The sequence below is a fragment of the Pavona decussata genome, unplaced genomic scaffold, assembly GCF_977016875.1.
Source record: "Pavona decussata unplaced genomic scaffold, jaPavDecu1.1 SCAFFOLD_139, whole genome shotgun sequence".
NCBI lineage: Eukaryota > Metazoa > Cnidaria > Anthozoa > Scleractinia > Agariciidae > Pavona > Pavona decussata.
In genome coordinates, this window is record NW_028145552.1 from 279,465 (window position 1) to 350,576 (window position 71,112).

At 38.3% G+C, this 71,112-nt stretch overlaps 6 protein-coding genes across 6 annotated transcripts in view; 2 read left to right on the top strand and 4 right to left on the bottom strand.

Annotated features, from left to right (window-relative positions):
• Nucleotides 1-833, bottom strand: part of LOC146467053 (uncharacterized) — a 3,117-nt gene extending 2,284 nt beyond the window's left edge. Inside the window, exon 1 of the mRNA XM_085126381.1 lies at nucleotides 1-833. This exon is cut by the window's left edge and continues 2,284 nt beyond it. Within this exon, the coding sequence (XP_084982507.1) occupies nucleotides 1-833 (833 nt within the window).
• A 22,022-nt stretch (nucleotides 834-22,855) lies between these two features.
• LOC146467054 (N-sulfoglucosamine sulfohydrolase-like) lies at nucleotides 22,856-25,999 on the bottom strand. Its single transcript, XM_085126389.1, has 3 exons — nucleotides 25,831-25,999; nucleotides 23,772-24,065; nucleotides 22,856-23,628 (listed from the first exon to the last, which is right to left on the bottom strand). The coding sequence occupies exons 1-3, from the start codon at nucleotides 25,940-25,942 to the stop codon at nucleotides 22,988-22,990; spliced, it is 1,047 nt and encodes a 348-aa protein (XP_084982515.1). The 5' UTR covers nucleotides 25,943-25,999; the 3' UTR covers nucleotides 22,856-22,987.
• Nucleotides 26,000-33,619: 7,620 nt separating this feature from the next.
• LOC146467055 (adhesion G-protein coupled receptor D1-like) lies at nucleotides 33,620-47,975 on the top strand. The gene is made up of 19 exons (XM_085126382.1): nucleotides 33,620-34,073; nucleotides 34,827-35,156; nucleotides 35,959-36,026; nucleotides 36,646-36,696; nucleotides 38,372-38,576; nucleotides 39,145-39,249; nucleotides 39,527-39,614; nucleotides 39,760-39,853; nucleotides 40,827-40,876; nucleotides 41,674-41,821; nucleotides 42,319-42,413; nucleotides 42,527-42,629; nucleotides 43,255-43,405; nucleotides 44,187-44,268; nucleotides 44,626-44,692; nucleotides 45,032-45,114; nucleotides 45,433-45,553; nucleotides 45,646-45,687; nucleotides 47,504-47,975. The coding sequence occupies exons 1-19, from the start codon at nucleotides 33,620-33,622 to the stop codon at nucleotides 47,684-47,686; spliced, it is 2,520 nt and encodes an 839-aa protein (XP_084982508.1). The 3' UTR covers nucleotides 47,687-47,975.
• Nucleotides 47,976-49,406: 1,431 nt separating this feature from the next.
• LOC146467056 (skeletal aspartic acid-rich protein 1-like) lies at nucleotides 49,407-59,366 on the bottom strand. The gene is made up of 5 exons (XM_085126395.1): nucleotides 59,214-59,366; nucleotides 54,663-54,923; nucleotides 53,816-53,970; nucleotides 52,401-52,661; nucleotides 49,407-51,783 (listed from the first exon to the last, which is right to left on the bottom strand). Exons 1-5 carry the CDS (start codon nucleotides 59,257-59,259, stop codon nucleotides 51,538-51,540), a joined length of 969 nt encoding a protein of 322 aa, XP_084982521.1. The 5' UTR covers nucleotides 59,260-59,366; the 3' UTR covers nucleotides 49,407-51,537.
• A 4,902-nt stretch (nucleotides 59,367-64,268) lies between these two features.
• LOC146467057 (beta-2 adrenergic receptor-like) lies at nucleotides 64,269-66,117 on the top strand. The gene has a single exon (XM_085126397.1). The coding sequence runs from the start codon at nucleotides 64,339-64,341 to the stop codon at nucleotides 65,413-65,415; it is 1,077 nt and encodes a 358-aa protein (XP_084982523.1). The 5' UTR covers nucleotides 64,269-64,338; the 3' UTR covers nucleotides 65,416-66,117.
• A 778-nt stretch (nucleotides 66,118-66,895) lies between these two features.
• The window catches only part of LOC146467058 (uncharacterized), a 10,523-nt gene continuing 6,306 nt past the window's right edge, over nucleotides 66,896-71,112 (bottom strand). Inside the window, exon 9 of the mRNA XM_085126400.1 lies at nucleotides 66,896-70,918. Within this exon, the coding sequence (XP_084982526.1) occupies nucleotides 67,524-70,918 (3,395 nt within the window). The 3' untranslated portion in view covers nucleotides 66,896-67,523. The remainder of the gene's footprint in view (nucleotides 70,919-71,112) is intronic.

Sequence of the window (71,112 nt, forward strand, 5' to 3'; positions counted from 1 at the left end):
ATGAAAGTGAAACCTTCATTATCTTTTTCGAAAACAAATTTACAAAATTCATCAATCGTTTCAAACGTGTTTTTATTACCATGAAAATCTTCACAGTCAACCCAATTGACGACATGGACACCGGTTTCTTGATTTGTTTCAAAATCATAAAAAATGTATTTATCGGTTCTCGTTTTACAAGAATAACACTTTTTTTCCTCAACACACCCAACACAGTTTCCTCCTTTGGAATTTTTTTTCGCCATAAAGCATCTATGTTCGTTCATATCACAGTACTGTCTGCAATTACTGCATTTACTGTGTCCGCATATGTGTTTTTCAAGCCCGTCTGTCACAATTCGCCCACATTTGAGGCATTTGCAAACTTTTTCACAAACAATATCCGATTTTGATCCATCCTTGACACTTCTTTCGCGTTTATGCTCCTCAAAACAATTTTTACCAAAGAAACACCTATTACAATCGTTACATTCGATCACTTTTCCGCTGCATTTATTTCCATTTGCAAAGTACTTGAAACACGCAATGCATTTTGCAGGGCACTTGTGACAATCACGTTTTTTGTACGGTTTTTTGCACGTGTGACAATAATAAGATTTACACAAAAACCCTGTCATACTCGTTATTACATCAAAATGATTACCGTTTTTGTAGAGGTAAATCATTTGAGAATTATGTTCATTTTCGGTTGAAAACGTTAACTCGTTAAAATATTCAGCATCAACAACATTGATTTGAATTTTGAGATGATTTGCAAATTTTTTAATGTCCTCTAAAGTTGATCCAAACTCATTGATTTCAACTCCCGCTTCTTCATGAAGTTTTTCAGCCATATCCTTTTGCAATTTTCGTGATCTGTTGAATCCGTATTTTAATTGTGTTTGTGTCCATTTTGTTTTGTTAATGTTTGCAACAGCTGTTACAATAGCGCGAGCAAGACAAATGGAATCGTCATTTTTTATTGTAATGACGCTTTTCTTCCTTTTCAGATTTGAATTTGTAACGATTAACCTACCAGCACCTCGAGGAATCTTTGTTGATTGAATTTCAAACTTTACCTCAGACAAAGGTACCTGTTTGTATTCAACGAATCCTGAAAGTTTATTTGTTATTTCAGAATCGAGTTTTCCTTTGATTGTGATTAATTTTGAACTGATAGGTTTATTCCACGACGGGTGACTGATTATCCATCTTATTTTGTCACCGTCTTTCAACCCTCTCTCATCAATCACCATGTTTGCCATTTCCAGCAATACTTTATCGACACTGATTTCGGTTGATTGGTTGGGTTCAACCCTGAATTTATCAAAAAACGTTTTGAACTTTTTATTTGAACTCTCACCAATCTTGACGATCTCATATTGTTTGATTTCAGGTTTCGTATCTTTTTTTTCGATCTCGTTCATAAGTTTTTTGAAAGAGTAAATCTCTTTGTTAACAACGGGTTTTGGAGCCTTATTTTTTAACCAAACACCCCAATTTTCCACCTTTTTCTTTCCCCAATTGACTGCGGCATCGATTTTTTCTTTAATTTGCACCGTTTGTGCAGGTTTTGCAGTTTGTGTAGGCTGCTCTCTCGTAAGTTTTTTATTTATGGAATTGATAAAATTTGCTTTTCTCAAACTTGAATAAACCCGTGAACCAAGATTTTTTGCAAGGTTTTTAAAATTTGTGAATTTCTTTGAATCCATTTTCATTTTTCTTATTCTTAAGAAAATATTTTTTAAATTTATTTTTTTCATTTCTCAAAAACGTGAAATGAAAAAAGTTTTCAAAAACTTTAAGCAAAAGATAATTTAACCTTATTTCCATCCTTGTCCATAAACTCATTTCCACATTTTAAGTAATAATGAACCGAACCGATATTTTTCTTCAACATTTTTGAACACTGAGTGATACTTTTACATCTTGTGGCAACTTGAGTTTCAACATTGGTGACCAACACCTTCTTTACATTTGATGGTTTGCATACCAGTTTTTCATCAAGATTCAAAGCTTTTACCAACTCTGTTTTCGATAGCTTCATATAGTATTTGATTTTTTTTCCAACAGCCATTTTTCGAAGCTCTTCAAGAGTCATATATGAAGTCATTTTCTTATTCTTAAGAAAATATTTTTTAAATTTATTTTTTACATCAGATCTTTTATATCCACCCAGGAATTGAATTTTTCTGGGTAACCGCTCCACTTCACCAACGCTTTACCTTTTTTATAGTCTCGTCGAATCACTTTCTCAATACGGTAAACGTCTTGAACAGCCTTTTGCATCTCCTGTTCATAAAAAGAACCGGATATTTCCTCGCCACTTTGGTCTTTGAGTCTATAAGTGATCGGATTGGTGTATTGTATCTTATCGACTGTGAAAACTTCTTCTGACCAATTGGGTGTGTATCCTTTGTCGAAGACAGGACGTTTGTACTTGGAAATTCTGACCTTATCACCGACTCTGTATTTTGGCTTTGTCGCAAAATGGGTATCACCGAAAAGGTTGAAGTAAACGGTTCCTTCATTTTCTTTCCTCGACGCTTCTGCCGGCGTCATTTTTATCGAGCGATGTTTGGTGTTTTTGTACCGCTTTAATATTTCGGGTAGTATGTCCAGATACACAGTATTGCCTTGAGCAGTGAATTCCTTCCACATTCTATTTTTAATGGTTCGGTTCCAACGCTCCACCACTGACGATTTCTCTTCATTTTCTGTTGAATACAGTTCAATCTCATTTTTTCTTAACAAGTCTTTCAGATGTTTGTTGTAAAACTCTGAACCTTTGTCAGTCCACACAAACTTCGGTTTTCTACCTTTTTAAAGATGTTTTGAAATGCTTTGGTTACGGTCTCACCTTTTTTATCCTTCAATGGTACAATCCAACCGTATTTGCTAAAGACATCGATTATCATGAGAAGATATTTATAACCTTTATTCCATTTGCTGAACTGCTGCATCTCAACAAGGTCAGCAGCCCATATCTCATCGATGTGATTCACAATGACGCGCCGTAGGGTGAATTTTCTTTTTATGGGTCTATGCAGTTCATCTGCTAATTTTTCTTGCCACCCAATGTCTTTACCCGACAGCTTTTGACGTTTTTTGGAACGCTGAGATCCGCAGGAGGTCTACGACCTAGACCAAGTTTTTGCTTTGTGTTAATCATATTTCGAGCCATCCAGTGACCCCATTGTCTCTCATTATAAGGAACAGAGTCCAGCGCTTTGACCATTTTTCTATCGGCTTCATTCTTGCATTTTTTATCATCTTTGCAAACTGAATAATCAACATCGTGCTGCATTGCAATCGCATCCGTTTTTCCAGTCGGCTTGTCATATATCTCGAGAATTTCACCAGTTTTTGGATCCCATTTGACTTGGTTTTCAAGATCGTTATACGGACCTGTAAACTTATGTCCAGGAAGTGTCCAACCGCCTTTTGGTTTCGGTAGTTTTCCAATCGCTTTGTGAATATCAATCGAACCGCCAGAAGTCGGTCTTCCCTTCATTCCTTTTTCATATTCACCCCAATTTGGAGGATGCCAACCAATGTTTTTATAACTTGAACAAGCGGGTGTGTTGTGATATTTACTACCAATTTTTACCATACTGTCGCAAGGGTAATCCTTATATTTTTCTAAAGTTTTTTTACCGGCCTTTCCTGTCCAAAATTGACTTGATAAAACACCCGTATCGGTACTGAACGCTCTTTTTGCTATTTCTCCGGATTTGTATTCATCGAAAACATGTTGTGTTGAAGGAATTAGTTTTCCAATAACATCCATCGACTTTGATGCAGCTTTTCCTGGAGTTCCCAATTGTTCCAATATTGTATCCAAAATTGCTCCACCCTTCTGAATGTCCAAATCTTTTCTATCGGTTTTGTATTTTTTATTTGGTCGAATCTTTGTTGACAATTGATCCAACGCTTCTGAACCGGCTTTTTGAATCATGGGTGCAGCTTTTTCCAAAGCATAATCGAGTGCCTTTTTCTGCAGTTTCGGGTTTCTCAAAGCTTCACTCGCATAATAACGACCCGCCTCAACAGCTTTTTTTCCAAGCCACGGAATGCCATGTTCAATCAACATATCTGTTCCAGTCGAAGCTAATGTGTCAAAAATGCCCGCCCCTTGAGACGGGCCATCTAGTTTCCCTGTTCCTTTACGAATTTGGTTTTTGTGATTCCACATTCTGCACATGTGCAGAAAAACATTAGTCGACCGTTCTTTGCACGTTTGTAACCTGCAGGTTCGACACATTCAGTTGGTTTTCGTTGTTTTACGCAATAAGTTTTCATTTATAATTAGACTAGATTATTTTTTCAAAATATTTTTCAATGAATTTTTCATTTTTCAAAGTATTTTTTACATCGAATACTTGCAACAAATCAAAGTAGGATACGCCTTTATTCATCTCATTCAAAAAGTACAAACAAAAGTATCCACAAGTTGTTGTCAACAATCCTTGAATCTGCTCGTTTTGATGAATGAGAGTCAAATTCTTTTTCTTTGCGTGATTTACAATCTCCTGAAAAGGAGGTAATCCAAAACTGTCGAAATAATTGATTACACCGTTTTTTACATGTGTTGCAACCCAATGGCTTCCGCTCATGTATGACGGTTCAAGGTTGTAAATGAATAAAGCCATTTTATGATTGTGCGGAACAGTTTGGTCTCTCGATAAAACACCGCCAGTGTCTATCGGAATTTTCAAACGTTTACACCATTTTTCCAAATCGAAATTACTCATCGGAACGTTTTTTTCAAACTTTAAAATATTGCCCCAAACAATGGTATTTGATTGAATGGGCTGTTTTTTCCTAAAAGCAACCCGTCCCCAGTCTTTTTTTTCGTCTTTTTTTTTCCAGCGCCGATTGTTCCGGGGACTTGTTCCCATGTTCCAAAAAAAGGGGGCGGAGGTTGATATGCACCCAGTCTCGGGGCCGCTCCGCCATCTTGTTTTGGTGCTTTGCCTATTCTAGGCCCACCGGATCCTGTCATCTTTTTAAAAGCTTCAAGAGCCAAAGGAACTCCGATTGATGCTAAGAGTGAGCCAAGAAAACCGCCCTCTTGCTGCTTTTTCGTTGGTTTGACGTGTACTCCTGAACCTGTTTGCATTGCATTTATGATATCCATTTTTTGTTTATCGGTCAATAAATGTTTGTTTGCAATCAGTTGTTGAATTTTTGAATTTGGAATCAGAAAACCACCGGTTTGGGTCTTTGACCCCCTTCGGATTTGGGTCCCTCCGCCGGATATCTTTTTGACAAGTTGTGATGCTCCTTCTGAAACAACACCTGAAAGAGCAGACATTCCCAAAGTTTTCGCCAATTGTGGTCCTAAAGTTCGACCTAACGTCAAGATTGAACTCAAAAGCGATCCACCAACTTGTTTTCGTATGTTTGACTTTGCGAGTTTGATATCCATTCCCTTGTTTAGTTTTCTATTTTTTTCCAACCTGGTTACAGTTGTTTTTGGAACTAAAAGAGTATCAGACCCGGATAGAGCGTCTTTTTTCAAACGCAATGTGATCGTTAGCTTTTCATGATAGGCTTTACTCAAAGTTTTTTTCTGATTTTCAGAAAGCGAAATGTTGATTTCATACAATTGTGTCATCGTTATTTTATTTGAATCAAATAAAATAAAAATTTTTTTTCCATATCTTTGATATTTTTTTTATCTTTGATATTTTTTTAACTCAAACAATCATAAGTTCATTTCCTCTTTTATCCACAATTATTTCACTTTCATGAAAAACGATGGCATGTGCTCTAACATTGGCTGTCAGAGCAGTGTTTAATCTAAAATTTAAAATAAGTTGTTTCGGATCGCGTGTGACAGTCTCTTTTTGATAAGTCAAATCAAAATAGACAAGACCGTAAAGAGCATCGAAATTGTGGAGATTTAACTGCGTTCCAGTGTTGAGATCGTTTTTTCTAAAAGCATAAGACATCAGATCGTTAAAGATTCTGACTTTTGAATCTGCATCGTACTCCAATTCAGGATAAAAAGTACTGTTTCCATATTCTAGTCGGCACGATGCAAGACTGGAGTTTGAATCTGCAGCATTCAATTTGAAAGTATCGTAAACATACGGTGTTCTCTCAGATTCCTCATTGTTTGGGCCATCGGTTCGCTGCAAATAAACAAACACATGTTTTACATTGTCGATGGCGGGACTGATTTGAAACATGTTTTGAACTGCTCTTGTGTTCGCACTCTGGTTGTATAAATCTCTCATGTAAACCCATTTACTCGGTTTCAAAAAATCTTTCACAAATTCATTAAATTCACTATCCTTTGGAACCATTTTTGGAAGCCAAAGGTAAAATCGAGTCACAACAACACGACCATCATCAGCGGCAGCTGCTTTGTGGATCAATTCAGAATCATCGTTCAATGTAATTTCAATTGTGAGCTGCATGGGCGGAATCATCTTGTCTTCCAATTCCTCGAAAAAACTGTACCTATTTAATGGAATGATTTCATTGATGCTTTTTGCACCGCCACTTCCATCATTGTTTGTAGCTTGAGTTAAAATTCGTCTTGCTTCAAAACCTGTATTTGTGTTTGCTGTTGATCCGTTTGTATCAAGATACCAAAAACTGTTTTTAGCAACCGATCTGCTAAAATCGTCGCTGTACTCAAGCAAATTTTTAGCATTCGTGATTCTGTGAATGTTGTCACTTTCGTAAACAATTTTTCCTGCGGATTTTATTACCATGTGTTTGATGAGAGAATGTGCTCCATTGATCATCGTGATTCTATCAGCGGCTGCATAACCCGCACCGTCAGCTTTTTTCTGTAACTCCTTGGTAACCTCAAAATACCCGTTAAAATAATCGAAAAAAGTCGATCTGTCGTTGATTGTAAATTTATAGCCTGTTTTTTTCTGAGAATTGTTGTTTCCAGGCACCTCAATAACATTGTCAAGAGAAAATCTAACCATTTCATATCTTTGAAGTTTTTCACTTGTTCTGAAACTCATCCTTTTTATTTATACCGAAAATTTTATTTTTTATTTTTTATTTTTTCTCCTTTTTTTCATCCCGCTTCCGGAAATCATTCGATTCAAAATCAAATTATAATCTTCTTCGGCGGGTTGGGTCACCTTTGGTTGTAAAACCCCTACCTTCGGTTGTGAAACTTGAATCATTGAATTCAACATTCCGTTGTAATCTCTGACCATCGATCCGGTGGAGCCTTTTGTGGGATTAGAAGTTTTTTTACCCATCTCTTTCAAAAACGTTAAACCTGGACTTTCAGAAAATTTTTTACCAGCAACGTCGACAGCTTTCTTTCCGATTTTGTCACCAGCACTTTCTATTCCAGATTTCAAAGCTTTTTTAGCAAGAGGTTTCAAAACAGCTTTGGTCGCTGTTGCTAACATTTTTTTCATCGGTTTGAAAATATTATCGACAATCAAACCCGATCCTTTGTGTTTGTAAACAAATCTTCCGAGTTTCGGATGAAAAATCCTTTTGTAATTATATGGTTGCATTTTTATTATTACAACCTTTTATATTTTTTCTTTCAAAATTAATGAAAATGCGGTATCTGCATTATTCAAATCTATTATCCTTCTCTGTCCATCGGTGATGTATATCCGTATGTTGTTTATTAGATACTTGTTGACTGGGTTAAATTGAACCCTCAAAGGCTCTTTAGTAAAAGCATATGAAGGTGTCAAGTCGTTTGTTCCAAAAGAATACAAGATGTCTGTTTCATCTCCGTCGACAAGACTTTCTGAAATTAGATCGCAGTGAATGTTGAGAATTTCCGTGTCTTGACTCAGATTTGGTGTGTAGTCACCAATATTTTCAGTACTTGTCAAAATTTTTTTGTTAAAACCGATCAAGTCGTTAAAATTTGACGGTCTCAAATCGAGTTGGTAGTTTGCTGCCAAAGTAATGATTGTTTTATATGTTGTGTTATCAAATTCCAAAGTAATCGGATACGAGGGGTTGCTTGCGGTTCCTGTTTTTGTCTCTTCCTTGATGTGATCATTAAAATCAACATAGTTCCACGTTCCGGGTGGAAAGGTTATATCTTTCCAAGTACTTCCTCCGTCGGAAGAGTATTTTATGAGTTGGTTTTTCAAATCCGAATTGATATTGAACCAAGTGAACGACATTGTTATGATTCTGTCAAGACCAAGAACATATGTGTTGTTTGGGTTGAGCCTTATCGGTTCATTGTATTTGATTGTGAAATCACTGGGTTTATTTTTACCTTGTTTTTTAACGCTGTGAGAAGATAAAACCAATTGTCTTTCCATATTTACTTATTTATCCGAAAAAGTTTTTGTAAAAATTATTGTACACAGGTTTGTTGATAATGTTGTTTTTCAATAAAATATCCAAAATTGCTACACCCATGTTTCTTAACTCAACACTGTTATTTCCTGCTTCAATCGAACCGACTATCAACTGCAACTTTTTTATAGCATCGTTTGGATTTATGAAAAAAGCGTTCCCACCCCGTTTGGTTTTGGGTCTTTGACCCCCTACGGATCTCCTCAAACCGGAACCTTTGATACTTTTCAACTTGCTTTTATTATAGTTAATGTAGTCGGTGAGAACTTTTCTCGTATCGTCAATAACTTTCCTTCCAAACTGAGCTTCAGCCTGACTAATCATACCTTTGTTCAGCTGCTTTGTAATGTGTGTTTTATATCCCGGAAGTTGCTGTCTTTTTTTGGTTGCCTCTTCGATTTTCTTTGATAAATAATTATGCCTAGTTTTTGCTGTCATGTCAACCCTGTTGAGTTGTGCTTCAATATCATCATAATTGGATATACCAAGTTCGTCTAAAGTCTCATTTATTCTGTCTTCATCAAAAATTGAATAATCCGGAACTTCATCTTCATCGTATTCTGGAGGGTCTTCTTCAGGTATTGCCTCTAGTTCCGGCATAAACTCCGGATCGATCGATATTTTCTTTTTTCCTGTTTCCAAATCTTTTAAAACCTCATCATAAGAGGGTGGGTTTGGAACAAGCTGTTTTGTACTTTGTGGTTGAGCTCCCTCATCAAACAAATCTTCCAGATTGTAATCTGGAATTCCTTCATCCTCAATGTTAATTCCATAATCTGGGGGAAAGCCTCCTGGTGCTTTTTTTCTGGGAATCCTTTTTGCAGGTTTGGTCTGAGCCAGTTTCAAGTCTTTCAAACCAGATGTTATGGGTCTGAAAAGTTTTTCTGCTTCAGCTTCTCCAATTGTATCAGCGATTTTCTTTTGTTTAATACTTTCCCTAATTGCGTTGGCAGTTTGGCCGGCTTTCGTCCTTTTTTCGGCCATTTCTTTCCATTTTTGCAAACTCATTTTATTTTACGTGACAAAATTTTTTATTTATAATTTTATTGCGACACGCTATGCAACACGCTATGCGACTCGCTATACAAAACGCAATACGGCCATTTTCATATTTAATTTTCCATTTTTGAAAAATTTATTGTGTAAAGATAAAATGTATTTACACAATTTGGAGGAACACACTTATGAACTTATGTCGAAAGCAATGAAAAATGGCGATGATGAGATTTCTAAACTGTTTGAGGAATGGGGACCGACGAATTTTAATTTGGCATTTTCCGGTGCGGCTTTCCGTGGTGATGTTGAATTTTTGAAATTAATGAAAGAGTGGGGGGATATGGATTTTGATCGGGCAATGGAGTGGGCGGCAGAGAGCGGTCATATTGAGATTGTAAAATTGATGAAACAATGGGGGGCGAGGGAAATTGAATTGGCAATGTGTTCTGCTGCCGAAAACGGTCATGTTGAGATTGTAAAATTGTTGAAAGAGTGGGGGCCGAGGGATCTTGATTATCCAATGTTGTATGCGGCTCGAAACGGGCATGTTGAGATTGTAAAATTATGTAAAAAATGGGGAGCGAGGAGGAGGCTTATTTGTTCGTTTTATGAGGATTTTTTTAATAAACATCTTGAGATTCTCAAATTGGTTAGAGGGTGGGACGGTTGGGATGCGATTCATGAGGAACTTTTCAGATTTCATCACAAGCGCAAGTTTTTCAAAGACTTGGATAGTGAAATAATAGCGGTTGCTTGGCATCCCGACAGATATCGGGATTGGTGTTTGGACGAGGAGGAAAAGGAAAGCATAGCTAGTCGTTGGGTTTAAATGATTTTCACCAAAAACAAATATTTTTATTGAGTAAAAATAAAATGGAAATACCAAACTACGATGTCAAAGGTTATAGTGATAACAATTTTCGACAGATACCGGGATGTGAATTCATGCCCGATAGATGCTTCAGAATGTTGATTTGTGCGCCTAGCGGTTGTGGAAAAACCAACCTTTTGGTTCACATGATAATGAAACCACTTTTGTATTACGATAAGATATACTTGTACGCAAAAAACTTGGAACAGGATAAGTATCGATTTTTGTTAGATTTTTTTTAACCTTTTTCAAGAAAATACGGTTATGATATGATTGAAGCCAGTAACGGCGATATTTTACCATTGTCGGAAATGAATGACGAGTATCAAAAGTTGGTAATTTTCGACGATTACTTGAACACTGGAACAGCTAATGATAGGGAAATTCGTAATTATTTTACAAATTCTCGAAACAAAAACTGTAGTTGCGTCTATCTGTCTCAGTCTTTTTACAACACGGATAAAACAATTAGATTGAACTGTTCCCATTACTGCATTTACGATTTTCCAAACACAAGAGAAAAGAATTCAATTTGCAGAGATTTGGGGATAAACGAAAAAATATACGAATACGCAACAAATGAGCCTCACACATTTTTGTATTCCGACAAACCGCGAAAGTTTAACGCAAAAAATTTTACTCAAATTATCTAGTTATTAAATAAAATGAGTTTTTACAACGGTATTTTAAATTTTAACGATTCTCCTTCAGTAAAAGGAGAGAGAGGAGAGCGGGGTTTCCCAGGTGTTGGTTTTAAGTTAGACGAAAATGGAAATTACGATATTCAAAACAAAAAACTTGTAAATGTCAAACAAGGAACCAATCCCAATGATGCAGTCACAAATAGTCAAATTCAATCGTTAGATAATTCCCCTGGTAATGTGCAAGCCGATAAAGCAGTAATTTACAGCAACACGGGTAGCGTTCATACCAACAGTGTCTATCTGCAGGACATACCAGACGGTGCTGGTAGCTTCAATAGTGTTAGATTAATGACTGAACATCAGTCTTATGACAATATTCACCTTCATGTACCGGATTTGCAAAACTTTGACGGCTATGGTGGCCGTAAAAAAAGCGAAATTATGGTAACATCGACTGAACAACATATTACCGGGCGGAAAACATTTTTTGATCTTAATGTGGTAAAACCCAATAATAACGATCAAGCGGCGAATAAAAAATATGTGGATGATGAGATTAAAAAAATACCATCAACTGATTTATCTGCGTATGTGAAAAAAGATGGCAGTGTTGCAATGACTGGTGATCTTAATATTGGTAATCAACAAATCACCAACCTTGGGTACAATATTCAAAATTCATCTGATGTTGTCAATTTAGGTTTTTGTGATACAAAATATTTACAAAAAGTATCTAATAGTGACCTCAATATGGACAATCATAGAATCAAAGGTATGGCTCAACCTGTTGATAATAATGATGCTTCCACTAAAGCATATGTTGATAATGAAATAGCTAAAATACCATCTGTTGGAAGTGATTTGAGTGTATATTTGAAAAAAGATGGAAGTGTTGCAATGACTGGAAACCTTGATATGAATAACCAATATATTCAAAATATCAAAACACCAAAAGCTAATGAATCAGATAAATCTGCTAATGTTGGTTTTGTTGTCAAAGAAATAAATGATTCCAATGCCAATTTAACCCAACAATATAAGGATTACATGGCTCAATCACATTTAATAAGCAGTCATAAAACAAATGAATTCAAATATCTTATAGATAGTGACGAGAGCAGTTCGGAGTACAATATCACGGTGAATGGTATTGTTGATTTCAATGGCTCCCCACATCAAAATAAAAAGGCTTACAGCATAAATTTGACAAAGGATGCAGGCACAAATAATTATCGATCAAGGATAGGTTTTAATCTTTATTCTCTCGCTATAGGAACATACGCAATCATGTTTGAATTCTACCCACCGGAAATGACCAATATTCAATTATCATGTACTGCATCTTCTGCGTATATTCACAAATCAATACAACGTAATTTCACTGATTATAGCAAGCTATTGGTTCAATTCAATAACAACAGCAAACAAACTCCAGATTACATCTATTTGACGATGCACGGAACCGCTACAGCGACACCGGTGCAGTGCCATCTGGTTGTTTACGGTGTAAAAGATTGGTCGGATAGTGTGTATCCAGATATTTACGATGGGTTGGATAATGTTATGTTCAAATACGAAAATGGAGATATGAAAATGCAGACTGAACTAGACATGAATAATAAAAGAATAATTCATCTTTCCGACCCGATCGATGATGGAGATGCTGTCAATAAGTTAAGTTTGGATTCCGTGTCATATCACACGAAAGGTCATGCTTACAGAAGTATATTTTCCGAATTCTATGATTTATTAGAAACATCACGCTTTGGTCTCATCAAGGGTGTTAGCGGTGTTGTGATAAACAAAATAGAGCCCAATCTTATCCTTCAGACGGATCGTTTCATCAACGACTATGACGTGAACAATGGTTTAAAATTAAGTACAAATACACATATTCTTACATCAAAAACATTCAATCAGACAAACAGTTTTACGTTTTTCATGTCTTTCAAACATGATGAGACCAAAACCTGCAGAATCTCTTGGTCCCACACATCACCAATTCCACAAAAGTTGTACCCAAGATATGAAATAACAGCTGATCAATTCAGGACAGATTTTGGGAGAGTCAAAGGTTTGAAACAACCGATTCAATCAGTCAGTTTCACAAACGATTTCAAAAATAAACAGTTGTGCATTTGGATATGTTATGATGCCACCCAACGTCTGTACAAGATGGCGCTAAGCAATTATAATGCTCACATCAATCAAACATTAAGCCGACCGATTAATTTTCAAAGTAGCCAATTCGAAATCGACTATGACGGCTTTGTCAATAAAATCGGTTTGGTTGATAAGTTTATTGACGTCGACAGTTTAGAGTTTCATAGGATTTTGCTTGAGGAAAAAAGAAATGGATCTTATCTTGAGTAAATAATAAAGATGGTAAAAACAAAAAAATCGGTCATCAATTTCAACCACATATCTGAAGAGTTGACCGAATCACAGATAACTGAACTGAAATCGTATTACAGAACGTACCACAAAAAGATGTGGATGTACAAGGCTGCTTACAAACGATTGAAAGCGTGGCAGTTGGCAGGCAAAATCTCAAGCATTGTGTTTGCCACCGGTGGTTTAGCCAGTTCGATAGCGACTGCAGGAGTCAGTCTAATTGCCATCGCGTCTGCGAGTGTGCTTATTCAAGCGTATATGAAACACAAAAACCTTGAAATCAGACTGCACCAAGTTCAGTATGCTTTTCAAACGTATGGCCATCTGTTCATTCAGATAAAAGACATTCTCAGATCTGGTCAATTCAACGAGTCAGAACTGTTGTCAAAACTTCAACAAAATGACGATTTCATTCTCGACAATTCGCCGATTGTTGACAAGTTTGAGAAAAAATACGATATGATCTTTGCGTAAAAGCGTTGTGAGATATTTTGAACAGACTTTCTATTCATGACCGTGAATAGAAAAAACAGCTAATTTAATTAATCTTCAAATTAGCTATCGTCACGAGATGTAATAAAAAACCAAAACTGGTGGCCACCAGACCTCTCATGAGGGACTTTACTCTTTTTTAATTTTTCCCACCCTGTCCCTCATGAGAGGTTTTTTTGGTTTTTTTATTTATTTTTTATTTATTTTATTTTACCCACTTTACAAGGCTTTGCCCTCCACCACACCGCTCTTTTGAGCACTATCAGACTCCTTGATTGAAGCCATATTTTGTATTTGTCGCCCTACGGTGTGGGCTGAACCGGCACTTCTGAAGGGATTAACCCAACTAAGCTCTACCCAACAGCTTGCCACCGATCTTAGGGCGACAGTTTTATTATTTTATTATTTAGTCAACCTATAGAATGACGGCAGGGGTTTTTCACCATTCTATAGGGGTTGTGTATACAGTTCGGTAACCAAAGGCCCCTGCTTTTTCCAATGGTTAACTACTGAGCATACACAACCAATTTATATCACAACCAAACAGCCTATTTATATGTTACAGTTTAAAAAAGCTTTTACATGTGGTATTTCATACCGGTAACACTCATGTTAAATTTTAGTACGCATGTGTATTTGGTAAAAACAGGAAAAATAATTCGTTTACATCACAGGATATTTTTACATGAGCGGTTGTGGTTAGCGTGACTGCACGTTTCACCTCAATGAACATGTATGCAAATTCCTCACAACCGGATGTATATTGATTAACAGGAAAGCCGCAAAGGGAATAACACATCATTTAGTTGTTTTGGTGGTCGCAAAGACTGAATCAGGAATTGAGACTTTCCCCTACGGCTATTAAAATTTCCACACAGACTCACGCCAAAAGGCGTGCTATGCGCATGCGCCAAGGTTACTTTTTTATATCATTTTTCGCGCATGCGCAAAAGCTTGTGCGCCAAGGTTACTTTTTTTATATATTTTTTACACTTTTAACTGAATTATGTTTGTGGGTTTGGGTTTGGGTGGATTTTTTAGGTTGGGTTTTGTTGGGGTTGGGAGCACACCTTTTGGGTGCGCGGTAAAGTCGCGCCCTAAGGTGTGCTAAATGACTACTAGGGTTAGTAAATCTTACGTTTGGGGGTTAGTTTTCTTACGTTTGGAAGTTCGTAATTCTTAAGTTAGGGGGTTAGTTTTCTTACGTTTGAAATTAGTAATTCTTAAGTTTGGGGGTTTGTTTTCTTACGTTTGGAGGCTACGGATTTTTAATTTTGGTTAGCTTGCATAAAATCCTACTTTGGGATAGGTTTTGTGCCTCGAGTGGGACCAGAGTCATGGAACGTCCTCTCGGGGGGTTGGGTAGTCCCATAAAAAAAAATGCACTTCTTGTTAAGTCGCCAATTTTCAACACAATTGTGTCCCAACCAAGTTTTTTTGGATGTTCTTTCGAACGGCAGCATTCGTGATTGAAAATGGCGACCTACAAAATCGTCACTTTGCTTCCTTGTCCATACAGGGGTGAGTATTTGACTTTGCCTTCGTCAGAGTCAAGTAAAAACATTGAAAATGGAATCAGCATGCAAGAAAACCTACTGTAGGATAGGTTTTGTGCCTCCCGTGGGACCAGAGTCATATAAACGTCCTCTCAGGGGAGTAGGGTAGTCCCACCAAAAAAGTACACTTTCCGTTAGGTCGCTAATTTCTAACAAAATTGTGTCCCAACCAAGTTTTTTTTGGACGCACTTTTAAACGGCAGCATTTGTGATTAGAAATGGCGACCTACCAAAATCGTCATTTTCCTTCCCTGTCCAAATAGGGGTGAGTATTTGACTTTGCCTTTGTCAGAGTCAAGTAAAAACATTGAAAATGGAATCAGCATGCAAGAAAACCTACTTTGGGATAGGTTTTGTGCCTCCCGTGGGAACAGAGTAATAGAACGTTCTCTCAGGGGAGTAGGGTAGTCCCACCCAAAAAGTGACTTTCTGTTAGACCGCCAATTTCTAACAAAATTGTGTCCCAACCAAGTTTTTTTGGACGCTCTTACGAACGGCAGCCTTTGTGAGTCATAAAAACTCCTCCCAGGGGGTAGGGTAGTCCAACCAAAAAAGTGCACTTTTGGTTAGGTCGCAAATTTCTAACAAAATTGTGTCCCAACCAAGTTTTTTTGGACCCTCTTTCGAACAGCAGCATTTGTTATTGAAAATAGCGACCTACCAGAATCGTCACTTTGCTTCCCCGTCCATATAGGGGTGAGTATTTGACTTTGCCTTCGTCAGAGTCAAGTAAAAGCATTGAAAATGGAATCAGCATGCAAGAAAACCTATTTTGGGATAGGTTTTCTGCCTCTTGTGGGATCAGAGTCATAGAACGTCCTCTCAGGGGGGTAGGGCAGTCCCATGAAAAAAGAGCACTTTTGGTTACGTCGCCAATTTCTAACAAAATTGTGTCCCAACCAAGTTTTTTTGGACGCTCTTTCGAACTACAGCATTTGTGATTTAAAATGGCGACCTGCCAAAATCGTCACTTTGCTTCCCCGTCTACATAAGGGTAGGCATTTGACTTTGCCTTCGTCAGAGTCAAATAAAAACATTGAAAATAGAATCAGCATGCAAGAAAACATACTTTGGGATAAGTTTTGTGCTTTCCGTGGGACTAGAGTCATAGAACGTCCTCTCAGGGGGGTAGGATAATCTCCCCAAAAAAGTGCACTTTTGGTTAGCTAGCCAATTTCTAACAAAATTGTGTCCCAACCAAGTTTTTTTGACGCTCTTTCGAACGACAGCATTTATGATTAAAAATGGCGACCTACCAAAATCGTCAATTTTCTTCCTCGTCCATATAGGGGTGAGTATTTCACTTTGCCTTCGTCAGAGTCACCTAAAAACATTGAATATGGAATCAGCATGCAAGAAAACCTACTTTTGGATAGGTTTTGTGCCTCCTGTGGGACCAGAGTCATAAAAACTTCTCTCAGCGGGGTAGGGTAGTCCAACCAAAAAAGTGCACTTTTGGTTAGGTCGCCAATTTCTAACAAATTTGTGTCCCAACCAAGTTTTTTTGGACGCTCTTTCGAACGGCACCATTTGTGATTAAAAATAGCGACCTACCAAAATCGTCACTTTGCTTGCCCGTCCATATAGGGGTGAGTATTTGTCTTTGCCCTGGTCAGAGTCAAGTAAAAACATTTAAAATGGAATCAGCATGCAAGAAAACCTACTTTGGAATAGGTTTTGTGCCTCTCGTGGAACTAGAGTCATAGAACGTCCTCTCAGGGCGGTAGGGTAGTCCCACCAAAAAAGTGCATTTTTGGTTAGGTCGCCAGTTTCTAACAAAATTGTGTCCCAGCCAAGTGTTTTCGGACGCTCTTTTGAACGGCAGCCTTTGTGATTGAAAATGGCGACCTACCAAAATCGTCACTTTGCTTCCCCGTCCATATAGGGGTGAGTATTTGACTTTGCCTTCGTCAGAGTCAAGTAAAAACATTGAAAATGGAATCAGCATGCAAGAAAACCTACTTTGGAATAGGTTTTGTGCCTCCCGTGGGACCAGAGTCATAGAACGTCCTCTCAGGGGGGTAGGGTAGTCCCACCCAAAAAGTGCACTTTTGGTTAGGTCGCCAGTTTCTAACAAAATTGTGTCCCAACCAAGTTTTTTTGGACGCTCTTTCGAACTACAGCATTTGTGATTGAAAATGGCGACCTACCAAAATCGTCACTTTGCTTCCCCGTCCATATAGGGGTGAGCATTTGACCTTGCCTTCGTCAGAGTCAAGTAAAAACATTGAAAATGGAATCAGCATGCAAGAAAACCTACTTTGGGATAGGTTTTGTGCCTCCCGTGGGAACAGAGTAATAGAACGTTCTCTCAGGGGAGTAGGGTAGTCCCACCAATAAAGTGACTTTCTGTTAGGCCGCCAATTTCTAACAAAATTGTGTCCCGACCAAGTTTTTTTGGACGCTCTTACGAACGGCAGCCTTTGTGATTGAAAATGGCGACCCACCAAAATCGTCACTCTGCTTCCTCGTCCATATAGGGGTGAGTATTTGACTTTGCCTTCGTCAGAGTCAAGTAAAAACATTGGAATCAGCATGCGTTAGAGATTGCGTACGGTTTACAGCGTAAACACGCCTTTCATACTTGTGTTGGATTGCATCGTATCGTACTTTCCGCAGTTTTACCTAAGGAAACCTTGTTACGACTTTCACATCTTTTAAATTTTCAAGTTTGAGCAACTTTTCGACATCCGGCGCTCTTTTGGCAGTGTATTAAATTCTGCAGGTAACCTAGCCTTACCTGAGAGTCTCTCTCTCCAATTTACTTTTTCATTTGTCGAGTGTTTGTTGCAAGATTTGTGTTCGACCAAGCGTTTGGAAAGGTTCCGTTCTAACTATTTACCTGTGAAAAACAGAAAAGCCAAATTTCATTGAAGTTGAGTTAGACCAAAAGGAAATTCACCCATTTCTTAGCGAGATGGAGTGCATTAAATGGATTTCGCACGCGATCCTGGTGGACTGTGGTACAGAATGAAGGCTCTCTTTGCGTTGTGGGTAATGACGGTTCGTTTTGACGCGGAACACACAGTCCCGCGGTGCAAGAAAAATATTTTAAGTCTAAAAGCAACTCTTCATTTCCCAAATTTGATAACGGCATAGCTTGGCAAATGGGCCACAACTCACGGTAATACCGGCTAAACTAAAGATTACAATGGGCAGGAATATTGAAGAGTTGCTGATGAACTTTCCGTCTGGATCGATCCACCAGCCATAGCGAAAACAATAGCGTCCAAAAGCGCTTTCAACGATGGAAGGAAGGAAGACTCGTCTCAGTTCTTTGAAAGGTGCCAGTGACTTGCGGGTATCGGGACTTTATGATGTCCGTTAACCACCAGACAGCTCAAATGTCGAGAATAGCTTCGCCACATGAATGTAACATCACACGACTGCGAACGCTCATTAACATAAGCCTACCTTCCCGCCAAAGCACGTCACAACGCTATGTGCGAAATGACTATTTCCTAGATTCTCTCGTCTTTTCATCCTTGCAAAACGACAACGAAAACTATGGATACATTCAACGTTTCTTTACATTTTCAAACGAGTAAGTTACCATTAACATCTAGCTTGCAGTTCTGTACTATAACAGTAACGACATTAAAACAACGCATATAACTTTTAAAGTATCAATTAAATTTGTCATTCAATTCCATGACCACCTCTCAATTATGCAATCCAGGGATGTCAAGTGAACACTGCAGGACATTTCCTAGAAATTAAACACTGCAAAAAAAATAACACTTACCTTAACCTTTTATGCCCTTACAGTATTTACATTACAGTAAACATTTACATTATACTTACAGTGTAATGTAAATACTTATTCAACTCCTGAGGTGATGAGAATTTAGCATATGATCACCTAAGGTGTATTCTCTTGAGATTTTAATAGTAATCAGGCAGAAACATTCTACTTTCTAGAGATTGATACTGGTTCTTCAAATTTATAGCTCACAAATTTCATCTTTGAGACAAAGGATGACATATGAAACCAATAATGAGGCAAATTAAACGTCCAAAATTACTACTCATGGATTAAGGGTGATGTCAAGGCAGCCATGTTGGTGTAACAGAAACAACAATTTTTTTTTCTCCTCTTCAATTTTTGTGTAACCAAATGTTCTTTTTTTGGGTACACCAAAATGGGAGAAATAAAAAACAAACAAACACCTATTCATTAAATAATTAAAGCAGAAATGGGAAATATTATCAGTTGAGTGCCATGCATCATATTTTTGCAATTCTTACCCCATTAGTGTACCATTAGCCGAGGATAAATATACATCATCACATCACTTCATTGCTTGAAGCGATAATTTAATTCCACTTTGTGAACAAATTATAAAACTTATTAACTCAATTTTAAAAATATTAATGGCACAAACAAAATAACAATGGTTGGGAATCAGCTAACACTAGCTTTTTGTATACATGAAGTACGTCTTTAAAATCAATGCAACACCCAAAAACTGAAGAACATCGGCCGGTAAAACTAGACTGTCTTCGGCACCAACAATACGCCTTTTGACCCTTGTCCAAAGCGATGTCGTACCGGCAAGATTATCTGAATGTTAATACAGCACGTGTAAATAAACAACTTTGCTCCAACAGCAAACACGGATATGATGCAAACTTACAGATTTAAAAAGCAAAACAAGTGCAAATTAATAGGTTTGCTCCTACAGCAAACGTGAGTGTTATGCAGGCATAGTCACTTATTTGACTAGCAGTGCAAAAAAGGACATTAGCATCTTTACTCCTAGAGCAAATGTGAATAGACTAAACGGAAATGTTCAGTTTTCCATCGTGGTTAGTATGTTCAATCGAACAACAAACATGGGACTTGTGCAGTGTTTGCTGGCATTTACTATGCTGTAAAATATTCAACTTTGGTATAGTAAGCAAACCTGAAACAAACATGTATGGCATTCGTATATTTACCTATGTTGCAAACGGACGCAAATTCCAAGCAAATGTCAGATTTAAGCCACATTTGCACACAAATTGAGCAGAAGCAAATTTGTTTATTTGCAAAGGCAAATTTGTGTCAAATTTAGAGCCCTTTCTCCAGTTGCAAAGTAGATTAAATCCGTTTTTTCGCGCAGTGTGCTTCATCAAAGTAATAGAATGTTTGCAATATTTTGCCTGGCAAGGACTGGCCATGCAGGGTGACACTGATGATGAATCCAACTTTATTCAGTTGCTAAAACTAAGAGGAAAATACCGGCCTCTGCTGCGTTTTAAAATGGGTAGAAAGGAAAGTAGATAAATACGCCTCACACGAGATTCAAAATGAAATTATTTCCATTATGCAAATTATGTCATCCGTGATTTTGTGTCAGAAATTCGTAGTGGCTTCGATTCTTCTCTATCACATGTGACGAATACTCAGATATCAGTAACAAGGAACAATTAGCTACAGTTGTAACTATCTGCATTCGATCAGTGGACGAGCAGTAAGAAACGTTTGCTCCAACACAACCAGTACAAAGTAACTGTTAATCTTAGGATTCGGATTTAAGCAAATTTTTGGCGGATAAACGGATTTGGGTATTAAATTATAATGGACCGGTGGATTTGCATACCCCAGTTATACTCCCCCCCCCCCCCCCCTCCTTTATTGCCCCCGCAGGGTTTTGGCCCAGAGGCCGAAACCCGAGGAGGCAGCCTAGGATTCCCCGCGTGTATACATATAAGGAATTTCAAATTGTAAGAAAGTGAGTACGGTAAGTAAATTTGTTAGTATGCGAAAAAAATCTCGATTTGATCAAACTAGGCGCGCACGGTGGTCTCGGGTAATATTTCAGCAAGCGCGCAAGGTGCTGTCGGATAGCTGTCATTCTGCAACCACGAGGTCTTCGAGCAGCGTTTGACGGTCTTGCGAGCAAGAGTTTGCGTTTCGTCCTCCTCTAGCAGCATTTCGAGTTCTTTCTAGCAGTGTTTCAAGGTCTTGCAACCACGAGTTCGCATTTCGCCATCATTTAGCAGCATTTCAACCACGAGTTCGCCTTTTGCCATCTTCTAGCAGAGTGTCAAGGTCTTGTAACCACGAAGTCACGTTTCGCCATCTTCTGCATCTTTAGCAGCCTTTCAAACCACGAGTTCACATAATTATACATACAATACGTTGCTGTTTCACAAAACAAAACTGTATGACTGTAAAAGATTTCAATGTCAAATTTACAGAGAAATATGCTAACCAGTTACATGGATGTTAAATGTTCAAACGTTTCTTTTTCAACATTCGTATGCACAGTATTTATATCCAGTAAAAACCATATACAGGTGTTAAACAGATCTTCAAAAGCGGGGGCAGCTCTAGTGAAAACTATTACTAGTTTAAACTTAAGAGGTAAGTCGAAGGCCTCAGTTATTATGTTGTTCTCAAGTCCGGTCAAATGTTTGTCCGTTACTCGTGAAAATGTGTTTTTTTAGTACGAGAAACGCGAAAAGCCCGATTTAGTTTCTGTGAAACGTGATTTCCATCCCCCTAGTATACCCTCATTGAGGAGCGTTTTGATGAACCGAGCTTTGCTGCATATGTAAAATGGAGTCCCTTTTAGTTAAGGCCCTCAACTCGCAGGATAACTCCAGAGAGCTACAGTTCATGGAAATATCTTACGCCGATGATGTCGATGTTGGAATGTTAACTGCCCAGCTGGAAATTTTCAAAGTGCTACTGCAGGAAGGTGACGTTTTATGTTTTGACGACATCGTAGTTAAAATCAAAGAGTTGCCTACCCCAGAAAGAAAAAGATAAACGAAGTTATTTCAGTATGCAAACTTTTATTGGTAAATCCGGCAACAAGTGCATCTGCGTGGTGAAAGATCGTTTTCCACTGCCCGAAGATTGAAAACATGGCTTCTCTCCACAATGACACAAAAGATTTAGCAACCTGACAATATTAAACGGTCATAAAGAAAGAACAGGGACACTCTCTTGTAAATATTGGTAACGAATTTTCCGACCGTAACGATAACAGAAAGAGAAATTTTGGTATCTTTAAGGAATCTGATACACAGTATAAATCAGCCACTTCCTCGTTTTTTTTTTTTGTTTTGGCTTTGTTTTTATTATGATTGATGCACCATTTATACATCGTTGTGTTGAATGCAGTGGAAGTTTGGATTCCTGGTCTATTTTAGAGTTGGTGGCAGTAAAAGAGATGTCAGTTATATCAGTTTGTATAAGGTAACAGTATAGCAATCAAGGAATTCATTGATTAATTTAAAATGCACTTCTCGGCATTTGAGAGGAGTTAAAATCAAAATTATCCGGGGAAGCATGCCCCAGGATTCCCCCCCCCCCCCCCCCCGTAGTTGGTCCATCTTACTCGTTTGCCTTTCAAGCCCACAAACCCACCCCCCCCCCCCCCCCTGATCCCTGACCACCCAAAAACTTGCTGCGCGGGCCCTGCAACTATTTGCGTATTTAGCCCTTTACCCCCTAAGAGTGACCAGCATCTAGTTTATTCTTAAATATTACTGTTGGATTAAACATAAAGATATTAATCCTCCTCTACGGAGCCACATGGAATGGTTTATCAATTCTAAGCGACAAAAAAGCCTATCAGTACAAGAGACGTACTCAATAGCCTAAGAAATGCAGCAGGGTAACCAGATCTTTATTAACAACTAATCTGACATATTATTCATGCATTCCTTGCAAAAAATACCCACTCGCATTGTATTATGCTGAACGACTGCAAAAGGTACGTTTTCAGTAGTTTTGGACATCAGGCATCATTGTCCATTGATTGACAAAAATCTTCCACGAGGACTCCTCCTGGTGAGCAAATCCAAGGATCATTGATTTTCTTCTGCCACGCCAACAATTCCTGGCGCAGCTCTTTCTGCACGTCCTGATACTCAGGTTTGTCTATCAGGTTTGTCAGTTCTTTAGGGTCAGAGTCCAAGTTATAAAGTTCCCACTGCTGCCGGTAATAGTACTGCTTCAGCGTCCGAATCCACCCTGTGGGTGTTTTATCTCGGGTGCGTTCAAGCAGATCCTTGTAAGTGAATGACGTAAAAATATCCAGAGCAATGGGATATGGCATCTTGTACCACAAGTTATGGATAAGTTTCAGATTTTTCTTTTGAATGACCCGCATTGGATAATACATTGTGATTTCATGTAAGTCGTGACTGGCAAAGACCGTTTCCCATTCAGACGTTGGCTCTTGTTTTAACACCGGAAGTAGGGACCTCCCTGTCAACTGAACCTTATTATGCGAAAAAATCTTGTAGGTAGAGAAATCAACTCCAAGCCAGTCCAGTGTAGTAGGTACTTTATCCAAAAGACTTACAAATGCATCGCTTAATTGACCCCAGCGTTCAGGAGCGTCAGGGGATGATACAAGATAGGGTTCTGCCATACCTGTTGATTTTAAAAATTAATAAATTAATAAATTTATCAGTTAGTGAGCAAGCGAATGAGTGAGTGGTTGGGTTGGGGGAGAGGGAGGAAGAGACTTTAAGAGAAAGAAGAAGGGAGGAAAAGAAGAAAAATATCAAAGATACCTGGATTATAAAGGTTGGTCTTAGCGCCAGGAAATGGGATACCATTATCGGAGCTGAATATGACTAGTGTGTTGTCTTCAAAGCCTGCCTGCCGAAGCTCCTCTAAAATCAATCCTATCCCTTGGTCCATACGACTAATACTAGTGTACTGTTTCGCTATTTCTTTCCGAGCTGCTAAGGTGTCTGGGATGAAGAAAGGAACGGTGACCTGCTCAAGATAGTAGTAAATTGGATTCCAGTCAGGTATAACACCCATGACTGGTTCACCATTTCCAAATTTCTCGCAGAACACCCCTAAAATAAAAGAAAAAAAATAATAAACATCCATTTAACTGCCGAAAACTGTCTTTAGGGCGTCGTTTTAGACAAGTAACGATCTTTTTTCAGCCGAAGTCTGCGAGAGCAGATGTTGTTTTACCCGCAAGCCAGAAAAGGCTCATCTTTTATCTTTATTAGCCTTTAGGTGCCGTTATGAGCTTGAGATAGCAATGAGAAAGTCGGAGAAAAAAGGCTTAATAATGGGTACGCAGGTATGTTTCTCCATAAACTGCTCCAAAACGGCAACCAACAAATTTCAGGTCTCATGGAAAACGAGAAAAGAGGGTAGTGAATTTCCTTTCTCTTTATGAATTTCAAATGTGTTGCCCCTACGGATTCAATTCCGAGGTTCTGTTAGAAATTGTAACTGTTTGTGAGGCTAGCGTTTCGTTTGTTTGGCTGCAGTCTTATGTTGCCCCACCTGATTAATGTTGCTTCTTGAGTTCCAGCAGAACTCTACGGTTACCCTGGTGTCTGTATCTTGAGCATTATTCAAAGGCCTGACGACCTGAACCTTATTGAGTGTAATACAATTCTGAGGTCGTTTGCAAATAACCGTAAGTGGGGTTACATTGACAACTAGGATAATTTTGCCAGGGATAAATGGCGTTGCCTTCTAATGTTTGATACTGTTCACAAAAATGTGCCAAAATATCTCGCCGTTACCAAACAGTAGTGCCACAAACTCCTATAAATCTCGCCTTAGAGAAAATATTTTTAATGTAGAAAAATCTCGTGCTACGAATACTGAATGCTACAAAGGTTCGTTTTTCTGGTCGGAGCAAAACCTTGGAATTCTCTCCCTATGAATTTAAAGACTTCGGAAGCAAAAGCTTTTTTAAAAAGAACCTATCAAACGCCGTCAGACCATTTCTTTTTATCCATGCAAAATATTTAATTTTATATGTATTTGAGCTGTAAATATTGTATCGCTTATATCTATATACGGCTTTCATTTAAAGAAATTGTAACCAGCTAATGGAACTACTGTATCTAAGTTAAAGTCATTCGCTCGTTCGTTCGTTCGTTCGTTCGTTCAATCAATCCGGCAATCAATCAATCATTGTTGTTCTATTTAGACTTAATATAACACCAAAATGGAGGAGGTTTGCGGAAGCCAACACAAGTGGAAACGAAGATCATTTGGGCGAAAGTCTTGGACTGAAGTTTTACGATAGCTGGAAATAGAACTAAAATTAAAGGAGTGCCATTTCTGTGCGCGCCCAAAGGAATCGTGTCTCCTACTCATAATGTATTTTTGTTGTTAATTATACTTTGAACTGTTATTAAAATATGTTAATAAAATTGAATTTAAAGGGAAATATTTCTCTGATGAAGTTTGACGAAATTTACCGGTAGATTTTCTTCGCACAATGTAGACGTATGGCGGGGACGTTTTGAGCCAGTTTGCTGTCAGTTTCGAATTAGAAAAAGCCCCATTTCCAAATCCTGCAGGTTCCACGTATTGTCATGTTAAAGCTGTTTATCAGCTGTTCTTTCCTCTTACACTTTTCTCTTGTTATATTGTTACAGTGGTTTATAGTTCGAGTCTGTCGATTAGCAATCTTTTGAGCGTTTGCAGAAAGAACGGCAGACCAAGGACTTGACAATACGCTGAATGAGGAAAACCATTCAGAATCTCTTTCATTTGTGGACCTTTGTAAACTCTAGCGGAGAGAGAAATCGTGACTAAATTTACTGACTGTAAATTCTAGAACAGTTGTCACAGTTTTCAACTTACCTTGTTTCCCTTGAGGATCGCAGCGATGGGGATCAAAGAAACCAATATACAAGAAGAAAGGCCGTGTGTCGTTCTTTGATCCTTCAAAAAACTCACGAGCCAATTCTTTCATGTAGGTTATATTGCACCCACATTGCAAAAGAGGCCCGTTTTTTTCTATGTGGGAAAATTCAAATGGGTAAACCTAGAGAAAGGGGAATAAGAAAAACAATTGTAGCCCTGCTAAATGGTAAATTCAACACGCCCTCCGCTACAAAGTTTAAAGCTAATTATTTACGAGTATACTGTTTTTTTAATGTTTGGTTTCCCTTTGATTGTATTGTACAGGTTACTCATTATCGCTGTAAGCAGCAGAGGTAGGCTTCCCTGAAAGGAGTGTGGCAGGCGAAGGTATATCAGTGAAAGGGTTGGGATTTCAGGAGCTGTAGTGTAGAACTGAAGTACAGAATTGCCTGAAGCAGACTGTAAGATGGAAATCAACGGACGACCACACCAATCCGTGCTGGGGACAATGCCATCCAACGATCGACAGGTCTGGTACTTTCTCTTGTCGTCTTGTGTACATGCCGTACGTGACCAACGCTCGGCGATTTAAATAGAAGATTGCGTGAAAATACAGCCCGCATGATTCCAGAAACCAAGGTTAAATTTTTCTTGCACCTACAGCAATCCAGTTTGTCAAGATTTGCGAGAACTTGGCAAGGCGTTAAGCGTAAAAGCTTATCGTATCAGGCCCTACATGTTTCTTGCCGATGATTCCAGTTCGCACGTTTTCCTTTTGCAATACCTGACTTCGTCAAACGAGTTAAAGTGATGAAACGCACGATAAAGACCAAACATACCATTTTGATGCTGTGGAAGGCCTGCAACAAAAAATATTAAAACAATTTCAGCTGGGATACGTTATGTCCACATCTGCAGAACGTGGCCGGTAATGATCGTAAAATGTAAAAAGAACTTCAAAATGTAATGCTACGTAATTGAAGTTCCATCTTCAGAGACCCAGGAGCAGATAGCCGAGACTGATGGGGCGAAGACATCAAGGGTAAGCACCACCCTGCCCATAGTTAGTAGAGGGGACCCAGTACTAACTATACCCTGCCCCGACCACCAGACCCTGGGTATCGGCTGAGGGTGTTGAAGTTCTCGATTTTCCAACCCGAATCTTGCCAGAAAAATTTTCTTCCTGTTTCGGCGTTAACAAAAGACTGTGTGTAGCTTATTTTTTCTCAGGGCTAGCTAAACACAGCTAGACACGGGCGAAAATTGTTTCCCACCAGGCGTGCGCTTGGTTAAACTCCCTGAGAAAAATGAGGCATTACTTGTAGTAGCAGTAATCAAAGATAATAGGAGCGCGTTCGATACTTCCACGTTTTATAAATTCAGCTATGATGGACACCTTCATGTTCTTCGCAATCGGAATTTAACATTTCGTTTTATGTTTTACAATTTTATGCGGGTTTTCCTTATTCTTACTAAAACCATCATCTACAGCCACCCTCTACCCAAGAAAAAAAACTCCACATACAGGGGCTACAGTTAGCCAAGTGTATCGCGACAGAACAAATGCAGACGAAAAGTAATTTGAACTGAAAAATCTTAATTTCGAGTATTAAGGAAGAAGGCTGAAAAAAGCCGGTCTAGAATAGTAGAGCGTACTTTCCTTTTAACCATTAAAGCTCCTTGTTTGAATACGGTTTGTCATGTACGCAAACCCGAGTAACACCACCTCGCTAATTGCGTGATACAAATATAAATACAAAACAATTTTGGTAAGACGCTTTTAACTTGTCAGGAAAAGATCTTCAAAGACGGTATACATTTTTAGTCTTGTATAAAGAAGGCGTTTTTGAAATATTGGAAGAAAATTTTGCGACTATAAAGCCGTAGATTTTTAGACTGAAGTGACCTTATTGGCATACGGAAACATGTTGATCCGTAGGTGTCAAACACATCTGTATCTGTGTGTATCTGATACAATGGTACAAACTACCGGGACAAAACCTACCGGTATACAAAAATACCTCCGTAGAGCTCATCACGAATAATTCTGCTTTTGCCGTTGTTCGAGGAAGGGTAGGACAAACAGAACTCTTTGAACTTGAATTGAAACCAAGTCTTACTGTTGCTCGATCAAGTTCAGTTCGTGTTTCGGTCAATTCAGCATGGGATCAAGCACGGGAGCATGGCTGTTCTTCATGGCTTATCCCCTGGTGGGCCTCCCCTGGTTTATCGAACGCGAATAGGACAACAAAATTCCGGAATGCGATAGATAAGACTTCTACAGGTTTTCGATTAACTCGACTGATAAAGGATTTTAAATATACACATTACGTCTGAATCGAAAGGTAAACGTTCTATCCTCCGGACGCAACAGCTACGCATGTAGTTATATCACACTTCAGGGAACTGGTCATAACAAGTTTGTTCAGAGGATCCACCTTGTCTGGGGTAGGGGGGTTATCAAAGACATCAACTATCTCATGAACATTACCAAAAAAATTTTATTCGCTTTAAAATTTGAGTTGACAAAGAAAAATTCAACAAGCAAGAGTCAGCGTTGCTAGATAAACAAGAAAAACGAGGTTACAATTTCACTGTCATTTTTTACTGCCGGATAGAGGGTTGGCTATGCAATAAGACACCATCTTTTGAAGTTGACGAAGGGAAGGTGCAGACAGAGACCACCAGTGACCGAAAACCATTCCGCTTTCTTCAGTTTACACATTTCCGATTACCGTATACCTCAGTTCAGAGGTGTCTCACGTCCAAGCGATGTAGTGCATTTGGTATAAACTGTAGATGGATACCTCAACCCCTCTATCAAAATAAAGCTTATAGAGCTGGCTATAGAACTATACCAAGAATTTTGAAGTACTGTAAAATAAATTATCGAATTTTTAACTACCTCTGAATACCGGCGAGCGTCCGAATCACCTTTTGAAAACAGTGAAAGCAAAATTTTGTTTTTCGCGAATTGAATTTGTTCACGCTCTGTTTCCGGACACAAAATTGCTAACAAACCGTGTCTGAGTTTTGACATAAAAATTCATCGTTTTAAAGATCCCCGTTCTTAAAGATTCCCAATTTCAAAGATTCCCCATTCAAAGATTCCCCGTTTTAAAGATTCCTCGTTCCCGTTCCTTGTTCCCCGTTCCCGTTATTTATTTTAAAGATAGCCAGAAAAAGCGTCCCACCTGTTAAGATGGACGATCGACTTGGTGAGCAGCTACTCAGAGAAGTGAAAGCATTGCTGAATGTCACACTCCGCTTAGCCAATGAGTTGTTGTTTGGCGTTTTGCACACTGTGTCATTGTAAACCTGAGATTCAAATCCTAAATCACCGCCAATCAAAATTAAAACATTCTTTCGTCTATCTCCAAATTGGGCCGCTGGCACAGACGCTAGCGACGCCAAAACGGAGAGCAAAAAAAACATTTGCAAATGCAATCCACAAGGAGAAACCTCCATGACCATGAATATGCACAGTCAAGAGAACGTCATGTGATTTACTTATCCTGCAGTGATCACATGATCTTCTCCTGATCAGTTTACAAACATGCATACATATATATTTTTTTCTTACCACCGTCCGATTTCATTGATACGCGACCCTCGAATAAGAACTTCCGCGAGCATTTGGCGATTCGATTCCGTCAATCATGCGCTCCTTATATGGTGTTACAGGAATGCCGCTCTTATTTTCAAAAAATATGGCGGCCACCGTGTAGCCTGTTCGGTCGACATGGTTGCTTCTTTTTCTTCAAGTTTACGTTGGCGAGTGGTGTATTTGCTCGTGCAGGGGTTGTGCATCGATTGATGGAAGCCACACTGACTGTCTTCTCTCTTGCGTACTGAACTGAGCCATCCCTGTGTTTCATCTTCGTACACGAACGAACGAGAAGACCCAACGCTTCCTGGGCAACGTTTGAGCTATGAGCTTATTTGCATGAAAATAAAAGCACGTACCGATTTTAAGGTTTAACATTTTCATATTTCTCGCAGACGAGAGAAAAATATGCACAGGTCGCATCGTTCACATTTAAATAAAACAGCCTTAAAATGCTCCTTTTATTCCTTATTTTACGTAACGTAAAGAAACAGATAATAACTAACTAAAATAAATCAAGTTCGAAAAATGATCTTAATTATTTTCTGCAAAAGTTGGCTGCCATGGTAACTTCAAATTCAATGAAGTAAACTAACCTACGACATGAAATGATTCCCAGAAGTAAGGAAGGGCCAAGTCGATCTTTCGATGGAATATTAAATAAGGTATAAACGGTCAAAGTCGAAGTGGCCAGAATTCGCTCCCCCCCCCCCCCCCCCCCATCCTTCCCCCTCCCCTAATGGTAGCGCAATAATCGCTTTTTTAACTAAATGTACAATTGTTTTGTATACTGAAAAATTTAGCCTCCGGGCAATAGCAAAAACGCCGTTTTCTAAAATTCGTAAGCAGCGTAAACAGAAAGTTTGTGGGTTTTATATTAAAATTAAAGCTTAACAACGACCCAAATTAAAAAAAGGCGAAATTTTCCTAGTATTTTCCTTCAGTTTTCATGCCAAGAGCACTTGTTTTTAGATATGCCCAATTATATTTACTTTTCTCAAATAATTTGCCCATGACGTTGGGCTTTTAAGAGGTGCTTTAAGTCAACACAAGTATGATGAGGCAACTACTTAATTGCACCCAAGGATATATGGAAATTTTATACCCACGGAAATCATTTAACAGTTAGCGTTCTCATATCGATGCCATATAAAACCTGAAGCAGGAAATACAGGAGCTCTACTCACCAAACGTGTTTTACATTATTGTTATTTTCTATGAGCTTGGGTAACTCTTATTTAGGAAGAGACTAAGTTGAATTGCGTTCATGGCGAAGATGATTTCCTTTCGCATTTCATGGGGAGTTCTCTTCCTTGGCTTTGTTTCAAGTGAGTATGGAATAATCAATTTATTTCATGGAAAGTTATTGTTGATATAGTAGGTAAATAATGAGCCGCGATAATTTTCTGTCGCGAGTTTTGGTTAACGCTTTTTTCGGGTGCACATCAACTAATGATGGTGAATTTCCTTGCCCTTTCTGAACTTTCTGTCATCCGCACGTATTCGTGAGTTTTGGCAAATTTAACTCGCTCGAACCGTCATAAAGTAAGAAATGTAGTATCATTAATCGCGTTTTAAAACTTTTACGAAAGGAAAATATATTCGTGAGAACATGTTTCCAAAGCATTTCAAATGTGTATTGAAGGTTACACGACGTTTCGAACATCCACTTGTTATCGTCACTTGCTTGCCAACAGCTTACCAATGACTTAAGAGATGTGGAAAATATTATCATGAGTATAGAAGAAAAAGGTTGAAAGTACTGAAAGGACAGGCTGATAATCCAACATAGTTGTGTTTGCACATCCATATTGCCACTGTCTTTTGTAATTAAATTATTGTTTGTGTTGCCCTAATATCACACTCTTCACGAGTGTCTCAGTGCACTACATAAATGATAGATAGCTCACGGCGTTTGCAATTGAAAAACATTCACTTTGGGAATTCTTAGTTTTAAATTAAATTGTGTCTTGTTTACTCACTATTATAAGTCTGGACGTTGAAATTGCCTGTTATCTTCAGTCGAATGTCTCTCAAAGAGCCATTTTCTTTTACTAAAACATTGTTCCACCCAATTCTTTGATGTCAAAAATTTTTTATCCAGCAATCGCGCGTCATCCTTTTAATTTTTGTTTTTCTTTTAGGATATGTCGTTCGTAAATTAATTTAATTTAGCACTAAAATAACGACGCTATAGGCTGAGTTTGTGGGGAATGAAAGTGAGAATCAGAAGTCGATGTTTGCGAATAATTCAAATAATTGGCTAACGGAGCTTTACGAAACGCTGGAGGCTTGAATAAACTTGTTATTTGAACCCCATCCAGGGTAAGAAGGAAGGTTTGTGGTTTCTTTACAATATTCGAAACTGTGGTAAGCGTTGTAAGCGCTGTGCTGGGACTGGTTTTAATCAGCTTTATATTTAATCATAGAGGCGCGTTTGGTAGAAAAACAGATGACTGTAGAGAAACACCCAGAATCGGGAGTTAAGGAAACTAGCTAGATTACAAAGTGTATTTTGAATTTCTTGCGTTGGAAAGAATTAAAGATATTACAGTGCAATGTATTTAAAATTCAATGAAATTTCAAAACACTCCTGCCAAGTCTCACTATTCCAGTATGTCACTAACCAAACGCGTGCCCGCTAAATTAAAAATGACTCTATCTCTCTCAGATATCAAACTCTTTCTTTTAAAATACTCAATATTTCAAGTAAATAAGTTTCGTCGTGAAAGTATACTAAAAGAGTCGGAGCGAAAGCATTTTTTTCCGACGAGTATTAATTTTTACGGGAATATTTATTTGTCTTTAAGAAAATCCACAAATAAAGGGTTTTTATTTCATTTCAATTTAAATTTAGAATTGATATGAAAACTGCTCTAGAAAGGATAGAGAAGAGTAAATAACAATTTAAGCTGTTTTACATATATATGATTTGCGACCCAATATCGTGTTAAGATGCTTTTTCTTTTCATTCAAATTCCACTTGCTCGTGGTGATGTGCACGCGTTTCTTGAATTCATTATCGTGTAGATTATACTGAAACTCTCCAGTTGTTAAATTCGATGTTATTTTACAATTGCTTTTTTTTCCGCAGTTCTCGAAAATTTTGGAAATAGAGTGAAAGGTAAGTTTATCATTTTGATGAGTGAACTTAGAGTGCTAAAACCTAGGGCAGGTGAAAGCGATAAAGTAAATGGAAAAAAGAAGCTCAATATTTTACACACGCCACCTGAAAAATTAAGTAATTAAAAATCTAAAAGCCAAGAACAATTTCAATTTTTTTTTCTTACAATGCCAGTGGAATCACCCTAAAGTTTCATAGTGATCGTTTCAATTCAAGGGATTCCTTAAAAATTGCATGTGTTAACGTCTACATTTTTTTAAGTTTAGATCAGATCTAATTCGATTTTATGTTTAAAAAATTAACTTTCAGTCACTGTTGAATAACTCGAACTCAGTTTACAACTTCAACTAATATTTAAAAATGTCAAGGTGACTGAGAGTTGCGCAATCGAACACCATTTTAGGCAAAAAGTTCTCCATTGCTCAATTGCGAAAACACTATAGAAAAAATTTGAGAAATTCGACCTAGTCTCACAGTCTCTGAAACAGTTAATTTCTTAAAGGAATGTTTAGTTTTATCAAAAGAGTTGGTCGAAGCGTTGTTCCTATTTGATTATTCTTAGTTTTAAGATCGACCGATTTTAATGATTCCTCTTGCTTGTTTCGAGACTACCGGCGCGCAATCACTAAAAATAATTAGTGATAATAACTGGACCTCAATAGGAGTTAAAATAAAACGAAGAGGCCGCGTTGTCAAAGGTTTGAGCACCAGACTTATTCTCTTTATTGTTCCTCGGTAAGAGTGTTTGGTTTATCATCAGAGTTGACAACTAAATGTAAATTGGCCACCGTAAGAGGATTCTAGTTCTGATGTTTTGAGTGTTAGCCATTTGTTTTAGCACTACAGTTTCGTTAGAAGCTAATCCCCTTATACATTTGCTCGTCGGTAGCCCCTCTGGTAACAACAGATGACAGTTTTTTCATGGCTTTGCTGAATGAGTTTCCATATCACAGATTAATGTGATTGCCAAAGAAACAAACAAACAAAAAACAAAGTAACAAAACACTATTACTAACAAAGAACAAACAAACAGAAAAGGAGATTTTGTTCTCACAATGGTAATTAAGATTCTAGTCACTGTACTATTTCGTCCCTTTCTTTGCACAGGACAACATTGCTCATCTTACGAGCCGCTGGAACACAAAGAACTCGAGAAAGGCAACTGTGAGCAGCTCGTTAGTGGGACTCATGAAAAGTATCGTGCAGCGGAATGCATCATTTATCGATCCTATATACACTTGAAGCGGTGCCTGTCATCTTGGTGTAATCACTTTGCTTCTTGTTTCAATCAAACCACGAAATGGGCAACGCTTTGCAGTCGGCGTTTTTATTGGTTTCGGTCATCTCAGTTTGACATCTCTGTTAGAGATGAAGGAGTTAATGCGTCTTACGTTAGGAATATCCACATTAAGTACTGCGAGAAAACCTATCCAGACTGGAAGACTGTGAGATTTAAATTCTCCATCAAGACGACAGGGTATCAATGCCAATCAGAGACAGCAATAAATGGCAAGTAGAAGCTAAAATTTAAGGGAAGCGCTGGAAATACTCTATTCCAACCAAACTGCAAAATAGGTTGTGGTCTCTGCCTGCAGCCCCCTTTCCTCGACCTCAAAAGATGGTTTCTTTATTGCATATATAGTCACCCCTCCATCCAGCAGTAAAAAAATGACAATAAAAATTCAAATCTCACTTTCCTTGTTAATTTTCGCACTGCTGAATATTTATGTTTCAGTCCCTAACCCTCTTACCCCAAAGAAGGTGGGTCCTTTTCCAACAAACTTGTTATGACCAGTTCGCAAACACCTTATTTCCTTATTGGTGAAGGCGCGGTTGTTTAGTGGTTATCGGGTCGGACTTTCGTTCAGAAGTTGTTTTAAGCAAATGTGAAATAAAATGTTGTTGTTGTTGGTAAACACTTTTGTACTGAGATAAATATCTGGCATTTGGGATAAATTATTTGTTGTCTTTTGTGTGCAAGCTTTTGAAATATTTCTACAATAGAGTCTTTCTGTCGAGGGACTATCGACAGATAGTTTCTAGGCGGAAATTTGAAGTGCTTAGAACAGATATGCTCTTTCAAGAACATCAAATCCCCAAGTGGCAACTATTTTGCTATAACACTCTCGCGCCTTCCCATCTACCCTTCAATCCGCCACATACTTTCGCTTCAATCGCGGTCATATATTTAGTGCATTTTTTTTTAATTATTTCCTTGCACCCTAAACTAACCTTGTCCTTCTTACGTTGTATATTATATAGCCGCTTGTTCAGGAAAATGGATTGGCTACGACAAATGCGATAAGCTAATTAATGGCACACACAGCAGCTGGTACAGCATCTCCTCCACTAATGACTGGTGCAAATCGTTTGAAGCCTGCCTTGAGTCAAAAAAACTGAAAAAAAGATGCCTCGCCGACTTTCGCTTCTACTACACCCACTTCTGGTATTATTACTACCAAGGATTTACGTTCGAAGTCAACAATTATCTACCTGATACCCGGATACAAGTTCATTATCGATGCGGTTATCCTTACACTTTTGGTGTCAATATTATTCGGTGTGACTCTGTTGTGAACAGCAACGGAAGCCGTGAGTATAACATTTTTGTGTGGCCTCAGCTGTCCATTTAAGACCATTATGCAATTATATTATACCTGATTTACTTTTTTGCTTCATATTCGAGTACTGACTTGGAGAAAACTTCTTTTCTTTTCACGTCCCTTCATCATGTTCGGAAGAAAAACAGAAAGAGCTATTCTTACTAGTGATTTGTCTTTGTGATGTAGTAAAACAAGAGGAGCTATTCTTACGAGTGATTTGTCTTTGTGATGTAGCAAAACAGAAAGAACTATCCTTAAGAGTGATTTGTCTTTGTGATGTAGTAAAACAGAAGGAGCTATTCTTATGAGTGATTTGTCTTTGTAATGTAGTCAAACAGACAAATAAATGAACCAATAAACTAGAAAAAATAAAGGAAAGTTAACTATGGGTGACAAAGTTGGCAAGTTCGGCTACTATTATTCTCCTTTTAAATCGCAATTGGCATTTACATTTAATAATTACATTTTAACTCATTTGGTTAACCGTACGCAATAATTACGTGGACATGCAGGCGAATTAGCTTCTGTTTCGGGGTTTTTCTGGAGGATATGTCTGATAGCAGAATTGCTGTTTAGTTTTGCGATCTACCAAAATTTCCCAAATTGTTTACACTGTTTGCATTCGCTTTGACGATGGGCTTAATGCTCCATGGAAACATCAGTACTGCATTAGTTTCTACTCCCCAACCAACGCAACACCACAGTTTCTTTAGTAGCCCCCCAACTCCCAACCCCCCCCCCCCCTCCTCTTCTTATGTTCAACTCCTTTCTCCCTTTTGTCTCATAATTAGAAGTTTACGCAGGAAAAGATAGTAATGATGACGATGATGATAATGAGGATTATGACGTAAATACAGAGGTGCGTGTACCTGCCTAGGCCGATGAAATACTTTCACAGGGGAACCAATAATATGTTTTGGAACTGGCTAAAAGTATTTCTAACTCAGTGATAACCAAGTCCTGGGTTCGATTCTGTTTGAAAACTGATCTCGTTTTGTTTTGTCTTTGTTTTTTTGTTTTTTTTTTGTTGTTGTTGTTGTTCTTCTTCTTCTTGTTATATGTTCGTTATATAGTGAATACTATATCTTTCTTATACATTTGCATGTAACGAAACTAAAAAAAGTGAATCACAAATAAGGACCGTTTCAACTTTTTTGCTAATAATTATAAACCGTGACTAACCGTAAATGTGCTCAGCCTCAGCGGTTGTGAAAGCATCACTGCATTAGGTGTAATAAAAGAATCTCACTTTGTTTGACTTTGTAATGCACATTGTCTTTATGTAAGATATTAAACTTGGTGTAACCTTAATGGTAGTATAGTTTTTTGTTTAGAAATTCTCAAACAAAATAATAACATGTCATTTATTTATTTCTTTATTTATTTATTTATTTATTTATTTATTTATTTATTTATTTATTTATTTATTAATTATTTTTATTTTATTTTTTTTTTTTTTTACCTACCCTTTTTCATAGATGACAAATGCCATAAACTCCCTTGACGTTCAAAGAAACGACTCTTTGCAGGTATTATAACTTTGACTTCTTTCCCAGCAAAAACGTATCTGTCACTGAATCGAAAATATTGGTTTCCTGCTCTGGAATCATGATTTTAAAATGTAAAAAATGTAAAAATTCTGTACTCAGAGCGCAATTGAAATTTCTTTTAAGTGGGATATTTTGTTAGGTTCCAATGAACTTCGTCAGCCACAATGCAAATTTGAATGTTAAGAAGGGTTATATCATGGACCCGAGGGAGCTAAGATGGTGTCATAGATGTTGGCTAATTCGAAACCATTGTCTCTGTTCAACGAGGGCTTACATAATTTTATCTCAGTTGCCTCCCGTATGCGGCGTTTGAATGTGTTACTTCCGTGACAAGAACTTTTGTTTTGCTGGAATCCACTAAATGACCCGTGAGCTGGCAATGTTCATGAACGGCTGACGAATTCCTAGAAAGATGTTCCTTTACTCGAGTTTCTAATAACCGAGAGGTTTCGCCCACATAATCTTTATCCAATGTTCGCAATGGATGTGATATTCTGTCCCACTGTATAAACTCGTGTGATTTGAAGGTCACACTTGTCCACAAGTGTAACCTTATCCCACTTTAGAGAAATTTTAATTGCGCTCTGAGTACAGAATTTTTATATATTTTTTTATATTTTAAAAGTATCTGTCATTGTTCTAATCATGCTTTCGTTTTCGTCAACTCTCTACATGTTTAGTTAACTCTATCTAGGCCGGGGTAGGAGGGGGTGGGGGGGATTCTGCCCGCGGCGACTTTGAACCTGAGTAACATTTTTTTTAATATTTAAGCAAACATCATGAAATTTAATGACTTCTTCAGAAATTCACCTGGGAACAATTTGGCGTGGTTAGCTAGTGTTCCTTGACTTTAAATGAAGAAAGATACTTTTTAATAGTCACTTTTATGTTGTTAGCTCATATTAGTGTTGTTTAAATGCTTTTGATTACTTTTCATTCAAAAAATTGAAGTTTATGGGAAATAGCGAAATCCAAGATGACCGCCATTTGGCAATTATGACGTATATTACCACGTATATGAAGTCATCACTTCTCATGACGGACCTCGAAGGAACAACTTTGAATGCATTATTTATACTCCAAATGTCGTTATCATTCGAGTGCCATGTTTGTCAAAAATTCTCGTTGAGATAAGAGAAATTTTGTGCTGATAAAACGAAAGAAAAGACCTTGGATACAAACCAAAGCTAGGTGATGTCCCTAAAAAGAAGGGTAAAAGGACATTTTATGTAGAAAGCGATAGCAGACACTGACAACTGGGCTCCTGGCTCGATCAAGCTGCAACTTCACAGATCGAAGAATAATCGAGGGAGGCACAACGCGATACACCACTTTCGTTTAGCTTATATTGACTATAATACACACGCGCATGCCTTTTCCGTGAATTTCAATATATTGATTTTTCTTGAGTTCCTGTAGGGAGTTCCAACATTCCTGTTCGTAGAACAAGCATTTTTTACCACTTGCCTTTTAAAGGTGTGCAGAAAAAAGGTGGGTTGTCCAGAGGGAATTATCGGGAAATAAGTTAAGTAATATGGGATAGAATCCAATTATTTTTCTGTTTTTGTTTTCCTTATCTATTTCCAGTAAAACATACCGTATCATATATAATATTTTAATGTGCTAATAACAACTGGTTTTGTGTATTCTTTAGAATGCCGTCGAAGTTTTTGATGCTGTAATCAACGAGTACATTAACAGGACATCTCTTTCTGGTAAACGTTTGAATAAAACGCTCCAAGAAAAAATGGAAGACATTTTAATGGCCACGGTTACTTTTGAGGATTTTGCACTAAGATTTGGCCAGCATCATCTTAATCAGTCATCACCTGTCTTGAACCTGGCAAGCGAAAAAGTTGGTTAGTGTTTATTTTTATCGTGTTGTTATTGTTTGAGTGCCTCGATAAGGTTCAGCTGATAGCTCAGACTTGGCCAGAACTTTAACTGTCTGTGTAGAGAAGCCTAAAACAAGGAAAGCGCAGGACACTCTTAGATGGCGGCCATTTTAACTCCTGCCTTTTTATTTTATTGTTCTCGTTTTTCCATAAGCACGTACATGAACTGATTCTGCAACAGACAGCATTGAGGCAGTATAAATGAGTTGGGATTTTGCAAGCTTAGTCCTCCCAAACAGTGTTAGATCATGCGTCTACAACAGATTGAGTTTGGACTCTATCTTTGTTAAAATTTATTTAATACCCATTGTTACTCCTGCGATAATAAGAGAGAGAATAAGAGAGATATGTCCCTAGTAAGTATGGCAGTAAAGAATGTATGCCAACGTGAAAATGACCAATTCTAAGATACTTATCCCTAAAGTACCTCCAACGTGATCGGTAATGGGACAACAAAACAACGAAATGAATACGGTCTGCTGTCTCAGGAAAAACCAACTTTACCATAAATAATTAATGCATGCTCTTTCAGATTTGCAAGTCAGGAGAGGTTTCTACGAAAACGAGACCGATTTTCGTCTCCAGCAATCAAAAGGACAAAACTACATCAGGATTCCCTCGAAGGATTTTCACAACGGTTAGAATCATTTCAAATACCAAGTTTAAAGATCGACATCGCTAGAGTTCGCATTTAACCAGCTTAATCGTCTAGTCTAAGAATATGGTTTTCACCAGACTTGATTATTAAATCAGTATTACAAATGCAACGTGAAAATTAACAAAAGCAACTATCATGCTAAAATTTAATTTCGCAAGTTGGTAACAGAAGGTCAAAGATGGCCACTGCTAATTTACGTTTAGAGGTTTATTGTTCTGGTGTTATGTATTTTTTCTATTTCCTTATCATTGCCCAGGGTCAGTGTTACTGGGAGTTGTGTACAAAGATCTAAACGAGCTGTTTGAAACAAATCAGACTGAATCCAACACAGCTAACAAAACCAGGTTTGAGTAATGTAAAATTTCATTTTTGCTAGCTTATGGTTAGATAATACTTCTCCCCTAGCTCGCTTATTATAAAATTAACACATTGAGGGACGTATAGCGAAACTATTGAAAACCCATTTTGTTTCTGTTTATTTATTTTCAGCAGAAGCCTCAACACTGTCATAATGTCAGCAACTTTGTATCCCCGGACTGACACACTGCGAGAAAATCTGACCCTGTTGTTCACGAATGTCAAGGTACCTTGTCCAATTGTGGAGTAAATTATTTGAAATGGACCCAAAGATGGACACTCCTTTAACCCTATCTAAACCGGGAGGGGGGGGGGGGGGGCGATTCTGCCCGCGGCGACTTTGAACCAACATACCTTTTTAATATTCAAGAAAACGCAATCACACTACACTTTAGGGGGTTTTAGGAAATTTATCTGGAAATAAGGAAATATCATCAGTTACTGTTCATTGACTTTGATGTTGCCATGGTAACCAACTTTTGACTGGCCTTTTTTTTTCCGAAAATGGAAAATCACTATTTAAAATAAAGAAAAATTACTTTTCTTTCTGTTTTTAGCCCATGTTAGTGTTCGTTTATTGGTTCAGTCTGATTACTTTTCTCTTAATTCCGGTGCTTTCCTGAAGGAAAAGTTGTTTTAAAAGTTGTTCCAAGATGGCGGATCCAAGATAGACACCATTTGACAATCACGATGTCATCACAACGTCAAATTGCGTCATCACTTCGCGTTGCGGACGTCAAAGGAGACATCTTTGGACGTACTATCTCTCCTCTCATTGTGATAGCTGTTATACTTGCGAAGTTATGGTGGGGGCGGAACCCCCCCTTCCTGGCTCCAGAAGACAAAAAGCCCGGTCTAGATAGGGTTGAATTAAAAGTTATTAAAAGGCGTTTCAAGTTCACGTCCTCGAGACGAGCACGTTACTTAGATAGACACCTTTCTACAAATTGGACACCTCTCTAGCTAAGGTGAACACCTCTTCAAGATAGGCACCTCTCTAAGGTGGACACCCCTCTTAGACAAACTCATTTCTGTAGCAGCTTCTTGTGACACTACTCTGAGATCGCACTTCACAAAAACGAGTACCCCAGAAAAAGAGATACCTCTGTAAAATGGGAACACACCCCTCTAAGCTGGAGTCTTCTTACTATAAAATACCTTAATCATTGAATTTTGTTAAATCGACTGCTTGGTTTTAGAAAGCAACAAGGAACAGGGAATGCGTGTTTTGGAACTTTTTAGAAAGCAGGTGAGTGCCCTTGACCTTTAATTGACCCATTTATGAATTTCAATCGACCACTGGCCAGTGCTTCCCGAACATTGCCAAAACGGCTGGTTTGACTAAATTTCGGCACACGCGACGAAAATCTACGAGTAATGGCAAATGACTTGAAGCAAGAGATTGGACAACTGACGGCGAAAAAATCGCAAATGTGACGAATTTGAAGTAATTTTGTGAGATTGCTCAGATTAACGGAAGTCGACCGGAGTTAATAGCAGGGTAAAAGACATATTTTCGTCCTCTCCAGTAACGATCGCCACTGATTGTCAAGATTGTTCAGTTTTACTGAAGTCAACCGCAGTTGATGCAAAAGAGTTGAAATTGCGCCGGACTTGCCAAATCACCAAAAAAAAAAACAGAATCATCAAATCTGCCAACAACACAGGATCATGTGTATTGAACTGCAATAGTTTGCATCTTGATAACTACAAATAATCGAGTAGATATTCCGACTGGTCTGTTGGCGAATATCACTAGCTTGAATTGGTATCTTTTGGGCATTACCTGATTGTCATCGATTCGTTAGCCTGTAAACAGGCTCCCAAGTCGGGTAGCAGGGACGGGAGAAAAATCGATCTCTCCGCGTTCGGCTCGCGGATTTTTTAATTCCCTTGTGCCCCACTTTAGGATTCTGTTTATGGGCCACGATCCCATACGTTATTATCTCAGTCCAGTTGTTTGGTATTTTATAAGCTAATAATCAACTCGGCGTGGCCCTGAGGACAATTCTCTTATAGATTCTAATCGTTAAACCCTTTTTGCAGTCCCGTAGGCTGGTTAGGACAAGGATGCTTTGTGAAATCAATGGACGATTCCAAAACAGAATGCAGCTGCAATCACTTGACTCACTTTGCTGTTCTTATGCAATTTGACACAAACACAGCAGCTACTACAGACACCACTATATCCGAGGTAAGACCCAGGCGAACTAATTTTTTTTACAATCCTTTAAGCCGATGATACATAATCGCCATCAAATGATAAAATTCAGTTACCATGGATCCAACCTATCTTGGATTATTCCGTAGTTTTAGTGTGGAAATTAATAAAAAAAAAAAGAGTACTTAAGTTGATTCATACAATCGAATACAACAGGATAATGTAAAAAGTACTTAGTGGTGAGGGGTGAGGAGGTTGGTAGTGGAGACAACGCTTCTTAAAATTGTGAAAACTCAACTCTGAGACTGATATTTCAAGGATAAAACAAGGTCATTAACAATCATTAAACTAAACAAAATTCTTTCTTTGACAAGTCTTTTGAATGTTGTCAGATAATTATCTGTTCAGACCATTAAATGAAGCACGACACAACATAATCTGGAAACACAGGGAACAACTTCAAAGTAATTTGCTTAAACCAAGCTCGTTGGGTGCCATTCGTTAATACGTGTCTTGTTTATTCTATAAAGACAGATGAGAGAATATTGAACATCCTCACCAACGTGGGTCTAGTCCTATCCTTGATCGGAATTATATTGACAATTATCTGCTACTTTTTCCTCACGTAAGTATGATTCTCTGCTGCGAGTAAATTCCTTGGCTTTTGGCTTGTTCTTGTTTTATTCTTAATTTATCGTCTGTTGGTTTGAACATAGCTTGGTTTTCTTTGTTTTACAGAGACGTTAAAACACCTTTATCCCAGATCCGGGTCAGCCTCGTGTCATCTCTCGGAGCAGGGCAAATCATCTTTATGGCGGGAATTGGGGCGACAGAAAACAAGGTAAGAACTAATTATCCAATAAAGCAATCCCCGAAAAAGTTCTCAAAGAGCTTTCATCCATTTTTTTCTTTTTTTTTTTTTTACCATAGCTGTCAAAATTCCTGAACGCTGATTGGCTCGTAGCTATTGTCTATTAGAATACAGACAATTAAAATGACGTCAGATGTAACGCGCTTTTTCTTAACGGAAAATATGGCCATTTCCGTCAGTACCTTTTCCGTGTTAAAAGAAAAAAAAATAGACGGCAGTTTTCTATGGTCTGTAGTCTCACATAATGGACGACATAAAATGTTCAAAGCTTCGTAGTGAACACCACTTGAGTTTTGAACATTTAATGGCCTATAAGAGTATAGATCATAGAAAACTGCCGTCGATTTAATGAATGTCGACGCAAAGCCTGAAGAGGGGATCAGTCAAAACCCTAATATCATTTCCAGACTCCAGTAGGAATGGAAAATTGAAACAAAATTATAACATTGGATACCCATTTTGACTTAAACGTGGCATTAGGCAATCTTCTTCTCTCTCTTCGTAATTTTGTTGTGATTGTTGCTCACAGGGAAACCCAGAACCCGAGGGTAAGGATATATGACATCATGTAACTATGGTAACTGTCATTTTGCAGGGAGCGTGTGTAGCAGTAGCGGCTCTAATTCAGTACTTCCTTATGGCCGCTTTCTGTTGGATGTTAATCGAGGGAATTTATCTTTATTTGTTTGTGGTCAAAGTTTACAACGTCAGCAACAAAGTGAATATTTGTCATGGATTTTCCTGGGGTAAGTTCAACTGTGGGCTAGAATTTTTCAAAATGAAAGTAGAATTTAACCTCCTTGCGCGCTAGAGAAACTGAGAAAGGAAAGTAAAGGACAAAATTAAAATTTATGCTTAGGTTCAATCCATAGACCTTAATAAGCTTCCGAAACAAAGTTAAAATCACCTTGTAGAGAGTAAAAGACTGATTTTCATCATCGCTTACAATCGCCATCGATATAGGTTACTTCTTCTTCTTCTTCTTCTTCTTCTTCTTCTTCTTCTTCTTCTTCTTCTTCTTCTTCTTCTTCTTCTTCTCCCTTTTACTCTCCTTTTTTTGTTTTTCGTTTGTTTGTTTGTTGTTTTTATGTGTGTGTGTGTGTGTGTTTGTTGTTGATGTTTTTTTTTTTGCTATGATCGGCCTCGGTCCCGAACTAGATTGTGTGGTAGTCGTTTCTTTCCAAGCTTCCGGAGAAGAAAGCTTGCCTTCACGCATCTTCCGCGATCTATGACCTTCTGATTACTAGTTTGGATGCTCTACCACTGAAGCTTAGTAGAGCTCGAGCGTCCCAACTAGTAAAAGTAAAAACTCCGATATTCCTGCAATGCCTGTGTCGCTGACTGAATAGTAAGAGTGCTGTGAAGGATGAAACCCTTCAATATTCTCCTGAACAAAAAGTTATGAAAAGGAAATTGGAATGATCTGAAGAATCAGAATAAAATCTTTCACCTCAGCGAGATTTGAAGTCAAGACTTTGGTTTTTACTTGAGCATTTTTTCCTTGTTTGCGTTGTTTTATTTTCGCAGGTTTTCCCGTTGTTATGGTAACCTTATCATTGAGTATTGCTGCTGGTAAAGACGGAATCAAGAGTTTTGTCAGCGATAAATAGTAAGAATTTGAATTTGAAACTTTGTTTTTTTTATATCTCATCAGCACTTTATATTTTGGTACACGTAATTTTGTGCGGCATAATATATAAAATATAAATATAAAAAGCATGTACATACCTCGTAGCCAGGCTGTATGTGGGCGGGCTACTAAGGAACAGGAACTTAACTCCTAGCCTACAGGAAGTTTCCGTGGTCTTAGCTCTCCATGCCTTTATTATAATGCATTTTTTTATTGGAAATTTATTTGGCTAGCCCCTTTCTCTGATGAGCCTTACATAAACCAAATGCAAAGGCTTTAAAATTTAATTTCAAAATTTTGTAGTAATTCAGTCAACGTTTCGATTTTTTTTCGTAGTTGCTGGTTGTCTACCTCCAGCGGTCTGCTCTGGATATTTGTCTCCTTTATTGTTGTAGTTGAAGTGGTAAGCTGCAATTATACCACAGTAAAATCAAGTTTTGTTCTATTTTTAAAATTAGAGTTTTTGTTTGTCTGTCATTGAAAAGACGTTGAACGGCACTTTTAGGTCTGAATTCATATCGCTATTGTACGTTTCTGATTTTCTTTAATTTACGAGTATATAGAAATGATGACTATGAAGATGATGATGATGATGATGATGATGATGATGATGATGGCGAATGGTCAGGCTTGTAATTAACTAATAACGGTACTAATATATGGTCTTAAAGACGATGAGAACAATAATGATGATGATAAGGATGACGAGAATGATGATTAGAATTTCTATTTATTCCTCAAGCTGAACGTGCTGATACTCGTGCGAGTTATCAAGGAAATGGCATCGATGAAACAAGTGAAGGACAACCAGGCAGAACAGATAAGGTAATGGTTCCCACTCACATGCGTGGCATTATTGTTTACCTAGCCATTTTCGATTTATGACCCACATAAATCAAATGTGTTAAGGGATGGCTTAAATCTGTTTGGAACAAAAGTTTGGACAAGAAAACTGATGATCGCTGTGAAGCCAAGAGAAACGTGCCGCACATCCTATTTCAAAATTTGCGATTAACTAGTGAGGCCGACTACAAAAAGCTGTATGTTCGATAAAAAGACTATCACAACCTACATATTGTGTAAAATTACTTTCTTTTGGCAAAATGACGCTAGGAAATTAAATTAAGCCTTTTTGTTTACTAGACTTGGGATCAGAGCATGTGTGGTGTTGATACCCCTTCTTGGAGTCACGTGGTTATTTGGCCTTCTATCTTCAACTCACAAAGCTTTTGCCTACATTTTCACGATCTTCAACTCCACTCAGGTACTTAAATCGTAAGATATCTACGTAAGGTTGCCTTATTGTGTACTGATGTACTGGGTCATTCATCTTGTTTACTTTCATTACCTACGCAGGGTTTCTTCATATTTGTCTTCCACTGTGTTAGAAACACTGAGGTAAGAGCGAAAACCATATTAACTGGATCATTGTATAATCCAATTCCAGGGATTTGATTGGCTTAGCTGCCATGGTATATGAGCCATTATGCCAAATAAATAGCGGCCATTTAATTGTCTTCTGGTTATTCTTACAGAGGGAAATCAGATCTAGCAATATTTTTTTATCGTTTCCATTAAAAGAATTATTATTCCACTCACGCTTGTTGGATATAAGATGATTATAGCCTACTATCATCTCATATCCAATCCTCATATCCATTGCAGAGTTGACAGCCCGTAATTACGGTTAAGGGTAATTTATTTGGGCCAAGTTTTCAACTAGTACCTCTAGTCTTCTTCATTCCCAGAATTACAATGCCAGAGAGAAAATAACGGCTCTTAAAAGTTTAAATTTCAATGTAAAAATAAAAATGGACCTTTGTTGTGTCAGCCCTGCTATCAGCTTGGTTTACTTACACGTTGAGTGACGTCTGGAGTGTGCATTTCTACTACAAGAAATCCGGCAACGAAACGTATTCAGAACAGTTTATTTGTTTATCTTAGAACAGTTTATCTTATCTAATCTGATTTTATATAAGCTAAGCCAAGCTCAGCAGCTAATTTAGCCTAATCTATTCTGATATAACCTGAGCTAAGCAGCTTATCTGCAGTGGAAATAGGCCTATCACCGGAGATGTGCGGATGAGTAAAAAATATACGCAAAGGTGGGGTGCTGTGTGTGCATTTCGAGAGGAAAATATATTTTTTTTAATTACAGGAAAGTTATGACGAAACTTTCGAATGCCTGCAATAAATTTGTGCACTAACCCAGGTGGAAACGGAGTTTTACAGTTTTATTTGTTCTTGCTACGATACTGAATGTGTAAATTGTTCGTGTTGGTGCTATTGTCTTGTTTGTCGGCTCTTATGTATTGTGTAATAAGGGGTTGACACTGCTGCCTGGCCATATACACTTTGCACATCACCAGGAAGCTTTTCATGTTTTTTTCATGACCATTGGGTTCAATTTGTCTTAAGTGACCTGGTTTATCTAGGAGATAAATTCTCCCGGACGACTTTGAAAAGTTCAACATCAAAGAAGACAGTAAAATGGACCATCGTATGTCCACGTTATACAAAAATGCTCGATTTGGCCCTTTCAAGGAAAGAATAAAATGCCCCTAAATAAATTATTGACAATTATTCTACGAGCGCGCGTTGGATATAAGATGATAGATAGCCAATAATAATCTTATATCCAAAAAACGTGAGTGTAAAAATCATTTTAAAAAACAATCAAGAAATGTTGCTAGATCTTGCTGATTTCGCTTTGCAAGGAAAACCAGAAAACAATTGATTGATCGCTATCATCATCATCATCATCATCATGTCTTTTATTTATTAACGATAACATTTAAAGCAAAATGCTTGTGGGGTCGTGAATATACACAATAAAAATTAACAATTTTCAATTACAACTGATGTACATAAAATAAAAAATGAACATAGATTGAATAACCTAAGAGTTAGTGATTATCAGAATTTAAAACATAATTTTTCAATTTCTCGGCCATGGAATACTGGCTCATATACAATGGCCGCTAACTAAAGACAATCAAATTCCTGGGGTTATATTATTCAGTGATTTAGTTTTTAATAGTTCAAGTGATTTTCAGTTTGTTTATTAACATTTCAATAACATTTTATAATTACCTTGATGGTTGCGTGAGGTTCCAAATGATGATGGAGATAAGGGTGACGATGGTCTTAGCCTTACTAGAGTCCCATCTTACAGATTGTTTAACGTTTCTAATAGGTTTAATTTCTTCTTCAGATCAGAGAGCGGTTCAGGCGAAAAATCCGCGCGGTCTTGCCAGCTGTAGGAGATGGAGTAAGCACCATGAAAAAATTCTCTGAACTAAACGATAGCAGCGGAAACGTCTCACTTAGAAAAATCAAAGTGATGCCAATGAGTATGAACAGCAAGAGTCATGAAAGTTTAGTGAAAGCCTCCTAAGTGTTAAGGCATGTACACTGCAGAACATTATTTGTACATTTTTCCTAATTAGTCTCTAGTTTAGTTCTTATTATACACGTACATTTCTATAACGAACCAATTAGTTGCTCATAAATTTCACGTGTTTAGATAAAGCTTACTTAATAACTCACATGCACTAGATGCTCTTCAAGGAGGCACGCAGTCTATTACCTATTATCAGTGCCAAGTATATGCACGGGTAATAGGCTGTGCGCATGCGTGAGGGAACTCCTGGCGCATGTACAGTGGTTTCTGTAGTCTCTCCTAAGTATATAGTCTACTGACATGAATGGTTAGTGAGATCTCTACTTAGTGATAACTTTAGAACTGTTACTGTAACCTTATTGGTTACAGTCCCCGTTACTAAATTAGGAAGTTATAGTTATTATTTTGAAGGGCGTTGCATAAACTACCTTTGTTCTGATTGAGTGTCAATCTAACAGATACCTCACTGGAAACTTATAAAAATTTCCAAAGAGTAAACAATTTTAGCAGCTTTTCCTCTTCACCTATTCAATAAACAATACAGTGTTTCTCTAAAACCACCATTAGCTGACAGATACGCGCGAAACGTTTCATTGTTATTGTTATTAAAACACACATTTCGTTCCGAAGGCTCATTCGATAGTTTTAAGAACATCAAATTTCGAAGGGCTTTGTTTGTTTGTCTGTTTATTTGTTCGTGTTGTTTCTGTGGACAAACTGATTATCCAACCAAGTGTGAGCACTATCAAGTCACATGATCATTAAAAAAAATCATTTTTAAAGAAAATTAAATTTACTAGTAAATTATAATCACTCACAGAAAATTTCACTTCGTAGTCTAACTTTTAACTAGCTGTATTGCAGTTGCAAAAAAACGTTTTTATTCAATTCTCATGGAAAGAACATTGCAGGTTTCATTGTCAGATCCCGGGAAAAAAGTATACCGAAGCCGAAAATCAAGTGTTTCATGTCTCAAAATACCCCAGGATTCGTGGAGTATTTTGCAGTTTGTGCCAGGGACTTCTTCATACCGCCATTTTGAATATCGCGAAGACTCTGAGGCCGAGTTCGTAGCTGTAGATTCTTTCCTCACCGGAGAATGGTGTGTAAGTTTAAAGTATATTGTTAAAAAATAATCCCCAATAAACATTGATGTTGACTGATTTGTTATTATCTGCGTTTTCTATTACGATCCTTGATAAGGTTAATTTTTCTTGTAATTTAAATTAACCAGCAACGCTTATCATGTCCATAAGATATGTCCTTTTCCCTTCTTCTTTCTTTTTGCAATTTTGCAGCGAGCTACTAGCGTTCTAAAAGATATCTGGAGACGTCTCTTGAAGTGATACTTTAAATATCAGAGCGACTTTAAGATGTTGATTGCATCCTTCTAAGTCGAAAGGATGCAGGATAAATATTTTGACTGTCATGAGACCGCGATAGTCGACTCAACCGTGTCACATACAGCGGAAATAGGATTAAGATTATACCTAGGGAACATAACGGTATGGTTGAAAGAAATAAAAAGCATCAGCTGGAAGAAGGAAAAAATTAACATGGCCCCTCATTAAAAAGAGTACCTCACAACTGAGAAAAGGAGTAGCGCTGAGTTTGCGCTTCAATATCAATTTAAAAGTACTATCAATTGAAGCTAGAATGGACTACAAATTGGTTGGAAAATGGTATCAAAAGGCGCAAAAACAAAAACAGAAAACAAGGTTTACAGTGCAAATTTATTTTCAATACCTTAACAAGTGTCAAAGTGTTTAACAAGCCATAGCTGACCCTGAACTGAACAATCTTCAGAGAAACTCGAATGGGTCACCCTGAATGGACTGGCAAACATTCCGCGCTTTTTTTTCCTCGTTGGTCCATTACAATTTCCAAACGAATTCCAATTCACTAGTTTAAGCTATTTTTTTTGGTGATTCTGTCACCTTCGCGCAAACTATTTTTTGTGATTCTGTCACGCTAGTCGTTACCCAGCAAAATAGAAAAAAAAAATCAAAATGTCGGGTCCTGTAATAAAACACAGGAGAAATACTAGGAAGCTGGAAAGAAAAAAGTGAAATAGCAAAAGAGCAAATCGGTTACATTGAGCAAGTTCATGTTTTCTGTTGTTAAGTCCTGTCAAACTTTCAAGATGACATTAATCAGTCTTAGCATATTTTATGCAAAGACGAGGTCCATAATGCTCAGCTAAATTTAAGTTTTGTCTCACCCTTCTCATGCTTCTCTTGGTATTTCTCTCGTGTTTATACACGATTTCCCTCTGGTTAGCTATCTCAACAATTGATTGGCTATACTGTTAGGCACTCGCTTGACTCATCAGAGAGACACCAGGAATCTTTGGGGTAGCTCTTCTTCATTCTTTAAGGGACTGATTTTCCACTGCAATAACTCGACGACAGTTCTACAATTATTCAGTTCCATTCTACGTCTACTCTACAAGTAATCTAAGGCTATTCTACTCAATTCTACATCTACTCTACATCTTTACACAAGTATCATTCAAATCACGCCTTACTTTGTAGTGTGCTGTAAACATGTTTACGACTGTAATTCAACCAAGGCCAGATGGTCCCAACCAGAGATAAGAATTGGTTTTGCCAAAATACACTAATAGGAAAGAACAACGCAACTGTTCTAAGAAAATAGATAGAAAGGGAAACCAATCAGGCTGATAAAATCCTTAAGTGTTTTGCCTCGATCTCAACCTTCGAGGAGGCCGAAGCCAAGGTTAAAGGAAGTAGTCAAACCTGTCCACAGCACAGCTATTAACTCTAATCTTTGAAAAACAGGAAAATGTCAAATAATCTGGAAAATATCCATCAAAACTATCGAAAGGAAATAACAACTGTATTTTAAAATTAAAGTCGGAAACACACCCTTAAATTAGCTTCACAACAATACTCAAGCCAAATATCAATATTAGGTTACGGCTTATGCTCAAAAGATATGGACAAGTATCACCAAAAAATATCAAAACTGAATTAATTAACAAGTGCAATAAAAATGTGCTTTTATCCATGCACAACCACAGGTAGTCTAAGCTCTATATGCGTTTATAAGACCTTTGTTTGACTTTTGTAACTCCACGTTTTAATTTGAGTGTTACGTAAATTATTAGGGTTTGTATTGGAATTTACGAACGTGTTTGGGAGTCGAAAATAAAGAGCAAGAATTGAACAAAAAAAAAATGCCTTATTTTTTCTTTCTTGATACCTTGTCAGTATTTGTAACATATTTTGGCCATTTCAGGCAACGACTCGCTGCCAGAACTCACAATTTTTTTTGCTACATATCCTAACCCCCAACCTAAATGCTAACAATTAAGCTAACCGGGGAGCTATTTAAGCTAACCTGAGTGCTATTTAGGCTAACCGGACTGCTTTTTAGGCTAACCAGAGTGCTATTTAGGATAACCGGAAATTCACTTCGTGTAATTCTTAGTAAATATCCAAGGGCGCTCTGATCGATAGACTGTTCACAGTCCCCCTATTTTTCCGTGGGATTCTCGAGACCGGTACGCTTTGATGGAGCTGCCGCCATCTTGGTTTGTAAAAGCGAGCACGATCTGGGGAGAGTGTCTAAACTACCGAGGGGAAGGGAGCCCCTCGGTTGTTAAGACACTCTCCCAAGATCGCGCTCGCTTTTACAAACCAAGATGGCGGCAGTTCCATCGACGCGTACCGGTCTCGAGAATCCCACGGAAAAATAGGGGGACTGTGAACAGTCTATCTGATTGATCCCTTCCAGTGCTTACCCAAATTACAACGTGACGTTACAAAGGTCAAGAAAAGGTCTAATAAAAGCTTATAGAGCTTGGGCTATATGTGGTAAAACTACATAAACAAAGCCGCAAGAACGGCAACAAACAAGAAGACATTCAGATGAATGGAAGAGGCGAGGTCTTTGTCGCCATCTCCGCCATCGTCGTCATCGTCATCCTCTTCAATATCCATAACTGGATCAAATACGATGCTGTTATTAAACCTGGGGCCTTTGAATATGAACCTTTGGTTCTCTCCTTGCTCCATGAGCTTGGGGTATCCGCTCGGCATTGTTTTGAATGCACCATCAACCTCGGCCTGGATGGGGAATAACAACAAATCCCAACAGCTAAAAGTTAAGAAGTGACACAATCACGAACCATTTACCCCACTTTTATTTCCTTCAGAGAATAATTTGCAAATGGAAAGGTCTATCTGTTGGCCCAAGATTTAGTAGTTTTCATTGAGCGACTGTGAAATGTGCCACTCATTGTTAAAAGCACTGACATTTTCCTTGTCATTTCATTTTTTGGATTATTGTCACTGCTCCCCTTAAGTATAAGATTATCAGACTAAAGGAAGAAGAAGGAGGAGAGGGAGGAGGAGTAGGAGAAGGAGAAAGAGGAGGAGGAGGAGGAGGAGGAGGAGGAATGGGAGGAGTGAAAAGAAGAAGAAGAAGGGGAAGAAGAAGAAGAAGAAGAAGAAGAAGAAGAAGAAGAAGAAGAAGAAGAAGAAGAAGAAGAAGAAGAAGAAGAAGAAGAAGAAGAAGAAGAAGAAGAAGGGGAAGAAGAAGAAGAAGAAGAAGAAGAAGAAGAAGAAGAAGAAGAAGAAGAAGAAGAAGAAGAAGAAGAAGAAGAAGAAGAAGAAGAAGAAGCTAATGTGGTAAGTAGCCCGTATCTGCACCTTGGATCTAGTGTATTTCTTTTATGACATACCTGGCTAGCAACACCAACATCATTGTTGCCAAACCGATACATTGTGACGCACTTTTTGCTCTTAACGCAGCGGAGACGAAACCTTTTCTCATTGGGTTGAGGAGGACCCTCTCTTTTCTTTTTGTCGTCATCGCTTTCTTTTTGACCTTTCTCTCCTTTTCGGGTTTTTATTACGATAGCAGCCTCAAAATACTCTCCATCCTCGTTCTTTTTGCAGAGAGAATCATTTCTTCGTCCATCGCAAAAGGGAAAGTTTTTAACCTGAATCAACAAAACAAACAATTAGAATATAATGTTGGCAATTGACCAAGTATTTCGAACGCTCAAGAATCGGACAGAAACAAGGGTAGCTTCGGAAGGACTAGAAATAAAGAGCCACAGGAAAAACAAAACCGACGGTAAGATGGATGGTAAGTGTCTCTATATATTTTAAATTTTTAGTCGGAACAAATTTAAATAATAATAATAATAATAATCTTTATTGAGGAAATCAATGTCACTAATAAGTGATTTACAAAAGAGTCCTCGAAAATTAAAAAGAATAAAAAAAAAAAAAAAAAAAAAAAAAAAAAAAAAAAAAGGTTGAGTAGGTTGAGTACTCGAGCCTCCTGTTTCAAGGGCCTGCATGGGGTGATGGATTCTAAGCTATCATGCAGTTAACATTTAAGCGATCAGTTTATCAGGATGTATCTCACTCAACTTTTGTTCTCACGTGTTTTTCTGCGGTATTGAATCCTATCACCAGTGTCCCTCTCTTTAGCCGAAAATTGTAAAGTATCATCCGAAGATTTCCCGTTGACCTTTTGAGTGATTACGAATATTGCTTGTCACCTTCCGACGACCTCATGATTTCTAGAAACATCTTGTGAGGAGCTCCGCGCCATCTCCCTCAGCAATTTATTTTTACACAGTTAATGGCAAGCTATTTGCATGTAAAATTCGCACTATCTATACTCACTGACAGCCAAAGTTTAGACTTATCAGCTAACAATTTTCTTTACGTTTCTCGGTTATCAATAATAAAAAATGCCATTTCTTGGCAAACAGTTAACATTTTGGCCAATTTTCAGCTATCAGTGAATCTCATATAGACCAGCTGTTCTTGACATTATAGCTCATGGTTGAACGTCACTATGTTCAAGGCAAAATTTTAGCAAATGCCTAATCCAAAGTCTTGAATTGAAATAACGAAGAAAATAATTAGGAACTTGTTGTCAATCCAAGAGCTTCATATTATTTTCGTTATTTGTGGCCAAAGCTGGAAAAAGTATATTTCACAAAGGCCTACGTTGAACGTTCATTATTTGCTTCGTCATGTAACCTTAACCGTTTTTTTTTTTTTTCGAAAGGGCCAAAGACATGTCTATGGAAGAATATTTTTTCATATTGAAGCAGGTGAAACTCGGTAAACCAACCTTAATGAAGAATTTTATGGTTCCGTTTTGCGCTGTAAAAGAGTCATCCCCGAATGTGAGATTTCCTTCTTCTTTGAAGATGAAAATCCTGAGACTGATGCTAGCATTATGATCTGTTAAGTGGGCCATCAACTTTATAGTTGCAGCCTTTACACCTAGAAACCAGAAAAAAAAGAAAAGAAAGATATATATTCAAGAAAGAAGGGGAGAGACAGACAAAGGAGAGAGGAAAAGATTGAAAGTAATTGAAGGAAAGTGAAAAGGAGGAAAAATAACTGATAAAGGAGAAAAGGTTACATGCAAAATTAATTGTTTATCGCGGCGTTTAGGCTGAGTCGGTCTGGTTCTGTATATCTTACAACCCATCCGATTTAAACTGCGCTAAACCAATTTTTAAGCCTTTAAATGTGGGGTAAATCGAGAGAAAATCACCCTCCACCCTCCACCTTTTGCCTTTCGCTTTCTGTCCGTCCAGTAGACATTAGGAAATTTTTTGTCTTCTTCCAAGGACCCAAGTTTTATAATTCGCTTGACATCGTCAACTCAAGTTCTATTGCTTCTTTTAAGAGATCTCTTAAGAGCAAAATTATAAATCACTATGAATAATATCAAATCTTCTAGGTAAAGTAAAGACCCTAGCCTTCTCCCAAGTCTCCCTTAATTAGCTGGCGTGCAGTCAAATGTGACGAAACAGTTACGCTGATCGGGAATACTTCTTTCCTAAGCCTCCCGCATAAAGCTCGTCTCATTTGATGAGCGCGAGGAGGTGTAGCAACGAAACTGAAAAAAACGAAAAACCCGGAGAACCGGAGCAACATCAACTGCTCTGATCAAAAGCAAAACTTACCTTGTAACTCAGCACTCTTGTTAAATGGAGAGGCGCTGAACACTTGATTGCCAAACGATTGCAAGGGTCTGCCAACATCTTTTCCCCGCCCGTCTGTCTGGCCCAGTTTATACAGTCCGATTCTGAAGCCGCCCTTACTCAGATCTCTCTTCTTACCACTTTTTCCTAATCGCCCGAAAGTAATTTCGACTTTCTTCTTATTTATTCTGAAGTAAATTTTATCCTGCTCGTGATCTTCTTCGTCCTGAGCAGCAGCAAAACCTGTGGATGAATGAACTGATAAGTTTATGATCATGATTGCCCTGGGGCGAAACATCCCTGTCTTGAAATCAGGAATTTTACTCTTTGAACATTGAAAAAAAAGTAAAAAAAAAAACAAGAACCAAAAGAAAAAAAGGTAGAGCCAAAGGATGGAAGCTGCGACCAATGTCAGGAAGTGAAGATTATTAATAGATAATATATAATAAGCTATATAGGGCAGGGAAGGCAACATTCGATTTTTCTTGAGAACTGATCATCACAGGATTTCTTGAAGATGGCCGGTCGCTTAAAATAAATTAATATGGCAGGGATCGATTATGGCTGAGGAATGATTCAGACTGGATGTCATGAAGATGTGGAAGAGGGGAGGGAGTCTCAAAAGTGATTTTGAATACAGGGTTTGTCTAAGAACTGACTCAAATGGATTACATGCATGAAGGTGATCTCTTAACAGGGATAGTCCCTTTCAAGCTGATACCGGGGCTGCATGGCTTTGGTTCACGAAAAATAAAGAAAAGAGCTTCTCTTGCTCAATTACACCTTGGCTCCTTGCTGTCTTATTTTTGAATTTGCATATCTCAATAGCTGATGTTAACGTGGGGTTGATAGGACGGCTTCACGGATCCCAGGCGCGAATTTCAAGAACTGTACTATAAAGTCTCCTTATGTACACGCACCCCCTTTGAACTTCTAGACCCTTCATTTCTAGTTTCTCGTCAGTCACCTTCTGGCTCGTAGTCATATAAACTACAGCTCGAGGGCAGGCTATGTTTTACCAAGGCCCCTTCTTTTATTACCGCGCATACGTTCTGTGCACCTCGGGATGGTCCCAGAACGTTTTCGCGCGTTTTATAACTATGCAGGAAAAGCAGATCTCAGCTAGGGTTATTGGAACCCAAAAAGAAAATTGGGGGTAACAGACAAAATTGTCCGTTATGAGAAAGGCTAATTTACGCGCGCTAATTAATCCCGGCGATTTGGCCCAAATATTAACAAAAAATCTGTGTGAATTTTTTACTAGTAATCTGCCGGTTTTTATTCCGCGCTGCAGAATTTAAAGAAATCGGCCGACGAACTCTAATGTGTATATGTGCCCATGCGATTGACCAACAATCATTATCATTCCTTAGCACTCCTGGAGCAACAAATGTCTTCCACAGACCAGATCAAACGGAACAGCTAAGGGTGCCTTCAATTAACGCTATTAACGGCATTAGAGAGGCGGCGTAGCCTAGTGTTTAGGACGCTGCTCTTGTAATCTGGAGGTCCCCCTTCAAGTCCTGCTCTGACCACTTGGTTTTGTTTTATGGTAGCCCTGTTTTCATATCCAACTGGTTTGCTTCCCAGCAATTGGGATTTTTAACAAATGTTATGTTCAGTTTGTATATTTATTTTACTGATTTATAGTGTCCCTAATTAGCACTGTAGTGCTTAATACTTCGACTGTTCTTTATTTAATTTATTTTTATCGGCCGCAATAGGAATTCATACCATGATCACTAGGAATTTCTCGTGATAGGTTTTTGGAGTTACTGGAATACAAAATGGCCCCTAAATTATCGTCCATCATCGAACGTTTGTAGACACGTTTTCCCAAATTTATCTAAAAGAAAAAAGCTATTCTTCTTTTACTTATCCCGGAAAACGGTCAATCGAAAGTGACCTAAATTAGCATTTTAGGTCAGTGTCCGATCCGCGAAGCGGATTTTTGTTTGATTTTGTAATAAGTGGAATTCTGACAATATAAAGAAATGGCCGTAAGCTGAATGCGGCTGAGCTCGAGTGTTACTGGTTGAGTGACCGAGGTCAGTAACAAAAACCGTTTCTGGTGATTGCACATGAACAAAACATGGGAAAATATTTACACTCGGCGTCAAAGGAACCGCTATATGTTGACCAAACAACAATGATAGTCATGGCAACACAGTTAGCAGAAATTAAATTAACCACAAATTTGTAAACGAGGGCGCAATTGATTACGAAAGAAGTCCCAAAATCAATCTCCCAAGCTTTTTTATGACTTTTTATTTGTATTTTCTACCATTCCACTCATCCAGAAAATCGCGGTCTGTTGCGTACAAAACACGGGTTAATGATTACACAACGCCTTAAATTATTTTAATTTCAAAGCCACTATATAACATGTCTGAAAAGATCAAAAGACTTCGTTAACTAAATACCTGATAGCTTCCTATCTGTAAATGCAATAAAATCCAATTCACAGAGATCACAAACACACTGGTTTAAGATTTAACACATGCAGGCAAGAAAAAAATGTTTAGATTCTCATCCCTGTATATAAACATTTCAGAGATAATTCTTAGTGTTCACGGTTTTCGTAGTTTGACAAACAAAAGTAAGTCGCATTTTTTACGTTATTAATAAAAGGCAATGGTAATGAATGTTGTTGAATGTTGTTGTTGTTGTTGTTTCTCTGTTAATGGTAATGAAGCCTGATAAACCTTTTTGCTTATCATAATATGTTTCTGTTAGAAATTTTGACCTTAATTGATCGTGCGCAAACCGCAATTAAATAGATAAAACGATTGACCAATAAAAACGTTCCTGTTAAGATATTCAATAGTAGTGTTTAGGGTTGCGCACGGTCGCGGTCCTTCCAACATAAATTGCAGCAAGGCAAAGTTTCATAACGAGTCCCTCAATTAACTTTGATTTTTACGAGATATTATATTAGCAATGGAATTTTTAGTGCTGATCATAAATTCCGAAGTAGAGGAGTGTAGTGTTAAAGCCCCCCTAATAAACCATGAGATAAGTCATATTGTAGACCTTATAAACACTGCATTCAGCAGACCAGCCATTGGATAACATGCTACCGTTCAGGACGCATCGAAGACAAATTATAAAATAACGTTTTTGTTAATCTATATGCCAATAGTGTTTGTCTCGTTTGCAATAACACGTGCCGTTGTCGGTGGGACTGTGTGCATGGTTCAGTCCGCGGCTTAACATAGCTGTTGGCATAGTTGGCATATGCATTTTCCAGTGGGATCACGCAAAAAGTTGCGGTGACAGAACTTAATTGGGACCTTAAGAAAAGACGAAGACGACGCCAACGAAAACAGAATTTAAAAAAAAAACATTCACGTTTTCTGAATAAATTCACTTTAATTTGTATTCATTTAGTTTTAACGTAGCCTGACTACCCAGGATCTAACGTCGTAGGGGCGGTTTTAAAGTTCAGAAACTGATAAGCAAAATGAATCATCATGCGTTGTATGACGTTCTCTTTAATCCTTGAATGTGGTCATTTCACGTTGTTGTTTTAGAAGGGTCGGCTAAGAAATTTACTGCAAAGTACAATGCATCTGCAAAGCCATTTTTCGTTGCTGATTAAAACTATTGTTTACTGCCTTTCTCGTTTGTATCGTCGATGTCGCTAGTTAAGGTCAATTTGTTTGATTCTTGTCCGATGGCACCACACGTTTCTGCGCGCGGGTTATTACCGTTACGGTTAAATAAATAACCAGAACAATTCTCTAACTGTTTGACGTTTTAAAGCAAGCTGAAAATTCAGAAGTTCACGACTTGAAAGTGCAAGATACGGTATAACCTTATTGTTCCCCCTCTGTATAGCGAAAATATAACTGACGTCACCTATTGACAAAGAGTTCTTTGGTGGCTAGCAAGCTTAATAACCAAGATGTGCAAATTGGGTGTTAACAGAAACGTAACTTTGGATAATCGACTGCATGATGCACCATTATTGAAGGAAACGATCGTTCAAAAAAGAAGAGGAATTGAAATATTTCCGATCGTTAATCAAGCGTATTTTTTACGGCTGGCTAGAAACTAAATATTGGTCCTCAAACTGAAAAATGAAAATTTACTGTTATTTTAATCTGTAAAATATTTGAGTGTCGATGCTATTGATGCCCTCAAAGGACTGAGTAGCGAGAATGTTGCTCAGGAGCTAACTGCATGTAGGTATAGGCCAGGTTGCTCACGAATAGAACATAAACTCAGGCGAAATAATTAATTTTATTCGCCTTTGAGATGACATCTACGTTCAACTTCAAGATCCCATTTACTTAAAGCAAACAGAAGGGACGAAGAGCGAATTCTGTACAGGTCTCGGAAAACTGATTCTATCAATCTCGACATTTTTTTAACATCGATCGCTGTCGGTTACAAAACATACTTATATTTTCCAACATAGAGTGCAGTGCAGTGCAGTGCTGAGTTTCCGAATTAAAGTAAAAACCGAAAAAAATCTAGCTAGTTTTACAGGCCTATATCACACTGTATTGGAAATAAACAAGCACTTACCGATAAAAGCGAGGAAAAAGACGACAAGCATGCCCCGAAAATCCATGACGCCTCAGATACGGTGGCTTCACAGAATATTCTTGAGTGCTAAAATCTGATCTTTGTATAATTAAAAATAGGCCTTAATCACGAACTCACACGGTGTTTATTTGCATTTCAAAAGGTTGTCACCATAGCAACCTTTTGTTTAACAAAAAGCCAAGAAACAAATAAGCACTTGCTCACCAACGCATGTCGACAAGGGAAGACTGGATTGGAAGAGGAATTTTGGATTTACGTTTGATCTTTGACACAGATAACTTCGCTATTTTGGACGGGAAAGTGAGACATTGGGCACAAGGCCTTTCAACAACAATTTTTTCTCCCTCCATGAAAATCTTTTCAGCATATGAGTTGCTATTTGATTCAGTTATCCAAAAAATGTATAAATGGAACGTCTGGCTTCCTCCCACGCCATATTAAATAACTGAAAGTTAAATCTCTTTCAATCTAAACTTGAATAGAAGAACCCTTTTTCTAGTTAACCAAGAAATATTATCGATTATTTCAAATTTTTTGAGGCTGAGTGATAATTCCTGTACTAACACTGACGAAGTTGTACATAGAATGGTTATCACTTGCTACGAGAGAACTACAACGCTTTAGAGATCTCTTCAAGAACCGGAACTTCAAAACCTCAACCTTGCACTCAAATTAGATGTTACGGTTGATACGGTGTGTAATTAAAATTCAATTAAGTTCGTACAACTTATTAATAGCCGTGACGGACAACCTTTCCATAGTGTCTACTGTTACGCCTGGAATTTATGTTATTTTACTCTGTTTGTGTTGTTGCCGTTTGCTAGGCTTCTAGTTATTTCCGTTCACGCCTTCATAAGCAGCATTTGGTTGAATTAGCCCTTTATTGTTCGCTTACTATTGTTCTTGATTATATGCTTTTTTGCTGCATATCGTATATATCGCTTGGACATGTAATTTTTGCTTCAGTGCGCTCTGTTGAGTTTAGGTCATTTGTTTTATGCTCGTCCAACATCCACAGCGTGTTTCGTATCTTGAGTCACAAGCGTCCGTAACTTTCGCGTTTGCTTTGTTTGTTTGTTTTGTTCAGTTTGTTTTGTTTTTTTCGCATTGGCCTTCTTTTATTTGTTCAGTTGTTGTGATAAATTTTATCTTTACTTTGCATTTGTTAATTTATTTCAAGTGCCGCTTCACATCGTTTTCTAGTTGTTCAAATAAAAAAATGGTTTCGCGCGTGAACGGCGTCTGTGAGTTCCGGCTACTGTTTAAAAGATAACGTTGGTCTCATTAGTAGCGCATGCGCTTCTATACCGGCCTTCAATCAAAAAATCCAGCTCCCGATCCAAGATGGCATCGTCAAGCGCGGCAAGGTTTATTAAGAGTGAATGTGACATCATACGCACTGTGCTTTGAAGTGCGTTTCCATACATGAAATGGTGAAGTTCGACTTCCTTTAGTCGGTAAAAGTTAAGGTCTCCATCTTGCTCGTGCTATATCACCATGATCGATTAAAAACTATTTGGAATGATTTATTGTTTTTGTAAAGTTAACCTTGTTTCACTGTATTATCTGGTTTACACAGTAGCAAACCAATTTTACCTGACATTCAAATCCGAGCAGTATGTAGGATGTTTGTCCCATTAAACCTTTGGCCTTAGTTCTCACGAGTCTCCTGTAGCTCAGTGGTAGAGCATCCGACGGACCTAGTAACGGGAAGGTCTTAGGTACGACTCCTGATAGGAGCACTCGAATTTCCTTTTTTCCGAGATTGCCTGTGTCGCTCACTGAATAGTACATCATTCTCATACTTCATTATTATTAATCCACAATATATGGCACGGCGGCCCACTCATTCACTCTCTGACAATGACACCCTGTACAGCTGGAGGTCGCGGCCCCAAGGAAGTTACTACGACCTACAAAGTAACAAGAATAAAGACAGCATTACGGATTACAGCTAGCAAAGACCAGAAATTGCGAGCAGTGACGACTTCCCAACAAGTAAAGGAGAGCAAAGGCAGGAGATCGATGCTTAAGGATGCAAATAAATATGCCACTGAACTTAAGTTAGACCTGGAGCTAGATGGAGATCCGGAAATTTCATTTTAGTCAACGGAAAGTCATACCTACACTGTGACCAGCCTGAACGGCACCAAACGGGACTTGCACAAAGCACGCAAAAACTTTACGAAGTCGGAGATCAAAGAGAGCAAGTGGCAAGGGAACATTGTATGTCAGAGGTTGGGGGATGAAACAATAGTTCTGTCGGACTGTTTTGACTGGAGTGGGAATTGCGCATTTCAGCGCCAACTTGTACGATCCGGTGGTGTAAATGAGATATACCAGCAAATGTCAAGAACAAGAGTCAGAGAGGAAATGATAGGACTGACATCTGACAGATTGTGCCCAAAGTGCCACCAATATCCTGAAACAGTGGAGCACATTCTATCTGGATGCCCAGAGTTGGCGCAGAGACAGTAACTTTGAAGGCACAACGATGCATTAAAAAAGGGTTCTGATTGAATTACTGATAGCCTATAAGTTTAAAGAGAAGCAGTTATCCCTAAGACAGGAGCCTCACAGCAATTACAACACTGCTTGATGTGGAAATGCTATGGGATTGCACTGTCTTTACGGATAGACGCCTGGAGGAGGAGGGTAACAGGCCAGACCTTGTTGTCACTGATAGAAGGGAGAAAGTGATTAATGTTGTAGAAATGGCGTGTCCAAGCTGGAGAAATGAGCGCGACACCGACACCCGCAAGACAGAGAAATACAGAGCGGTGAGGAGGGAACTGATGGAAAGGAATGAGAGTGCCAGAGTCCAACAGACGAACATTGTTGTGGATGTCCTGGGAGGATACGATAGGAAAGTGAAGAACGACTTGATCAGTTTGTTAGGAAGGTCTAAGACAAACAAAGTCTTAGGCAGTATGCAACGAACCATTCTGCTGCATTCTATAAGAATTATGAACATTGCACTTTCACACTAGATTACGTTACGTTACGCTGTCTTTGTATATTTGCCCTTGTACACCCACCGGTACCCCATAAAAGGTGAAAGGAGCTTGGCATTAGGTCCTTCCGTATAACCTAAGACCAAACATGAAACTAATTACAGGCAATTGCCAAGAAAGAAAGAAAGAAAGAAAGAAAGAAAGAAAGAAAGAAAGAAGGAAAGAAGGAAAGAAGAAACGGATGACTTCACATGGGCTACCTGTGCCTGAATTGAGATTTTGCATTAATTTTTTTCCTCCTGAATTACTTTTTCTTCAAATTTCACTTCCTTCTTCAATAAATCTTTAAAGGACCACACGACGCACAAATAAACTGTACGTTCTGGAGATGCACTTGCCAGACGTCACTTTACGTGTAAATAAACCAAACTTAATGCAGGGCTGACACTACGGCAAAGGGCAATATTTCAACTAGCGGTGACTAGTCTTCTTCAAAGGCAGATCTAGAGTTACAATGATTGAAAATATCGGCTCCAAAAATTTAAGTTTGACAGTAAATATGTTTTAATTTACTGAAAGTAAGCTAGCAGGTTTTAAATGCTGCCTTTAAGAGACCTTCCTTTCAAAACAAGTATTTAATACGCATCTATCGACGCAAGCACAAGCACAAGCATAAGAGCTTTATGTCAAGTGAAAACGAACGCGACGCAAGCACAAGTGACAAGCCAAAATTTTGATCCTTGTGCTTGAGCTTGCGCTTGTGCTTATGCTTGCGTCGAGCGGGCCGTTTTCACGGTGAAAAAAGCATTCTTGCACTTGCGCTAGTGCTTGGTGTTTGTGTCGCTAGTGAATACGCTTTTTAAAGCCTTTTATCATTTCGAGCATGTTCGAAATGATAAAATTCATAAGTTTTGATTGCTCAGATAAGGATTTTTTTTCACAGGCGGAGTTTCAAAACTGGGAGACAATGCATGCTACGATTACTGTGCAAATTTAATCAATTTATCTTTTTTTATTTCATCTGTGCGGAATTGAAACTACTCAATGTGTTTAACCAAGACACTACTTGTCTTTTGTTCACTTGAACCGCCAAATAAAACGCAAATCGTCAAATCTACAATACAGTAGTTGTCATTAGCTTTTTATTATTGTACTGATTATTAGACAGGTACGTAATGAAAAAGACGGGACCAACGATATCTTAAAAACACAAACTGTCCAAAAATAATGAAACCCTAACGGTAAAGACAATTATTTTTAATTTATTATGCTCTTTGGGCGAACAACCGCCGGTCTATTCTTAAGAATATACATTTGTCTAGTCTTAATGGCGTTCTTTAATAACGTGTCCATTCCTCAGAGACAAGGATTTATTAACCAATCAAGGCCTTTCTTAAATTAGTTTGAGTGGTAGACAACGAACCGCACAAAATGACTTATTTTGCTCATTAGCAAATTGAACCAAAACTCTTTTTTTATCAATTCTGTGGCTGCGATGAATTTAAAACGTTTGCATTAACAAATGTCACGTTTAATGATAGCTAGAGTACTCAAATGCTCTTCAACGCCAATATTAATCTGTTTTTTGGTGATTGTATCGTGCCAACATTTTACAGTGTAAATACAAATAACAAATGGCAATAAACACCAGAAGGCATTGTGTCTTTGCGGACTTCCGTGAGTGGAGATAGTGGACCTGAATTTATTTGCATAAAAATGATTGTAAAGATTCAAGTAATTTCAATTTGCAATTTTCTCGACGGCTTATAACAAAGTGAAAATTACAACCTTTGTTACACGGCTAATCAATTTTTTTTGTGGGGGTCTACAATGTATGCCCCAATATAATACTTGTAACTACTGCATTGGAGTTTAATTTGGTGATTTGAAAATGAGTCAATTTTCTGTACATGAGCTTTTCTTGAGTGAATTACCCCCTCCCTACCCCCGACTCTGAAGCAGGATTAATAAGCGGAAGAACAAACTGCCCATGAAATAATTTATTCACAACGGGCTTTTAGTACAAAAGTGATATTAGTTGCAAACAAGCGATCTAATCTTACTAAGTGAATGCCAAAAGTAGGCCGGCAGCCGTATTGACTAGTCGCGAGTGACAGGAAACACGCATTAGATTTCTTTAAGGCTAAAAAATGGCGAACGGCAACAGCTCTTCGCATGTTGACCATTTCGACGATCTTGCGAGGAAGCTGGAAACACGATCAACTGCTGTCGTTGTTTTAGAAGCTGGGTTCTTCCTGATTATCGACTTCGCGACATTATTTGGAAATTTCCTTCTCTGCGCAGTTTTATTGCGAAGCTTTTCGCTTCGGAGCATCACCAATATATTGATATTTGCTCTTTCGATCACCGATATTCTCATGGGAGCTGTGTGCATGCCTCTTTCGAGTGCTGCACTGATCCAAGGCAGGTGGCCTTACGGAGATATTGCCTGCAAACTTCAATGTTTCTCGATCTATTTCTTAGCTTTTGTGTCGCTCCAAACCATCGTTATTACATCTCTTCACAGATTTTACCGAGTTGTAAAGCCCACGAGGTACCGACGCATTTTTACGGTGAAGAAGACGGTTGCAACGTTGATTGTCGTGTGGATTTCTACGGCTCTTATTCTAGCCATACCACTGCTCACTGGGACTCTTGACGCAGCATTCAATCCGGCCAAAGCCGCTTGTGTGATATTCAAAAAGGGCTCGGCAATGGAACATAAGAGTTATCCAGCTATTTTGAGAGGGCTCTTGCTGTTGTTATTCGCCATCATTCCTACAGTTGTCATGTGTATTTGCTATTTCAAAATATTCAGGGAAGTTGGGGAACATCTGAAGCGTGTCGCGCCGAATTTAGCGCAAAGCGGCAGCCGCCGTAAATCTCGAGCACATTCGCGCGAGATGCGAACAACAGTAACTCTTTTTGCCGTGGTTGTTATGTTCGTTTTGAGTTGGTTGCCTGTTTTTGTGATTGAAATTATTCAGGCGTTTGCCATTGATTGGTGGGAAATTCCTCGTGAGGTTCAACTTCTCTGGACGTTTTTTGGAAGTTTTAGCAGTGCTGCCAATCCTCTGGTGTATGGCTTAGCAAATTCATCTTATCGCCAAGAATATAAACGACTATTAACATTTAAATGGAAGAAACCAAAATCAAATGGCATGGGTAACAACGAAGAAAGCAGATCGGTATCGGTTGTGTCGGTGACATTCAATCCTCCATCTTGAATGACTGCAGGGAGGATTTACTGCTTTGACTGCAAGAGTGAAGGATATTTGACATAACCTCGATTCACTCGACTAAGGGGAATGTAAAATCTGCGTTAGTTGCAATCCAGACAATGCATCCATCTTGAATGCAAACGAGGATTCGAAAGTGCTTATGTGCGATCATATCTTTTATAGATACTAACTACGAAAAAAACGACAAGAATGATTCCTTTACGTAGCGATCACAACTTTAAATCTTGCATTTTGCCGGAATCGAAAAGTGACATTTTTTTTCCAAATGTAAATCCAAATATTCTTCAAGTTCGTAATCGTCTGTTGATAGCTTATAACCACCTGTGCAGAACTTTTATAAAATATTCATGTGCTTGCAACCCCAACATCTATTATAATCATATCACTTAAATAAAGATAATGTTGAAATAGACAAAAATGCAGTGCTAATGACCAAAGAGGATGTTATGCTTGTTCGGAGGCAGAAAATATATACGAAAAAAAATGAAATACTTCCAAATGAGATGCAAATGCCATGTAAATACGTCTCGAGGTATTTTTCTCCTTCAAATTAAAAACTATTAAATAATATTTATTTGCTGAATGGAACAAGTAATATGCTAATAACTTGCAGCCACAATTTCACGATAAGAAGAAGAAGAAGCGTTTATCCGTAAAACTATCGCTCTAAAAAGCGAATTGCGATATCACTACAAAGAATATTAAAAATAATTTAAAACGGTTCCAGGGTTTATTTATGGAGCTGGGCCTTGCGTAATAGTTCTCTGGCATTCTCCAACAAGTTTCACTGAAGCCTTTCGTTTAGACTCGGGATGACACCTAGATATCAGGGGGGTGATAAGAACCGAGACTTGTTACTTCCTAGTAATTCCTAAACCCACCAAAACATTTCTTTCTTCCCATATTTCGTGATAGCAGTCCAACATTGAAATCGAAAGAACGGCTCACGAGACGGACATTAATAACATCCCGTAAGGGGGGCAGAAATTTCTTCACGTGACAGCTTGTCAATATAAAGGCGATTTTTCTATCCCGACGCGGAATAAAAAAACTAGTGAAAAATAATTGGAACGGCCTTTCGTCGTATGTGACGATGGTGGGGCTCAACGTCCTCCGTTTGTTCTCCACTAAACTGATTTTGTTCAGCTTTTCCAAAGTTCTAAAACTCGCCTGGTGTTTGATATCTTTATACGCTTCTAAAAAGAAAGCTGGATGCGTAAAGGGAAAAGAAGAAACATTTAAACTACAGTGCAAGCCACCATACAGTTTGGACTACGGTGTGATGTGGGGCATACGGGGAAAGGGGAGGGGGAGTTTAATATCATTCTCAGAGGCTATCCATTGGATTCTGTAAATTAATGTTCTATTTAGGAAGCGTGGTTTTATTTTTCAAAGAAAAAGTAAACAGACAAACAAACAAAAAGCAGAACCAAACAAGAAACGGGTTTAATCATTATCCTGCACTTTTGAGTTGCGTGTTTTATTAAATTTATAAACAAAAGATCATATCTTATGTCCTTTTATTTTTGCGTCGCCAGCGTCGGAAAAATACATACGTTTTCGGAAAAATCTTGAGCCGTTAAGTCAATTTCTGAAAACCGCGGAAGTTAACACTATTCGCTGAAAGAAGTCTGAATTACTTCCGTTTATTCCTTTCTTACTGTTGCCTTCTATACTCTATAGCAAATTTGGATCCCTCGTTTGTGTAAAAACACTGGAATATTATTTATTAAATCAAAATTTATTGTTTTCTGCTATTTTTACCGTGTTGAGTAAATCAACTAATTTAGGGGGTCACGAGGTATGTGGCAATATATGCATAGCACTCCGGACTGAAACGTCCCTTTGTGTTCCAAGGTTTTCTCTGCTAGAAGCCTACCTGAGGCGGTCAGCTCGCTGGTTACCAGGGTTCACATAGAAGTTTTAAATTTAATAAGCTAGATTAAAAGTGCTTTCAACGATATGTTGTGCTTGTTTTATGTTAGATATCCCTGTGATGATTTTACGCTGCCCCTTGGTACTGTGGGATACTGACAACATTACCGCCATCAGGGGCATGGATAATACTTCTTCTCAGAAGGTTCATGTCGTACTCATTTTTGGCGTTCTCCATCAAAAGAGCTTCTGCTTGGGTATAGAAGATTAGACACATATGAAGTACCCATTAACTTGGACTGACTTGAAATGCTCTCTAATGATCCATATCCTCCGCTACCCCGTTGGATACTTGACTCGAAGTCAAATCCACTGTCATTGTCACCGGCATCATGCCAATCAATGTCATTCAGCTGAGAGGTATCAGTTGGTGGATCTTCGGAGACATGTTTCATGTATTGATAAGAATGGTTTAGCGGGTTGCTTTGTTTAGTATCCTTCACGTAAAATCTACTTTTTGTCGTCGAGGGAAACAATCTGGAAGAGACATTGTCATTGCCACTGGAATGAAGTTTATGACTTATGGCATTTGTTTCTTCATCGCTATCACCCTCACCTCCAATATTAAGTCCACTTCCAGAACTTCTGGAAAAGTTGTCAGGATTAGAACCACTGGTTGAAACATCAGCACTTGACCCACTAATCGTATTAGCTGAGAAAGGTAGGTAGAGTCCATTATCTGTTGAGTCATTTGTTGGATTATCTTTTGAAGGAGACCCTTTTGTTTTATTGTCCTCCTCGAAATGACTGATCGGATTTCCGTTTTCCTCTTCCCCGAGAATGTTCTCAGAAAATAGGCTGCTGGTTGTAATTGAATCATCATTATCATGGAGGCCTCTTGTCGATTCAATTGACGATCCGTCAGCTTCAAATCCACTTTCATTTAAAACTTGAACATTACTTGCTTGATGACCATCGTCACTGAGTGAAGATAACGAGTCAAGACCACTCCCAGATGTAAAGAATTCACGACCGCCAACCAATCCACTTTGGCTAATAAATCGATCTGTACCTATTCTAGAGTAGCGACCCTTGTGCTTGGCATCTTGGCCATTATTTGATAAACGATAACTGTTAGTAACCGACGAATGCTCATTAAAGCTATTTCCAGATTCTGCAGAGACGTCCTTGAATCGAGGCCCACTGCTGCTTATCACTGGATCTCTTTTTGCTTTCTTATTCATTTTCTCTGTTACATATTTCCTGCTAGATGCGTTTCTTAAATTTATGTCTCCTGAAGATGATGCTAGGAAGCCATCATCAGATCCAGTAGATAATTCCTCAGTATCAAATCCACTATTACTACCAACTCCAGATGTAGTTTGATCATTGCCGGTTCGTTCTATCATCGCATCCTCGCCCATGACTGATGGACCGTAAATATCCTTAAGAGATGAGGATGGTGCGAATATGCTTGCAGATCCAGTACCTTTAGATCCACTGCCAATAACAGCATGATTTATCCTGGAGTCATTTCCCAACTTTGAAATCACAACTGAACTAGCATTGCTAAGAGCCTCCACTAAAGCACTGCCTTCAGTAGAAGCACTGCCAAGCTCACTAAATCGAAAGTTGTCAAATGAAGAATCCTCCACCAACTCTGTGGAAGTATTCTTTTGTCTTCTAATAACATTTGATGACAGGTTCTCCTTGGATATAATTTTGTGGGAAGGCTCTAAGGTTGTGTTCTTTGTACTTTGCCGAAGTTTGTCAGTTGGACCCACATCAGTAACAGCATGCTCTATCCTTGCGTCATTGCCCAGCTTTGAAATAACACCCGAGCTAGCGTTGCTGAGAACCTGCTCTGAAGCACTACCTGCGACAGAACCACTACCAAGTTCTCTAAATTGAATATCGTCAAACGAAGAACCCTCCACCAACTCTGTGGAAGCATCCCTTTGCTTTCCATTTATATCTGATGACATGTTCCCCTTGGATATAATATTTTGGAAAGGCTTTGTAGATCCTACGGTTGATACATTCTTTAACGTCACATTGTTTATTCTTTGACGAAGGTTTTCAGTTTCACCTAAATCAGTAACATTAATCAAATTCTTAATCGGTGATGAATTATAAGCGTAATTGTCCAAAACAGTCTCACTACCTTTGGATGGATTCAATTTCTGGGAAAAGTTTTTCTTCGCTAATGCTTTTTCCTGTACTGTCTGTCGTAATTCATTAAAGTCCACGTCGTTAACAATTTTATCACTTTCCTGTCCAGGTAAACTTGGATTGTTTTTCTCATCATTTTTCGTTCTCACTTCATAAATCGCTTCTTCTTTCATACGTGCATTGTTTCTAGAGCTGTGGGACCTTGAAAAGTTCTGTGCTTCAACCGAATAAATCGACTTTTCATTTTCATTCTTTAATCTTGACTTAGTAAGATCATCAACGCCATTTTCACGACTGTTCTGTGTTTTATGCTTACGAAGCAGGAAGTTGTGTTGGCTTTCTGACCAAGGTAAGTAAAACTTCTCCACTGCTTTATTTTTCACTTTTCTTGACTTTCTATGATCATTGCCTTTACTTGCAAGGCTATTATTTGTTTTACGAAGATGAAGCTTTAGCCTTGCTCGGAACTTTCCTCTACGATGCTTAACAATAAGGTGCTTTAATTCCTCCGCCATTGCAATCTCTGTTTCCAATTCTACTTTCCTGATTCCGTTTGGCCTGTACGATAAATCCTGGTGGTTTCCTCTTCCCCACGTATGGGCAAATGTAATGTTTGGCTTGCTCTTTTCTGTTATACCAAGTTTATTGTTAAATCCCGTCACCCAATGTTGTTGTACTGTGGGGTGATAGTTGGTCTTCTGATGACTGGCGTGTGCCTTGACAACATGTTTATCGATTTTCTCGACTCCCTTCCAAGCCGGCGGCTTCTCAGTCTTCAAAGTTTTCTCCTTAGGAATTCTTGGTAATTTCCGATCCTTCTTTCCTTCTTTTTTATTCCTATGTTGGTTCCGCTTTTTATGTTTTCTTTTGTGCTTATGATGTTTATCTTTCATCTCTTCACTGCGACTCTTGTACTTTTTCTTTCCGCCCACCTTTATAACTTTCCTGTGTTTCTTTTTCTTTTCTGCTTTATGACTATCCTTTCTTCCATTACTTTCTAACACCTTTACACTTTTATGTTCCTTGTCTACTGTTACCACTTTCTCATGCGCGTTAACTTCCTCAGCATGATGAACAAGTTTCGCCGGTTTATCCGGCTTATCAGGCTTTGCTTTCGGAGAATGTGATACAGGATGAGGCTTTGACTTCATTTTGTTTACTTTCACTTCTTTCCTGGTTACTTTATTTTGGAACTTTGTCACAGCAGGGCGTGAAGATAAAAGAAGACATTTGCACGATCTAAAGTTACAATCAGATGAGCAGTGGGTCCCTCTGGGGCAACAATGCCAACTATCAGGACATGGAACGGCATCGGGCTCCATACAACAACCGTAACCAGTCAATGATAACAGATTCTCGCAACATGTAGTGCGCGCAGGGCACCGGGTCACCATGTCGGGACAGAATGTAATATCATCGTGTAGGTAAGAACTCGCTAGGCCTGCAAAAGATTACAACATCCATCAAATAGCGCCATCATCATCATCATCATCATCATCATTATCATTAGTATCATCATTGCATCATCAGCAACAAGTACAGCATCATTAACATCATTAACCACCTTGGTACACACCGAAGGGTGGGGGAGGGGGGTCGGTAGGATGAGTATATGGGAAAAAAAATGCAAGTAAC

Excerpts from the sequence above, each read along its gene's own strand:
- LOC146467054 (XM_085126389.1), bottom strand. The coding sequence starts at position 25,942 with ATGAAAGAATTGGCTCGTGAGTTTTTTGAAGGATCAAAGAACGACACA. Across the intron at positions 24,066-25,830 it reads CGATCCTCAAGGGAAACAAG|GGGTGTTCTGCGAGAAATTT; the intron begins GTAAGTTGAAAA and ends CTTTTATTTTAG. Across the intron at positions 23,629-23,771 it reads GACCAACCTTTATAATCCAG|GTATGGCAGAACCCTATCTT; the intron begins GTATCTTTGATA and ends TAAAATCAACAG.
- LOC146467055 (XM_085126382.1), top strand. The coding sequence starts at position 33,620 with ATGGTAATTAAGATTCTAGTCACTGTACTATTTCGTCCCTTTCTTTGC. Across the intron at positions 43,406-44,186 it reads TTGTCATGGATTTTCCTGGG|GTTTTCCCGTTGTTATGGTA; the intron begins GTAAGTTCAACT and ends TTATTTTCGCAG. Across the intron at positions 45,688-47,503 it reads ACTGTGTTAGAAACACTGAG|ATCAGAGAGCGGTTCAGGCG; the intron begins GTAAGAGCGAAA and ends TTTCTTCTTCAG.
- LOC146467056 (XM_085126395.1), bottom strand. The coding sequence starts at position 59,259 with ATGGATTTTCGGGGCATGCTTGTCGTCTTTTTCCTCGCTTTTATCG. Across the intron at positions 54,924-59,213 it reads CTTTTTCCTCGCTTTTATCG|GTTTTGCTGCTGCTCAGGAC; the intron begins GTAAGTGCTTGT and ends ATTCATCCACAG. Across the intron at positions 52,662-53,815 it reads CCATAAAATTCTTCATTAAG|GTTAAAAACTTTCCCTTTTG; the intron begins GTTGGTTTACCG and ends TTGTTGATTCAG.
- LOC146467057 (XM_085126397.1), top strand. The coding sequence starts at position 64,339 with ATGGCGAACGGCAACAGCTCTTCGCATGTTGACCATTTCGACGATCTT.